Raw genomic sequence first — 72,089 nt, 5'->3', positions numbered from 1 at the left:
TGTTGGATTAGATGTCTAAGCCCATAACTATTATTGGTATGTACTCGACCTAAGAGTAGCATGGTCCATTTGGGTTGCTGGCATCGGAACAATTGGATAGACAAGTAAGAAAATGTTATTTATGATTTATATTAATATATTATAAGCTCTAATATATTAATATGAAATCAAATTATTTAATTAGTATTGATCAAGAATTAATTTGGAATTCATTTTGTGATCAAAAGAGACTAATTAGATATATATGGATTGATTATGTAAATCATTCATTCTTATATATGTGGGCTTGTGATCCGTTATCCTTCATGTTGGGCTTAACCCATGTGGGAACCCATGGATACTCCATGGAGGTTAAAACCCATGGATCATGAAGGAAATGGAAAGTCACTCACATTAGTGTTTACATGGTGTAACCCTAACGAGCCACACTATATAAAGGATCCCATGGTTCATGAAATGGCACTAGTGGATAAACAAAGTGAGGGCAAGGGCCGATTTTCATAGGGAGAACCAAAGTAACCATTGGGGATAAGCTCTTAAAGGTTCAAGTCTTCAAGCTCCATCAAAAGGTATGTTATCTAACTAGACTTTTGTAGTATAGTTGCTCCATAATATGCTGGTTAGGATTATGCTTTGGAATTTCGTATATTTGCATGTATAATAGTGAAAACATAGATCCAAGGCACATAGGGTTGCATACACACCATAGAAGTGTTAGAAGTTCAAAACCCATCATATTTTGGGATTTACCATATTGGAAAACAAACCTCATTAGACATAATTTAGATGTTACACATATTGTGGAAAATGCATTTGAGAAAATGAGTCGAAGATGATCTGAAAATCTATTGTAGGAAGAGAAAATGAGTCGAAGATTATCAAAGATCATACTATTCTCTAGACAAGAATCAAAAGAAATCCATATGCGAATGGGTGGAGAAATTGTGTTTCCCCGATGGTTATGTTTCTAATTTCGGGAGGTGTATTGATTTAACTGGGTGTAGACTGTTCGGAATGAAAAGCCACGATTGTCATGTTTTTATGCAAACATCGATGCCAATTGCATTTCGTGAGATGTTGCCAAAAAAAGTGTGTGATGCATTAACAGAGTTGAGTCTTTTCTTCAAAACAGTAAGAAAAACATCAATCACAACAAATGACATGGGAATGATTGAAGCCAAGGTCCTACTAATTCTATGTAAATTAGAGACCATCTTTGTCTCTGGTATTTTTTACTCCATGGAACATTACCAGCACATTTTCCATACGAAGCGAAGATAGTCGGTCATGTCTAATATCGGTGGATGTATCCATTTGAAAGGTTTATGCTACATCAAAATGTATGTTGCTATTTCTGTAAGCTAATTTAAATCTTATTTACTATAGATATCTAAATAAGTTGAAAAAAGACATGAAAAATAAAGCTCGAGTGGAAGGGTCCGTTGTTAACGCATACTTGCTTCATGAAGCATTAATATTTTGCTCTCATTATTTCGAGACTGGTGTCCGCACATGTAATAGAAAATTGCCTCGAAATCATGATGGAGGAGGAGATAAGCAACCTCAAGATAACAACAAAATTTTAGATATATTTTCATATCATGGTCGTCATTATGCAAGATTCAGGAATAGAATGTTGTCTGATGAGTAATTGCATGCTGCCCAAACTTACATACTCCTTAGAGAAGATAAGATCAAACATTACATCAGATAAGTAACATGTACTTAACTTTTAATTATACTTAATAATCATATGTTGTGTAATTTCTCTGAATAACATTTCCATGCCTGATTTTTTTTATTAAATCATAGTAACTTTATAAATGTTATTTAAATTGTAATACATAATACTTGAAGAAGATTTGAATGAACTTATTGGGGATATGGATGAACAGGAGCTTGCATCTGAAGTTGAGAAGAACTTTGCAGCATGGTTTCAAAACTACATGGGTGTTAATTTTTATATTTTTATATTTTATTATTTTTTATTACGGTTATAATTAACTTTAATTAAGTGCTTTACCATTTGTCATATAGGCCTGTAGGATCTGAATAAACAATAAGTATATATCTGACTTTTCCAAAATGTCCTTCAAAAAAGTGAAATTATAGTGGATACTTTGTCAATGGTTACAAGTTTCACACAAAATCTAAAGTTCTGAACAAATCAACAATCAATATCGTATTGTGAATTAGTATCCAAGGAGGTTATTATAACGGTAAGGTAGAGGAAATTTTAGAAGTCGAGTACCCTGGCTACCCAATTAAAACCATAGTTTTGTTTAAATGTCTTTGGTAGGATCCAACACATAACATAGGAGTTAAGGTTCACTAACAATATAACTTGATCGAGATAAATGTCAAAAGAAAATACAAAAAGTTTGATCCGTTTGTTTTAGCCATACAAGCCACTTAGTGATACATTCCTTACCCAAGTTTTGAAAACAAACAACTCGGACTGGTGGGCTGTATTTAAAGTTAAACCTCATGGTTGGATTGATGTACATGAAAATTATCCTCAGAAAGATGTTGCTTTAGAAGAAGATGAAGCTGAATCAAATGAAATCATTATACCAACTATAGCCAATATAGGTGTTGTTTGTTTTTTCGAAGCAAAAATGTCTGAAGTCTATGGACCACCTCTGCAACCCTTTGTAGCAGAAGAGGTGGAACAAATGGCTGAAACATTTAAAAAAAGTCTGTTTGTTTTTAACGTCTGCAGACTGCTGCGGTAAGTTAAAGTAAGACGTGAAGAGGTTTGAAGCGGCTGATTTAGTGTTGCGCCACGTAGCACACGCACAACAGTTTTTAAGTCAGAAGTCTTCTGAAAAAAACAGTTGTGAAGGGTCAGGTGCTGCGCGACGTAGAAATAAGAGGCCATAAGAGGTTTTTTAGAAAAAAAACAAACAGCGCCATAGACAATTATGATGATCACGACATGTCAAACAGTGGTTCGGATAAAGAAAATAACAATGATGAAGAAGGTGAAATTTATGAGGATGACAATGATGGTATTCCTAACAACGAGGATACTTATGAGTATAGTATATCGAGAAATGAAGAACGGGAGGAGGAAGAAGATATTAACCAGATGTTTTTGTTACTTTATAGATGGATGGTTACATTGTCTAACTTTTAGTTTTTGCATGCAAATTGGTAATGTGATTTCATTTATTAACATGGATACTCGTATCGGGTTTCAATTATTAACATCGATATGCGAAGCACCTAATATATTACTTCACAAAAATATGTTAACATTTAATTTCATCGTAAGTATTTTAGCATGGATACTCGTATTGGATTTCAAGTATTGGGTCTCACGCGAAGCATAGCGGTAACATTGTTGACTATGTTTTGCACAACTTATTTTGTTTAACATTCTACATTTTATAAAGATTTCTTTTTATAAAACTCATGGAGTTAGAACCTATGGAACTCACCAATAATTTTTGTTGACATATTTTCAAAATGTGTATTCTCAGGTAACTAAGAGGTTGGAGGTAGTACATCGGTTCTAAGGAAATTATAGTTCCTTTCTTTTGGGAATAAACTTCACTTTCTTTAATTTACCATTGTGTGTTTAAATTATGAAGATGTAAATTTAAATTCTAACACTTAAACTTTTGTAATATATTGATTCATATATGTTAAGTGTTCAATATATGTGGTTGACTATGATCCAATTGTAAAACATCGCAACCCCATTGTTTTACGTCTTCGGTCGGCGTGTGACACCAGTCCTTAGTTCTTTGTAGATACTTAAGAATATTCTTAAATTCTATCTAGTGATCTCTACTTGGATTTCCCTAATAACGAATAACCATGGTCAAATCAAAAGCCACATCAGGGGGAGTACATGTCATTGCATACATGATAAATCCAACTACGGAAGTATATGTAACTTTACTCATTTCTGCTATATCTGCATTAGTACTTGGACTCTGAGTCTTACTCAGTTTGGTATTATTATGCATAGACTTTACCTATTGTAGAGTTGGAATGTCATTTCCTATAAGAGTTGGAATGTCATTTCCATTTACGAGAAGCTTGTTTGAATCCATAGAATGATTTCTCAAGCTTACACACTTTTTATAGACAATTTGCATCCACAAAACACTCTGGTGACTCATATAAACATCCTTAGCCAACCTCCCATTAAGGAAAGCAGTTTCGACATCTATCTGCCAAATTTCATAGTCATGAAATGCAACTATGGCTAGCATTGCCCTAATAAACTATATCTTGGCTACTGTTAAGAAAGTCTCACCATAGTCAACCCCTGGGGTTTGAGTAAATCTCTTCACAACCAGTCGAGCCTTGAAAGTGTGCACCTTTCCAAACATGTCGATCTTCTTCTTGAAGATCCATTTACACCCAACTGTCTTACGACCTGGTACCTTGTCAACCAAATTCCAAACATGGTTGTCATACATGGACTTGATCTCGTTGTCAATTGCCTCTTTCCACTTGGCTGACTCAGGGCCTATCATGGCTTCCTTGTAGTTAGTTGGTTCATCCAAATTTACCGATGTACTATCACTGATAAATGCATCACCTTTTGCAGTAATATGGAAACCATACAAATCTGGTTGTATTCTAACTCTAATGGAATGTCTAAGAGGTAATGAGCCGTCAATTGGTTCAACTGGAATTTCCACCTCAGGTTAATCCCTAGCATTTTAAGAAGTTACTTCATCATTTGACTCTTGAATTTCTTCAAGATCAATAGTACTGCCACTGTCCTCTTTTCGCATGAGCTCTCTCTCGTGAAGACTCCCCTTCATGCTAGCAAGACCACATTCTCACTAGGTGTGTAGAATAAATATCCAAAGGACTTTTATCGGTAGCCGATGAAAATGTTGGATAAGGTGTCTAAGTCCATAACTATTTCTGGTATGTACTTGACCCGACCTAGCATGGTCCATTTGGGTTGCATGGCACCATGCAATTGGATAGAATAAATGAGAGAAATAACACTTGGAGATTATTAATATATTATAAGTTCTAATATATTAATAATATTATTTGATTAGTTTGATCAAGAAGTAATTTAGAATTAATTAAGTGATCAAAAGATAACTAATTAAATATATAAGTTGATTATGTAAATCATCCATATCTTGTATAGTGGGCTAAGAGGCTCCATGGATTATCAAGTTGGGTTCCACCCATAGGATGCTCCATGGATGCTCCATGGGAGTTACAAACCCATGGGTCATGGAAATGAAGAGTCTGACACATTAGGGTTTACATGGTGTAACCCTAGATGTGTCAACACTATATAAGAATCCTATTCTCCACCAAAATCGGCTACACATATGAAACAAGAGGGCTAGGCCGATTTCAAGAAGTGTGTATTCTCTCAAAAGTCTTTCCAAGAGCATTTGGTGTTGTGTGAAGCATTTGAGGCATCACACTTGGGGTGCTAGGCTCACAAGGTTTCAAGGAACATAAGCAACAACAAGGTAAGTTATTCTATCTTTCATTCAAGTTAAAAATTGTTCCCCATGTATGCTAGATAGGAATATAACCTTGGAATTCAACTTTGCATGATAATTAGACAAACATATATCCAAGGTTATTAGGATTGCATGTACACTTAGGAAGTGTTAGAATGCTCAAAACCCATCAGTGGTATCAGAGCCTAAGCTTGTTTGTTTGTTATTTGTGCTAAAAAGTTGAAAAAAGTCGAAAAACTTGTTGTCTGCCTGATGAACTCGCCGAGTCCATGGGGGGACTCGCCGAGTTCACTTGTATCTTCAACCTACTCGCCGAGTAGGTTCATGCACTCGGCGAGTAGGAGCCACAGAGTGCAGATTTTCGACTTTAGTTGCTGGAAATGGACTAGAAACATTACCCAAAACTGTTTTGGTACTTGAAAACTTGTTTTAGATGGTGTAATGTCTTTACTAATTCATTTACAACAACTAGTTATCAAAATTACAAAGTTTTACGTGTAATTTTGATTCATGAAAGTGTTCATATTCATGTTCTTGATCTTATGATGTTTAGATGATCATAGGAATTATTTGTAACCTATGTGGTAGATTAATTCTTGATCATAATGTGTTTTTAATGGAGTCCATAACTTTTTCTCAAGTTATGGAAAACCAAAAGTCACTTGAATTAAAACCATTAAAAGAACACAAGAGTTAGAAAAATGAAGAGTCTTCATTTTTATTACTCTATTAAACTCATAAGTTACAAGAAATGAAAAGTTTTGAAAGTTTACAAAACTTGCCCTCAAGTTTTGGAACAAGTAAAGTCATGTTAAAACTTTAGTTCCAACCCTTAGAAATTTAAAAGTTAAAATTCAACCCTTATACTTATATTATTATAATTTAATAATTATATATATATATATATATATATATATATATATATATATATATATATGTATAAGATCAAAGTCGTCTTACCGCTAGTACGCCTCATTCACGAAGCCGGTCTATAAGGTGGGTATAAGCTTGTTGCCTATAAAATGGAAACTTAATGGGTGTCCACTCTCACCCACCGCTCGCTTGACTGGTGGAGGGTCGTTAGCCGAACGGGTAAGACAAGGAGTTATAAATTCTCATTAAAAGTATGATGAATATTATAAAGTAACTAAATGTTTTATTAAATTCCCAATCTTAGTTACTTTAGGAAAAATGTGAATAAGGTGCTAATCCATGAAATTACACTTTACACTTTGTTTAAGTCGTTGGTGGAGCGTGTGTGGTTAACCGGCACACTAACTTGGACTTAACAAGGTAGGTAAAGGGTGACTTAAGGTTTATTATAGTATCGGTGGAGCGTGTGTGGTTTACCAGCACATCGATTGAGTGATAAACTTTAAGGGTACCAAGTGATTTGCATGGTTACTTCACACCTCGTTTTGTGATCCTCGGTATCCCAGTCACAAAACTTGGAGGGCACACTCGAGATTGAAACATTCCTTTGAAAAGTTCATTGAATTTCAAAGAATTTAGGAATTTCTAAGAACCAATCAAAAAAACCTAATATTTAATATTTCGGTTTTCGTGGTGGAAATTGGTGAATCGTCATTCACCTACCTTTCAAATATGTTATAGCTTGGATTACGGCATACCTCTTCTAAGTTATAATATATTGTAATTGGATCCTAGCCGTAATATTACATTTGGGTGTTTTATTAAGGACTCTCTTAATATCTAAACTAATCTTGTCCTCTTCCTTCAGATGTCTTCAAACAATGCTACTACTGGCTCTAATCAAAATGGCTCCTTTACCCTTATGAACTTGTGTGGGAAAGTCACTTTTGATGGATTCAACTTCAATGAGTGGATCAGAAACATCAGGACGATTACCCACTACGAGGACAAAGAATATGTCCTTGACAAGGAGCTTAAGGAGATTGATGAGACCACTGCAACTCCTCAGGAGATCGCTGACTTTCAGGCCATGAAAGGGATGCTACAAAAGTGGCATGCATCATGATGGCCACGTTGACAGTGGAACTCCAAAAGTCCTATGAGGATTTCTACTCTTATGAAATGCACCAAGATCTGATGGAAAGATACCATCAAAGTGCACGACAAGAGAGGTATGAAATCATCTGCTCCATGATAACAACCATGATGAAGGATGGGGAATCCGTCACGAGCCACATGCAGAAAATGCAAAGGTATGTGGATCGATTGCTGAAGCTTAATGTGAACTTCCCTGAGGAGCTTGCAATAGATATGATTTTGCACTCCTTACCATCGTGCTATGATCAATTCCGCATGACATATCACATGAATAAGGAAGATGTCACACTCAGCAAACTTCAGAGACTTCTCAAGACCGCTAAAACAGGTCTTAAGGGGAAGTCGGTTGTTAACACTCCTACTCCAAACTCCACTTCGGTTGTGGCAATCGGGAAAAGTCGAGGGAAGAAGAGAAAGAGTTCTTCGAAGGGTACCAAGGTTAGGACCCTTGATGGCTCTTCTTCAAGTGGAACCATGAAAGGTTTCGTCACTCCTTCTTCTGACCCAAAAGAGGCTGAATGCTTCTATTGCAATGAAAAATCACATTGGAAGTGGAACTGCCCAAAATACCAGCAAGATGTGAAGGATGGGAAAGTTAATGCCAACCATGCAGGTATTTACACTATCATTTCTAATAACTCACCCCATTCTAAATCTTGGGTCCTTGATACCGGTTGTGGTATTCATATTTGTTGTGACTTGCAGGGACTAAGAAGAAGTGAGAATGTGGATCAAGGAAGAATAAACTTAATCATGGGGAATAGGAAAGTTACACCTGTCACCAAGATTGGAGTTTATACTTTGTCGCTAAGTAGTGGGTTAAATTTAGATTTGAATAAATGTTGTTATTCGCCAGAAATTGCAAGAAATATTATTTCCATTCATGCATTGTACAAACAAGGTTTCACCTTTTCATTTGATAATGAAGTTGGTTCGATTAATGCTTTCTTTAATAATGTTCTTTATTTTAAAGCATTACCTTGTGATGGTGTGTATGAAGTTGTATCTGTTGTAGATAACTTAGGAAATAATGTTTTGTGTATTGATTCTCTTAATAATAATAACTTGGATAAAGCATCATTATGGCATTGTCGTCTTGGACATATAAGCAAGAAACGCATAGGCCAACTCCAAAAGGATGGAGTCTTGGAGTCGTTTGACCTAAAGTCAGATGATAGTTGCGAATCATCCTTACTTGGAAAAATAACAAAGTCACCCTTCACAGGCTCGTGTGAGAGGGGTGAAGGTTTGTTCGACCTTGTACACATGGATGTGTGTGGACCATTCAAACATGCCACAAGGGATACTAATCGTTATTATTTGACTTTTACTGATGATTGCAGCAGATATGGATATGTCTACTTAATCAAGCATAAGTCAGAGACTTTCGAAAGGTTTAAGGAATTTAAACAGGAAGTCGAGAATCAATTGGGCAGGAACATTAAGATGCTTCGATCCGATCGAGGTGGTGAGTATCTTAGTTCAGATTTCCTCGACTATCTTAGGGAATGTGGGATTGTCTCACAATTGACACCTCCCAGGACACCACAGTTGAATGGTGTGGCTGAGAGGCGTAATCGAACCTTGTTGGATATGGTTCGTTCCATGATGAGTCGAGCTTCGCTACCAATCTCATTCTAGGGGTATGCCTTAGAGACTGCCACCCATATCCTTAATCTAGTCCCTACAAAGAAAGTTGCCAAAACTCCTCACAAGATGTGGACTGGTAAAGTACCCAAACTAGACCACATCATGATTTGGGGTTGCGAGGATTTCGTGAGACGCGAGACTCATGATAAGCTCGAACCTCGAAGTAAGAGGTGTATTTTCATCGGCTACCCACAGCAATCCTTTGGTTACCTCTTCTACAGACCTAGTGATAATGTGGTCTTTGTAGCAAGAAGAGGAGTCTTTCGAGAAAGAGAGTTTATAAGCCAAGGAGACAGTGGGAGGAAAATTGATCTTGAAGAAATTCAAGAGTCAAATGGTGAAGGAACTTCAAACACTAGCCCTCAACTTGAGGAGGAAACTCATGTTGAGCCAATTGATGAATATGTACCTCTTAGACGTTCCACGTGAGTTAGGAGTGCACCTGAGCATTACAATGGTTTCCATATTACTGCAGAAGGTGAGACACTTATTAGTGATGGGACACTAGTAGGTCTGGATGACCCTAACAGCTACGAGGAAGCCATGGCAGGCCCCGAGTCTGCTAAATGGAAAGAGGCTATGGATAGCGAGATACAATCCATGTATGACAATCAAGTTTGGAACTTGGTTGAGAATGTACCAGGTCGTAAGACTGTAGGGTGCAAATGGATCTTCAAGAAGAAGACCGACATGGATGGTAATGTACACACTTATAAGGCTCGATTGGTTGCAAAGGGCTTCTCTCAAATTCCTGGAGTGGATTATGATGAGACCTTTTCTCCAGTAGCCAATATTAAGTCTATTAGGGTTATGTTAGCCATAGCTGCATTTCATGATTATGAAATTTGGCAAATGGATGTCCAAACCGCTTTCCTTAATGGAAAGTTGGCTGAAGATGTTTACGTGATTCATCCAGAAGGTTTTGTCAGCAATGAGTACCCTAATAGAGTGTGTAAGCTTGAGAAATACATTTATGGATTGAAGCAAGCACCTCGCAGATGGAATCTTTGCTTTGATGAAAAGGTCAAGGAATTTTGCTCTTCTAGGAGAGAAAATGAATCTTGTGTGTATGTCAAGGCTAGTGGGAGTATAGTTAGCTTTTTGGTATTGTATGTGGATGACATACTACTCATAGGAAATGACATCCCAACTCTGCAGGAAGTTAAGTCCTGGCTTGGGAAGTGTTTCTCTATGAAGGACCTATGAGAAGCTGCCTATATTCTAGGGATAAGGATCTTGAGAGATCGGAGTAAAAGACTAATTGGAATTAGTTAGAGTACCTACTTGGATAAGGTGCTGAAGAGATTCAGCATGCATGACTCCAAGAAATGAGAGTTACCCATCCAGAGTAACGCTAGATTGAGTAAGACACAAAGCCCTAGCACTGAGGCTGAGATAGCAGAAATGAGTCGAATACCTTATGCTTCGGCTGTAGGATCGATCATGTATGCTATGACGTGTACTCGACCTGATGTAGCCTTTGCCCTGAGCATGGTTAGCAGGTATCAGGGGAACCCTGGCAAGGCACACTGGACTGCGGTAAAGAATATCCTTAAGTACCTACGGAGGACTAAGGACTGGGTCCTTACCCTCGGTGGGAGTGATGACTTGAGAGTTGTAGGGTATAGTGATGCTAGCTTCCAGACTGATAGGGATAACTTCCGCTCTCAGTCGGGTTGGGTCTTTACCCTAAACGGAGGAGCCATTTCTTGGAAGAGTTCCAAGCAAGAGACAGTGGCTGATTCAACTTGTGAATCAGAGTATATTGCAGCGAGCGAGGCGGCAAAGGAGGCGATATGGCTGAAGAACTTCATTGGAGACCTTGGAGTTGTACCAGCCATTAAAGAGCCAATGGAAATTTTCTATGATAGTGAAAGCGTTGTTGCCTTAGACAACGAACCAAGGGATCACGGGATATCCAGACGCATCGACAGAAAATACCATTTTATCAGACATCGAATAGAAGAAGGACTCCTCGTGGCAAAGAGGGTATCATCGGATGAGAACCCAGCAGATCCCCTCACGAAGGGACTGAATCGGGTTAAGAATCTCCAGCATGCTCGGAGCATAGGGCTGAAGGATGATATTAGATTTAGTAGTTAGATAACCTCGAAATTTGTAAAGTGTAATTGACATTAGATGATGAATAAAAGGTGTTTTATTAATGAGTAAAGTGTTGCTATATCTTGTAGATCGTTTACTATATTTCTTTTGCATGTTTTGACTTCCAGAATAATTTTGTTTGGTATAACATATTATTCAAACCTCCACAGTCGGTCATATGTCGGAAGTAGGTATGAATCAAGACTGTCATGATTGGTTACAGAGGTCTACGGTGTTGGACAAGGCTACAACAATCATGAGTGCTCATAAGTTCTGAGCATTAGACTCAACCCACGCTCACTGAAATCACTTCATGGAATTCTATCTCGAGTGATCGTGAGACGGTAATATCATATAAGTCTTCAAACCTAGAGATATGATTTGTTACTTACAAGTTGGTTATGCATTGATTGTACGAAAACGCATTGGTAACTCGATGTTATAAAACGTGCTTTTGTGTATAATTCAATGAGTGGTAGAACAAACATATGAGTCGAAGTTTATATGTTCCTTCTTGGATTAGAAGATGATATCTGGGCCCCTCGATGATTTTGTTTTGACCTATGTACCGGGCACGGTCAGAACTAAGTTGATGTGTTCAATTAAGTTCTTTGTCAAACAAATCGAAAATCGGGAAACAAACTGCTGGACAATAAGTAAGACATTGTTCCATTTATTTGTCCTGCTGATATCAAGAACAGAGGATTATATGATCCCTTATCTTAAATGGCGTACCATCATCTTCTCAGTTCCGAGAAACCTTGAAAAGAGCTACGATTGTCGATCGGTTCCTGAATTCATACTTGCAGTAATAGTTATTAGACTTATCCAAGTGGGAGACTGTTGGATAAGGTGTCTAAGTCCATAACTATTTCTGGTATGTACTTGACCCGACCCGGCATGGTCCATTTGGGTTGCATGGCACCATGCAATTGGATAGAATAAATGAGAGAAATAACACTTGGAGATTATTAATATATTATAAGTTCTAATATATTAATAATACCATTTCATTAGTTTGATCAAGAATTAATTTAGAATTAATTAAGTGATCAAAAGATAACTAATTAAATATATGGGTTGATTATGTAAATCATCCATATCTTGTATAGTGGGCTAAGACGCTCCATGGATTATCAAGTTGGGTACCACCCATAGGATGCTCCATGGGAGTTATAAACCCATGGGTCATGGAAATGAAGAGTCATGACACATTAGGGTTTACATGGTGTAACCCTAGATGCGTCAACACTATATAAGAATCCTATTCTCCACCAAAATCGGCTACACATATGAAACAAGAGGGCTAGGCCGATTTCAAGAAGTGTGTATTCTCTCAAAAGTCTTTCCAAGAGAATTTGGTGTTGTGTGAAGCATTTGAGGTATCACACTTGGGGTGCTAGGCTCACAAGGTTTCAAGGAACATAAGAAACAACACGGTAAGTTATTCTATCTTTCATTCAAGTTAAAAATTATTCCCCATGTATGCTAGATAGGAATATAACCTTGGAATTCAACTTTGCATGATAATTAGATAAACATAGATCCAAGGTTATTAGGGTTGCATGTACACTTAGGAAGTGTTAGAATGCTCAAAACCCATCGGAAAATACATCTCTCACTTAGAGGTTCTAGCTTGTCGTGGGTCTCTTGTCTAAAGAAAGCTTCACAACCCCAAACTGTGATATGTGCTAACGAGGGAACCTTCCCTGTCCACATCTCATGAGGTGTTTTGACAACCTTCTTTGTTGGGACAATATTAAGAATGTGGGTGGCAGTATCTAAGGCATACCCCCAAAAAGTGATTGCAAGTGAATCTCGACTCATCATGGAACGAAACTTGTCTAACAAGGTTCGATTGCGCCTCTCAGCCACACCACTAAGTTGTGGTGTCCTAGGAGGTGCAATTGTGAAACTATTCCACATTCCTTGAGGTAGTCGTGGAACTCAATACTAAGCTACTCACGACCTCAATCGGATATAAGCATCTTTATCTTCCCGCCTAATTTATTCTCGACTTCTTGTTTGGAATCTTTTAACTTTTCAAATGTTTCTGACTTATGCTTGATTAAGTTGATATAGTCATATCAGCTATAATCATCATTAAAAGTCACGTAGAATCGATTTGCATCCCTTATGGTGGATCTGAAGAGCCCACACACATCAGTGTGTATGAGATCCAATAATCCTTCATCTCTTTCACAAGGACCAGTGAAAGGTGATTTTGTCATCTTTCCTAGTAGACAAGACTCCCATGTATCATCTGACCTCAAGTCAAATGATTCTAACACTCCATCTTTTTGGAGTTGGGTGATGCATTTCTTGTTAACATGTCTAAGACAACAATGCCACAAGCATCCTTTGTCTATACCATTAGATTAATCAATTCGAAAAACACTATTACCTAAATTGTCTACAATCATCCCAGTTTCATACACACCAGCACAAGGTAAAGCTTCAAAATAAAAAATACCATTTTTATTAGCATAAATAGAACCATTCTCATCATTAAAAGAATATATAAAATCTTGTTTAAATAAGGCATGAAATGAAATGATGTTTCGTGTCATCTCTGACGAGTAGCAAAAATTTATTAAATCTAACCTTAACCCACTACTAAGCACTAAACTATAAACTCCAATCTTGGTAATAGGTGAAGATCAACTATTTCCCATGATCAAGTTCATCCTTCCATGCTCCACATCCTCACTTCTTCCTAGCACCTGCAAATCAGAACAAATATGAAAACCACATCCTGTATCAAGGACCCAAGAATGACAATATGATGGGTTATTAGATAAGATAATGTAAATACATGTCGAGGTTGGCAACACCTTCCCATCCTTGATGTCTCGCAAGTATTTCAAGCATCTTCATTTCCAAAACCTTTTATCGTGAAAGTAGAAGCAAGCAGCCTCTTTGGGTTTGGAGGTAGGGGAGCTTCAAAAATAGCCTTTCCTTTGGGTTCATTGCTTGACGATCTAGCTTGGGACTTTGCCTTCTAATTCTGCTTTGGAGGACCTTTCTGCTTTTTCCCCTTTCCTTGCCTAATGGCCATGACTGCAGATGCAACAAGAGTAGAGGCAATACTTTTCCCTTCATTCCTGATTCAGCCGTTTGTGGGAGGTTCTGAAGTTGAGCCAATGTAGTCTCTTGGTTGTTCAAATGATAAGTTAAGATAATCTGATCATAAAAATCGGGCAATGAGTACAAGACTATCTCAATAGCCAATTCCTCATAAAATTTCACATTTAGATTCAAAAAATGATCCACATATCACTGCATCCTCTGCAGATGGCTACTAACAAAATCCCCATCTTTCATGTTGCTAGTGATGAGGCTTTACTACCTTGGAATTTTCTTGATGAGCTCATTGATGGTACTTTTCCATCAAGTCTTTGTTTATCTCGTACAACCAGTAATCCTCATAGAACCTTTGTAGCTCAGGAGTCATAGTTGCCACCATGATGCAAGCAATTTTTGTTGCATCATTATGGTGCTTCTTGTACTCGGCTAGTTCTTCAAGAGTAGATTTTGTTTCATCAGTTTCAAAGAGTTTCTTTTCAAGGACATACTCCTTTTCTTCAAATTGAAGAGCCATCTTTATGTTGCGCATCCAATCGTTGTAATTGGTGCCATCCAATGTCACCCTCGAGCAGATGTTAAGCAACGAAAAGTTGTTGTTGTGGTTGTTGGAGGAGGAGGAACCATAAGTATCGGTTAGACTAGACATCTATAAAAGAAAGATAGTTTTAGTTAGATAAGAACAATCCTCAATATAACACTCAAAGGAAATATCAAGCCTAGGATCCAACTAGATAATTCAAAACTTAGAAAAGAGATTTCGTAATCTAATTGTCAATTATTTAAAGGTAAGTATATGACAATTAACCAGTTTCACCACAAGAAAACGAAATTTGAACGAATTAAGTTTTTAATGAAATTCTTAGATCTTTTGAGATTCATTGAACTCTTCAATGACATGTTTAATCTCGATTATTCTCTTCCATTAGTGACTAGGATACCGAGGATCACAAAGAATATGTGAATAACCATGCAAATTAGTTTGGTACTCTTGATGTCATTTATCATCTCATTTTAATGTTTTGGTTTACCACACGTGTTCCATTAATCAATGATAATTTACGACACCCATTTCCACTCTTTATTCATCCCTATTAGTTTGTCGGTTAACCACACGCACTCCACTAAGGACTCATAAAGTGCAATGTGCAATTTCATGGGTTAGCATACAAATTCACATTTTTCTTAAAGTAAATAAGATTGAGAATTTTTTTTAAAAATGTTTAGTTACTTAATAGTTCATTATACTTATTAATGGCGGTCATTTTATAGGCCGCTTCGTTAAACTCCCCTTATAGATCGACTTCGAGAATGAGGCGTACTAGCGGTTCGACTGATTTATTGTTATACATATAGTAATAATTAAACATTTAATTTTACATATAGTATAAGGGTGTGTTTTTAAAACTTTTCAAAAATACGAGGTTATATTTTAAATTTTGAAAATTAATAAATTAATTTAAAATTAAAAATTTAAGCAAATCATGATTTCAAGATAAGAATATCAAACTAATTTTGAAAAATATTTAGTTTTATACAATTAAAATATTATTAAATATAATTATCCTCATCAATTCATGATATAATCAATAAAACCGAATTTTATGGATCTGACAGGTCACCACGCTATGGTAAACAATTACCATGTCGTGGTAGTGCAAAATCGTAGGTCACCACGTTATGGTGAAAGCCACCACATCGTGGTGGCGGAATAGAATGACGATTTTGTTTTCTTGTCCTAGTTCAACTTAAACCATTATATCAATTCAATAGAGAACTAAACCTACGCTCCGATACCACTAATGGGAATCATGCAAAACATATAAATCATATGTGTGCATGCAACCCTAAAATTTGATCTATGTTTTCTCTAATTGAACATACAACTTGAACAACAAAACAGAAACCTTAGAGCACTGGTATATAATCGAAAAATACAAATAAGGTTATAAGAATCATAGCTTGATTGTTATATAGTAATAACAATGAAAATCCTTATGTTGATGAAACCTTGAGACCAAGCATCACAAATGTCATGCCTCTAGTGGTTCACACTCAACACTAGCAAAGGAAGATGATTGAGAAGGAAGAGAGAGGCTATAAAATTTGGCTATGTCTTCCAAGAAGAAAGTGTCCGAAATTCTAAGGGTTGAGGCTGAATATATAGTGCAGTCAGGAAACCCTAGATGAGCCCGAATCCAAGATTATCTTAAACCGGCTAATTATCTACTTTCATGTTTATCCTCTAGGGATTAGTCTAGAATACCTTAGGCATGAAGAAACCGTCCATGCTTAATGGAGGGTTCTAGATTACCTTTTTTTCAACTATTAAACAATTGCACTTTAGTCCATGCACTTTTAATTAATTCCTTTAATCCCAAAATTAGTTCCAATTAATTTATGATTAAAGATTACTATTTCTATTTAATATATGATTCTTATAATATATTAACAAATCATTTATTTCTATTTATTAATCAAATAATAAATCAACATCTTTCTCCAAAATCATATGTCCAGCTACTAGTTTTGAGGGCAACCCAAAAGGACTGTGCTACTATCAATTTAAGTATATACCAATTATAGTTATGGGCTTAGACACCTAATCCAAAAAAAACCATACTTAAAATTGTGTTTTTAGTGACTCTTTGAATAACCATTGAAAACGAAAAGATGTCTTCGCATAAGTAAATCCATACTTAAAATTATTTTTGGAAGAACCTTTGAATAACCTTTGAAAATCCAAATATGTCTTTGCATAAGTAAATCCATATTTAAAACTGTTTTTTAGAGTAACCAAGCCCATGGTTTGTAGTAAGCGAGAGAGATTCTACTTAATGTTTATAGCTAGTCTTATAACCAAGCTATTTTACTGAATATATCCCCTTACAATGCTTCATTTTACATTGTAGTAGTGATAGAAGAAACTTATTACACACTTAAATTGATTGGTAGAGGTTGTAGCTAGCAACTATGAGTGGGGATGTCAATCCCATATAGATCTATCATATGGATCTCGCTCCGAAGATTAACAATTATAGTATTGTGGGATGCTAAGTGTTAAGACTTAGCTAATGAATATAGTCTCACTAAAAAGCATGTAACTAAGGTATGTGAATAGGTCTCTCATCCTTAACTTACTTGTCGATAAACTTACTTGTCGATAAGTCACTCGACATAATGAATTTCATTGTATAAAGTTTATAGTAGTCAAGTATCCTTGGCATGTATGTAAAAGTGTAATGTGCCCGCTTTTATAAGGAGGTAGGCTCCAAATGTAATGAACATAGGTACATGTATAAACTTTATGTATTTAAACATATAAATATACATGCATGGTAAGAGTTTGAATCTTTGAAATACTACATAGTTTTATGGCATGCTTTTTATGTCATGCATTGTCACAAAAATCATAGGGTTTTGTAGTGAAATGGCATATGTTATTTTTTTTAATTGTTTCATTTTTAAAACAACATAAATATGTATAACAAATATATTACTAGTTTATATGTACATAGTATATATTTGTCAAAATCACATTTCATCAGCTAGTTAAGGTTTGTAAGTATTTTTCACATAAAATAATAACATTTTATGTATGTTATGCATCAATCAATATGTATACACATGTACTCTCCCCTAAGGCATATAAAACTTAAAAGAGGGGGCGTAACACTCAACCCTTGATGCGTGAATATGGACTAGACTTTTTTTTGGTGAAGCATGATGTGAGAAACTGCAAAACCATGATTCTTGAACTTTGAAATGTTTTTGGGACTATTTTCTAATAAATTTACACTATAGGGGTTGTTTTGTAAATTAAATAATCTAAGTAGAACTCCTTTGGTTAAAATAAATCAAGGGAGGGATTGAATGGTTTAAGTGGAATTAAAGTTTTAGAGGGGACTGATTTTGTTAACAATTTCTAATGAATGGGCTGAAATGCTTAGTTGAAATCAAAATTTGGAGATTGGGATTTATTTTGTTAAGAAATTCCATGTGGACTGGGGGTTGTGTTTAACAGTTTAAACTAAAGAAATTTGGGGATTGTTGGTGATTTTATATCATCAAATATTATTTAAGTGTAATAGGATTAAATTTGTTGACCAAAAGTGATATTGTTGAATATTGAACAAGTTAGGATGGTGTAGGAGTGCACACTTGTTCAAGTTTTTCAAGATTTAAAGTACATTGCTATTTAGGGGCGAAGCCCCTAAACGAATGGGGGTCCGGGAGCAGCGCCCCTGGGAGTGGGGTCCCAGGGGCGGCAGTCCCTGGCGGGGTCCAAGGGACAGAGCCCCTGGCTGGTTGGTAGTTTTATGGCAGTTTGTAACTGTCTGTTGACAGTTTTCAGACAGGATTGATATATCCATTTTTGGTCAATATTCTGGTACACGTTGAAGAACATTTTTCATATACATTCTCAAATTTCATTCTCTGAATTTCATCCAATTGAGTGTTCGATATGTACCATCGAAATACTTCAATTTGATAGTGATTCACGACTTTCAGAGAATCCAAGCTATCTATTCATCCCTTTTTCTAAAAAAAATTGAAGTATTCTGTAATCATGGCAAGTGGTGATTTTGTGAAGGATGTGACAAGCAAGTTTGAAAAATTGAACAAGTTTGAAGGGCAAGATTTTCGTAGATGGCATAAAAAGATGCACTTTCTCCTTACCACTCTGAAAGTGGTGTATGTTCTTTGTACACCCATGCCAGTCTTACCAGAATCTGTTGAAGATGAACCTTTGGAGGCAACAAGAAGGTGATCAAAGTGGGAAAATGATTATTACATATGTCGTGGTCATATACTCAATGGTATATCTGACTCTCTTTTTGATATCTATCAAAATTTCGAATCTGCAAAAGAACTTTGGGATTCTCTTGAATCCAAATACATGGCTGAAGATGCTTCTAGCAAGAAGTTTCTTGTCAGTAATTTTATGGGTTACAAGATGAATGACTCCAGGCCTGTTATGGAACAATTCCATGAAATGTTAAGGATCCTAGGACAGTTTGTTCAACACAATCTGAAAATGGATGAAGCCATTGCTGTGGCTGTGATAATTGACAAACTGCCCCCTTCCTGGAAAATTTTAAACATAATCTAAAACATAACAAAGAGGAATTAACTTTGACTCAACTTGGAAGTCATTTACGGATTGAAGAGTCCTTAAGGACTCAAGAACTTGATAACAATCCTAAAGGCAAGAACCAAGTTGGTTCCTCTTCTGTGAACATGGTGGAAGGAGAGAGTTCAAAGAATCCCAAGAAGTCTAATGGAAAAAGGAAGTTTAAAGGAAAGGATGACAAGTCTTCCAACAAGGAGGCTAAGTTGGTTTGTTGGAATTGTAACAAACCGGGTCACTTCAAGAAAGATTGTCGTCTTCGCAAAGTGAATAAGGATGGTGTTGGACCCAGTGGATCCAAGGATCCAGAAACGCAACAAGGTCAGATATCTATTTCATTGCAAAATTCTAAATATATTCAGAATTATATTTCTGTGATTTCTGAAGCATTTTATGTGCAGGATGATAAAGTTGCATGGTGGGTTGATTCAGGAAAAACAAGTCATGTTTGCAAAGATCTATATTGGTTCAAGGACTTTCAACCAATTGAAGATGGATCTGTTGTTAAGATGGGAAATGTTGCAACTGAACCAATCAAGGGCATAGGATCTGTTTTACTTACTTTTACTTCTAGGAAATGTTTGTGTTTGAACAATGTTTTATATGTTCCAGGGATTCGTAAGAATCTTGTGTCTGAAATTGTATTAAATAATTCTGGTTACAAACAAGTGTTAGAAAGTGACAAGTATATCTTGTCAAGACATGGTTCTTTTATGGGATTTGGATATATATGTAATGGAATGATTAGGCTTAATATTAATTATCCTTCTAGTGATAATTCTATTTTCATGGCTTCTCGTAGTACTAGCAATAATTTTCATAAATCTAATTTATGGCATGCTAGACTAGGACACATTAATTACAAGAGATTAAAAGACATGTCTAAAATGAGTTTGATTCCCGCTTTTGATATGCAAAATAATGAAAATTTTAAAACATGCATGCTAACTAAAATCACTAGACAACCTTTCAAAAATGTTGTTAGGGAAAGCAAGGTGTTGGATCTTATACATAGTGATTTATGTGATTTCCATGCAACACCTTCCCTTGGAAACAAGAAGTATGTTGTTACTTTCATTGATGATGCCTCTAGATATTGTTATATCTATTTGCTACATTCTAAGGATGAAGCACTTGATAAATTTAAAATTTATAAACAACAAGTTGAGCTTCATAAAAATGAATTAATAAAAGTATTGCGTACTGATAGAGGTGGTGAGTATTATGATCCAGTTTATTTTGAATCAACTGGAATAATACATCAAACCACAGCTCCATATACACCACAACAAAATGGTGTAGCTGAAAGGAAGAATAGGACTTTGAAAGAAATGGTTAATTCCATGTTGTCATATTCTGGTTTAAGTGAAGGGTTTTGGGGTGAGGCAATGTTAACTGCATGTTACATCTTGAATAGAACTCCAAATAAAAGGAGTAAGAATACTCCTTATGAACTTTGGTGTAAAAAGGTACCAAATTTGAGTTATCTCAAAATTTGGGGTTGTAGAGCAGTTGTAAGGCTCGCTGAACCCAAAAGGAAAACATTGGGTGAGAGAGGTATAGATTGTATCGTTATTGGATATGCTGAGCATTCCAAAGCATATAGATTCTATGTCTTAGAATCTAATGACTCTGTATATATAAACACGGTGATAGAGTCAAGAGATGCTATCTTTGATGAAGAAAGATTTACATCTATACCTAGACCAAGGGACATGATTCATCAATCTTCCAACAAGAGTATTACTCAAGCTGAAGATGTTTCTGGTGGTGCAACTTCTGTACCTGAACCTAGGAAAAGCACCAGAGCTAGAAAAGCTAAGTCTTTTGGATCTGATTTTCATCTATATTTAGTTGAAGGAACAAGGAATGAAACTATTTCTCAACATCAATATTGTTTTAATTTCGAAGAGGATCCAAAGACTTTTAATGAAGCTATGGCTTCTAGGGATGTTCATTTCTGGAAAGAGGCAATTCATGATGAGATTGATTCTATTATGCATAACAATACTTGGGTATTGGCTGATTTACCTCCTGGTTGCAAGGCATTAGGATGTACAGATCGAACACTCAATTGGTTGCAAGGCATTAGGATGTAAATGGTTGCAAGGCATTATGTGTTCAGTACTGCAAGTTAAGGAGGTTGAAAATTTATTTCTTAATAGTTCTTTGAAAATTGCATTTGCAGGTGCAAGAATAAAAGAACTACCTATATAAGCATGAAGTTTAGCTGCTTCAAAAAGTTGGGACTTGGCTTTGATATGCTTATTGAAGGATGGGACACAAGCTAGTTAAATATAGTGTCAAGTTAGAAATTATGAGAATGTAAACTGGTGTGTGTATTATCTTCATGTATTCACTTTGAATAGAAAGCGTTCAATCCTTAGAGACACCCTGATATTCGAATATTTGGATTGAGTAATATACTAATATGAAATTCAATCGTCACGACATTTCATTTATGTATCAGTTTGTTATTGTTTATGTTTTGTTTTTAAGTTTAATCAGGATTACATTTAAATGGGGGAGGTTTGTTGGTGATTTTATATCATCGAATATTATTTAAGTGTAATAGGATTAAATTTGTTGACCAAAAGTGATCTTGTTGAATATTGAACAAGTTAGGATGGTGTAAGAGTGCACACTTGTTCAAGTTTTTCAAGATTTAAAGTACATTGCCATTTAGGGGCGAAGCCCCTAAACGAACGAGGGTCCGGGGGCAGCGCCCTTGGGAGCGGGGTCCCAGGGGCGGCAGCCCCTGGCTGGTTGGTAGTTCTATGACAGTTTGTAACTGTCTGTTGATAGTTTTCAAACAGGATTGATATATCCGTTTTTTGGTCAATATTCTGGTACATGTTGAAGAACATTTTTCATATACATTCTCAAATTTCATTCTCTGAATTTCATCCAATTGAGTGTTCGATCTGTACCATCGAAATACTTCAATTTGATAGTGAATCACGACTTTCAGAGAATCCAAGCTATCTATTCATCCCTTTTTCTAACGGGGATTGTATTTGGCCTTGTCTTCAATAGATCGAGAAAGTGGAGGAACAACGAAGGCAAATCAGTTGGGAAGGGAAAACTAACGTAGAAAAAATGGCTAGACTAATGGCCGATTTATCAAGCAATGAAAAGCGGAACATAAGCAGCCATAGGTGGCTCAGTGGTGGCAAGAGGGAGCACCTCCGGTGCTTCACTTGGATGAAGAAGGTATAAGGAAGGAAGCAACAGAGCTACCATCTACTGTCATAGCTAAGGCGTGCTGCTCTAACGATTCTCATGGTGGTCGTTCAATCTTTCATCATCAGCAATACAAGAAAACGGTAGGCAGCGGGTCCGGGAGGAGATAGGAATTAGAAACTATTTGGGCTGATGGATTGACGAGATGGAAGAGAATGTGTGAGGCGACTGTTGCCTTGAGGTCTCTCCGAAAACCACCACCACCTCTGGTGGTTCTTGACATGAAGAAGGAGAAGAAGAAGAAGAAGAAGAAGAAGAAGAAGAAGAAGAAGAAGAAGAAGGAGAAGAAGAAGAAGAAGAAGAAAGGGAAATGAGCTGATGGTCGCTTCTTCTTGGCAGAAAAAAAAATGATAGAGAAGGAAAAAGAAGAAAGCAGGAGGTTTTGTTAGTGTTCTTTTGATTGTTGAATCATGTTTGATTGTTTATTCCTAAATCAAGTCTCAATCTTGGCCAGTTATTTATGTTCCTTGGTTGATTGTACTTTAATAAAAAGTTAGAAGCAATGTCATAAACAGCATCATGTTTATATACCAGGTCTTACTGGAGTGTAAGTTATTATGAGAGGGAAGGAAACGTGGGTAGGAAGAGCATTCTAATTAACTGATGAAAAGAGTACAAGTAACTCCTTAATCATAGCTATGATTTATGTTTAATAATTCGTATACCTTTAGCTTAGACAGGCAAAGTCTTGCTTCAATTATATATGTACTATTGATTGTTTGTGAGGAAAGAGATAGGAACGTAAGATGGGGGAAATGTACTATTGATTGTTTGTGAGAGAAGAGATAGGAACGTAAGAGGGGGAAAATAAACTGAGTATATGAAGTGTTTATAAGTCAAATCTGGACATTTACTCAATTAAACTTGTTTTAAAAGTACACACAAGGTGATGTAAAACTCGCAACATTCAAAATGCCTTAATATCGCTTTCTTGATATCTGTTTCCAAATTCAGATATCTATTAATCTTTTCGAATGTAGCTGAGGATAAAGCCAAGTGCATTGATTCTAGAAACCCGAACATATTAATTTTCTGAGTAGTAAAATTCCAAAAAATCATGTTTAAAGATTCGTGTTTTAATTAGTCTGAAACGTACAATTTTTAGACTTTTGTAAATACTTTTGTAAAAATATTTCGAGTATGAAAGTAAATATTATACCATAGTGTGGGTCCAAAAATGTTCTCATAATTTCTATCCATGATGTGCTAGTGCATCAACGGATCGATTCGATTTTAGCAGTTTAAAGAAAATCAGTGTTTTACTGGTCTGTTTTCTTATAACGATCATATTTTTTGCATACGAACTCCACTTTGGACATTCTTTATATTTTTGGAAACAATGGAACATGTACTATGAGACTAAAGTGTTTGCTTTTCTCACAAACTTTTAATATGAATTTTCAGTTTTTCAGACATATTAACTAGGGTTGTAATTTGAGTTGTTTGTTTCGTTTGAGACTTTCCACGAATGGAAGTAAGTTACCATATGGTATCTTATAATAGTTGTAATGACATTATATATTTTTCAAAATCTACATTAATGCTCAATAGGTCAAAATACAAAGAGGTTTGCGGTGAATTTACTATCTACAGTTTTAGACCTAAATTATGGGATTTCATGTTACCTCCCCGTTAAAGGAATTTCGTCCCAAAATTATTAAGTTCTAGAATATTTTGTTCCCCTATCATTTCATTTCACTTGTGGAGGGAGCACCGCTAAACATTTGTGGAGATTTTTGTTTCATCTGATCCTCGTGTTCCCAAGTAAGCATTTGTCCATCTAAGAGAGTTCCATCTGAATTTTACTATACGTATACGGCTTTGTTTGAGGCTTTTGATTTCTCAAACCATGATTTCCAGCGGTTCCTTCATGAATTAAAGTTTATTATTGACCTAGATCTCATTGAGATGAATGACAAGGTTCTCATTAGAGAGGCACTTTTTAAGATTACATGCATGACGAGTATCGTGAACTTTGTTAACTTTTTGAGGTAACTTAAGTTTGTAAGCTACTGGACCAACCCTTGACAGGATTTCAAAAGGTTTGATGTAATGGGTATTTAGTTTACCTTGTTTTCCAAATCTAATGACACCCTTCCATGGTGCAACCTTTAGTAGGACACGATCTCTTACTTTGAATTCTAAGGGTTTACCTCTCACATCAGCATAGCTTTTCTGATGACTACGTGCGGCATTTAATCATTCTTTTATCTGAATGATCTTCTCCGTTGTGTCATGAATGATCTCGGTACCAGTAAGTAAGGTATCTCTAGTATGCTTTTTATCTAGTTGAGTATCTCTAACTTCTTCCCAACATATCAAAGAATGACATATGTATATGTACAAGGCCTCGAAAGGAGCAACATTTATGCTACTATGATAACTATTGTTACATGAAAACTAAAATAGAAGTAAGTGAGTATCCCATGCATTACCGAAGTCTATTACACAAGCACGGAGCATGTCTTCAAGAATTTGTATCTTTCTTTCACTCTGGCCATCCATTTGTTTATAATATGCAGTAATCATGTTAATTTTGGTTCCTAGGGACCTCAGCAATGATTGCCAAAATTTGGAAGTGAATCTACTATCTAGTATAATATAATAGATATTGTCACACCATGCAATCTGACTATTTTCTAGAGATAGGTCTTGGTGAGTTTCTCCATCTTGTTAGTTTATTTGATGGCTAGGAAAAGGGTGGACTTGGTCAAATGGTCTATCACTACCCAAATGTTGTCATTACCTCTTGAATTTCTTGGAAACTTCGTTATGAAATCCAGGTTATTTTTCTCACTTCAATTCCGGTATTGACGGTTGTTTTAGTAGACCAGATGGCTTCTGGTACTCTGCTTTGACTTCGGATCAAGTCAAACATTTACTGACATAGATGGCAATCTCTGCCTTCATGTTGGGCCACTAATAAAGCTTCTTAAGATCAAGATATATCTTATCTGATCTAGGATATATCGAATATCTCAACTTATGAGCTTCGTTTAAAACTAGAATCCTGACTTCATCAAACTTTGTGGTCCAAATTCGATTCATGAAATATCGCTCTTCGTCTTCCTTGATGTTGAACTGTTTGTCCATACCTCAAATGTTTTTTTCGACGATATTTTCAGGTTTGAGTGCTTGCAGATGAGCATCTTAAATTTGGATGGTGAGATTGGAGTGGAATATTAGGGTTACATCCTTTACATAAAGTGGTTTGCTTTTTATTTCCTTTTTAAAGTGTCTGCTATGAAATTTGCTTTACCAGGATGATAACGAATTTTGCATTCAGAATCATTTAGCAATTCAACCCACCTTCGTTGTCTCATGTTGAGCTCTTTCTGATCGAATATATTTTGAAGAATTTTGTGGTCGATGAACATGACACACTTTGTTCCATAAAGGTAGTGCCTCCAAATTGTAAGGCGAACACTACAACTCCCAACTCTAAATCATGGGTAGTGTAGTTCGCCTCATTTGGCTTAAGTTGTGTGGATGTGTATGCAATGAATTTATTCCTTTATATCAGTAAGAATCCTAACCTTTGGTGAGAGGCATCATTGAATACTAAAAAGTATTCTATTCCCTCTGGAAGAAACAAATTAGTGCACTGCACAACAAGGTGTTTCAACTTTTGAAATACAAACTCTTGTCTATCTCCCCAATAAAATTTCTTTTCCTTCTGGGTTACAGTGGTGAGAGGCTTGGCTATTTTGGAGAAATTCTTTATGAATATATGATAATAGCCCGCATTCCTTAGGAATTGGCGTACTTCGTTTGTCATGTATGTGATTTCCTATCCTTGAACACTTTGATCTTCGTAGGATTGACATTAAATCCATTTGCTACTAACCACATAACCGAGGAAATTCACTTCGTTAATCCATAACTCACACTTAGAGAACTTTGCATAAAGTTTATCCTTTCTTAATTATTCAATAATTAATTACAAGTGTTGGCCATGTTCTTCCTTGGTTCATGAACATATCAATATGTCATCGGTGAAAACGATCAAGAATTTATACAAGTAGGGTTTACACAGCCGATTCATAAGTTCCTTGAATAAGGATGGTGTGTTGGTCAGTCTGAATGGCATAACTAGGAACTCATAGTGACTGTATTGACTCTTGAATGTCATCTTTGGAATGTCTGCTTCTTGAACTCTGAGTTGATAATATTAGGATCTTAGATCTATATTTAAGTAGTAGCAGGATCCTTATAGTTGATGGAACAAGTCATCACTCCTCGGGAGTGGATATAAGTTTTCGATGGTGAGTTCGTTCAACTCTTGGTAGTCGATGCATATACTGAACTATCCATCATTATTTTTGAAAAAAAAATATCGAAGCTCCCCATGGAGAGAAGCTTTCCCAGATAAATCATTTGTCAAGAAGTTCTTGGAGTTGACTGGATAGTTCTTGTATTTCCGATGGAGCCAGAAGATAAGGAGATTTTTTCCACTGGTTTTTCGCCTGGGATTAGCTTGATTCGGAATTCGACATGTCTGACTGGGGGTACTCCAAGTAAATCCTCTAGAAATACATTCGTGTAGTTCAACAATTGTGGTATTTCTTTGATTTCCTTACCCTTTCCTTGCATATCCACCATGTGGGCAAAGAAAGCAATGCATCCTTTTTGCAAACACCTTTTGCCTTCATGCAAGAGATGATTCTTACATTTTTTCCTGATTTATCTCCGTAAATCACAAGAGCTTCATTGTTGGATAAAGGTAGTCGTAACATAACATCTCTTCTTGATGAAGTTATAACCAATCTATTCTGATGATCATATCAAAACTTCCAATTGTCATAGGTATTAGGTTGATGTGAAATACATGGTTATTCAGGTTAAAAATAAAATTAGTGAGTATTTCTAAGGTACTTTCTAAATGGCAGTTTGCTACTTCTACCATGCAAGCCTCGTTAAGTTTGTGTGATTTATGGTTAATCATGCTTTTAAACTTGTAGGAAATAAAGCTTCTATCGGCATCAGTATCAAATTATATTGAGGCATAAATATTGTTGATAGGAAACATACCAATAACCATAAATGGTTCCTGGGGAGCATTGTTGGATTAATGTCTAAGTCCATAACTATAATCGGTAAGACTTGACCCGACCCGGCATGGTCCATTTGGGTTGCATGGCATCATGCATTTGGATAAGACTATAATGAGAGAAATAAGACACTTATGGTTATTAATATATTATAAGTTCTAGTATATTAATAATAAGAATAATAAGATTATTTAACTAGTATCGATCAAGAATTAATCTAGGATTAATTAAGTGATCAAAAGAAGACTAATTAAATATATGGGTTGATTGTGTAAATCATCCATACTTGTATAGTGGGCTAATGCTCCATGGATTATCTAGTTGGGCTAAAACCCATATGATGCTCATGGATGCTCCATGGTGTATTTGAACCCATGGATCCAAGGAAATGGAAAGTCATGACAATTAGGGTTTACCCTAATTGTAACACTATATAAAGATCTTATTCTTGACAAAATCGGCCACTAGAGAGAGTAAGAAAGGGCTAGCCGATTTTCATGAAGTGTAGATTTCTATCAAGCTAATCCAAGTGTATTTGGTATTGTGTGAACCATTTGAGGTGTCACACTTGGGGCACTAGGCACTCAAGCTTCATGAAGACATTCTACATCAAAGAGGTATGTATTCTATCTTGTTATATTGATAGTTTTGTATGCTAGATTAGGATAATACCTTGGATGTTCATATTTGCATGTATAATAGAGAAAACACAGATCCAAGGTATTTAGGGTTGCATGTACACTTAGGAGTGTTAGAATGCTCAAAACCCAATAGTGGTATCAGAGCCTAGGCTTGTTTTCATGTTATACTTGCAAATGGAGCTGAAAAATCGAGTTTTGATGGTGTCTGCCCAGCAAACTCGCCGAGTCCAAGGCAAAAAGCATCCAACTCGCCGAGTTGGTTCATGCACTCGATGATTTGGACCCCCAGACAGCATAAATGCGACTTTCTTGGCTGGAATTGGACTAGGAACATTACCCTAAGATGTTTTTGAACTTATAAACTTGTTTTTCATGTGGTAATGTTCATGCTAATCCAATTTCAAAGATAATTGTCAATAGATTCATGTTTTGTATTAGTTTAAGGTTTAGACTAATTACATGAAAAAGTTTGATTTGAATTATCTTGTTCTTATGAGTTGCTTAGATTAATAGAAAAGTTGAGTGAAATAGTTCTTTTCAATCCAAATTAATCTAAGAGTTGATTCTAAAATGTGTTTTTGTAACTTGTCCTCAAGTTATATGAAAAGTCACATTTAAGTTTCATAAAACTCATAAAAGTTGGCAAAGGTTACAAAAATGAAGAGTCTAGTTCTAATTAAATGGCTTTATGACTCCATAACTTGTCCTCAAGTTATGGAGGACCAAGAGTCTCTTCATTAAATAACAAATAAATAAAAAAAGTGTAACCTTAATTAATTCCATAAGTTATAAAATAAAGAAAAGTTAATTCTTTTATTAGTTTAAAGTCTTCCATAACTTGTCCTCAAGTTATGGAACTTGAAGAGTTTTTGGATTAAAACTACTTTAAACACATAAGTTATGGAATTAATTAGTTTTGAATAGTTTCAAAACTTACCCTCAAGTTTTGGAATTTGTAAAGTTTTCTCTTATGAATACTTTAATTCCAAGTTAGCCCTTAGGATTTTAAGAGCTAAAATTAACCCCTTATACTTTATAATATTATAAGTTAATAATATATATGTATAAGAGTAAAGTCAGTCTTACCGCTAGTACGCCTCATTCACGAAGCCGGTCTATAAGGTGGGTATAAGGTTGTTGCCTATAAAATGGCAACTTAATGGGTGTCTACTCTCACCCACCGCTTGCTTGATTGGTGGAGGGTCATTAGCCGAACGGGTTTGACAGGACTATGATTCTCCATTCATTAAAAGTATTAATGATAAATACTAAGTAACTAAACTCTTATAAATACCCAATCTTAGTTACTTAGGAAAATGTGAATAAGGTGCTAATCCATGAAATTACATTTTGCACTTTATTTAAGTCGGTTAGTAGAGCGTGTGTGGTTAACCGGCACACTAACTCGTATTTAACAAGGTAGGCAAAGGGTAACTTAATATTTATCATAGTATCGATGGAGCGTGTGTGGTTAACCGGCACATCGATTGAGAGGTAAACACTTAAGGGTACCAAGTAATTTGCATGGTTACTTGACACCTTGTTTTGTGATCCTCGGCATCCCAGTCACAAAACCTGAAGGGCACACTCAAGATTGAAACATGCCATTGAACAGTTCAATGAATCTCAAAAGATCTAGGAGTTTCAAATCCAATTAAAACCTAATAATACATTTCGTTTATCTTGGTGGAAATTGGTGAATCGTCATTCACCTACCTTCAAAATATTTTATAGCTTGGATTACGGCATTCCTCTTCTAAGTTATAAAATAGTTTGTTGGGTCCTAGCCTTAATATTTCATATTGGGTGTCATATTAAGGACTTTAGATCAACTATCTTGAATATCTCCCAAAACATGTCTGGTTTAGACATTTATGATCTTCCAAATCTATTGAAACAAGCTTTCCTAAATGAAGATGATGTCCCTTGGAAATCATACTTCTTTCACCTCCTCAAATTATTCTCCCTAGCCCACAAGTTCAAAGTCACTTAAGCCCTATTGGCAAGGCAAGGTCTAGGTGTGATCACATCTTGGAGATGTACTCACATATTGACAAGCCGGGAGAAAAGGGTGTCAAAGTCTTGAGAAAGTTGGTGGTTCAATCACTTTCTAAGTCACATAGTGAGTTCTTTTGGAACACCTATGAAACAGACTATGACAAGACTCTTAATGATATTATCTATTTGTTAAGATCAACTTCCTTAAAACTTGATGGACATTGACAATAGTGACACAGGAAATCCAGAAAAGCATTCTCTTCCCAATGGAAAGGGATCGGCCATAGTCAACTCGGTTGACCAAATGGTAAAGAGAAAAGCTAAGTCTGTGATAGTCCTGTGTACCATTATCAAAGGGTCCATATGTTTATATTGCCAAAGGAAGGGTCATTAGTTGCGAAGCTGCCAAATTTACCTAAGGATGTTAGAGTCAATAAGTTTGACTCTACTTCCGATAAAGTCCACTATCTAACTCTGTTAAGTTTCTATTCTGAGATTCTTGATACATGATGTGACTGGGTCACATGGTGATGTTTTAATAATCAAAGAAAAGTGAAGAAACTTAAAGAAATAATATGTTGAATCTGATCGCATAGATGGATTTCTATCGCGTAGTTTGAAGATTGGATTCTTGAGCTACTTCTTAGGAGTTATGAGATATTGCTTAGGAATAGATAACAACAAGTTTTCATATGGATTGTAAGGATAAGTTTTTCCGCATAGTTTTAAAATAAAAGAAAAATTTTGATTTTATTTATTTTAAAATATCCTTACAATGGCATTTGAGGAAAAATTGTTGCTTATATGATTCCATTAATAGCAAGAGTGGAAATATGAAATTGATTCCTTCATTTTTGGTAATGTCTAAATTTACCAAATAAGGAAAGATTATCATCACCCAAGTCTCAATTGGACCGGAACTTGGAATCATGCAAGTTGTATAGCATGATGAATGAGAACTTTCAAGTATTGGAAAATTAAGACTAATTACTTGTTCACATGGATGTGTGAGTCAAGTAAAGGACTAAGGGATCGAGTACACATTCTTGTACACTGGTCAAGTCCACCACAAAAGATCAATAAGATTATCCGTCATAATTTACTAAAGTTAAGTAAATATGGTTATACTTACAAGATTAAGTGTAATTCTGAGACATTGGAAAAAGGTTCCAATGTAAGGCAGAGCGAATAAGAAGAATCAAATTAGGCAGAAGGATAGAAGTTTCTCAAATCTGAAAAGATGGGAGAGTACTTTCGTATCAGTTTTTATGATCATCTTAATGATTTAGAGACCTTATCACAATTCATCCTCTAAGTGCTTTCTTATAGCTAAGAAGAGGAACTATGAATTGTTGAAATGGTTAAATCAAGAAGATGAGTCATACTTCGTTCCAAAAACAATTCTTAGAGTCATACTCCAAGATTGTAACTTGAGTGACATGTCTCAAAGAAGGTTTAAAACACTTGTCAAATGTAAGAGTAAAAGTTTTCTACTCTTGTACATTTGAAATTGGTAAGTTGTGATGTTTTGGATAAAACAAATACCAACTTAGGCCAATTGTGTGAAGTGTTTGTCTTGGTTAGAATCCACACTATCTCTTGGATGTTTGACAAGGGAGTCTTATAGGTCAAGAGGACAGTGGGAGTCTTAAAGGTCTTGAAAGTCTCAAGAACTAATCAAGAATAAAACCTAAAGTTCCTCACTAACACACGACTTGAGGTTTATAACCTATCGTGTTGACATAGTCTGTGCCCATTCCAGTTAAAGTTGGCTTTGCATATGAGTTCTTAGAGTTCTCAATTGGTTGCACAACAACTTGGAAGCAATGGCAGGCCCTTGAGCTGCCAGGTGACAAGAAATTAAGATTGAGTTCAATCCATATGAGTTTGGATTTGTCATTATCCTTGTCTTGTGACTATGATTTTGACAATTCACATGGATAAGAACACATACACCATTAAATCTAAGTGTCATAAGGTTTCTCTCCGATTAATGAAAATGATGGTGAGGAAACACTTTCACTAAGTAGATTTTAGCTAAGATAGCAATTGTGATATTTGCATTCTCAAAGTCGTTAGTGGAGCACGTGTGGTTTACCGACACACTAACCTGGACTTGTGAGAAGTGGCAAAAAGGTCTAACCATTATGATTACGACATCCCTCTTCATAATTGTTTAGACACACAAGTGTGCTATCTAAGGGAAGGTGTATGATTTTGATAAAGTCTTATCAAAACAATCTAGTATCAGAAATATGAACTTTGGTAAGAAAGTCAGCTGATTTCTGAATACATGTCAAAGCTAGTGGGAGCATAAGTGTTATGCTAATATTCATCATGTTAGTGGGAGCATGATAATTATGATAAGTATTGCAAGTTAGCAATGTTAATTATAGAAAACAAAAGGTTTCAATTGGGAAAAGTTGTTTTGCTATAATCAAGGGAGAGGAAACTATACTTCATCTCAGATCTATAAGCTTAGATCATGAGGCTTTAATCATTTAGTCAAGGATATATATATATATATATATATATATATATATATATATATATATATATATATATATATGAATTTCATGTGGGAATGGCTCAACATAAGGAAATTCTGTATATGGGTCCATTATTTGCGTTCTTAAATTCGATTATGATTACGGCATCCCTTTTCATAATCTGAATTATGAGAACTTGGCAAATAGAAATGGAAATGTTATAGCAAAAGAATGGGATAGTCTTTATGTGAGAGATCATGAATCGTGTCCCATATGCTTCGGATATAGGATCGATTACATGTGTTATATTCATCCTTTCTAAAATTTTCCAAATGCCTGGGGCATTAAGAAGGGTAAAGGTTTAGAACTGGATATGACTAAAATGATTAAACAATTGTCGAGGACAATCTAATGCTTACCAAAGATTGGTTGCTCAAGGACAGTTGGAAGTATAGTGATAATTCATGAAGGACCATATTGACATAATCTGTAAGGAGACAACTTTTGTTCAGAAGTGATAGTCAAAATGGAATCTGGAAATGTTTCAAAGTTACAAATTATTCAATCTGTGTAAGATTAGGAAACTTAATGCAAGAAGGATGTTTCCAAGGAGTTGATCTCCTTTGGAATACTCTGTAATGATTGATGCTAAGTCTTTGTGAATTTGTGCATAATCGTTACAAGAGGATCAATGCATATAAGTTTAGAATCTAACAGATTTCAGTAAATGGCATGAATTTGGAATTCTTGCATTTGCAGTAAGGATTTGGGAGTGTGAAAAGAGAATCAGTGAAGTTATGTTCAATTGATCTAGTTCACAAAGTAAAGATCATAGACAAACATAGTATGCATACTTGGTGTATGGCATGACTAGTGTTTAGAAAACATAGTGTACATGCTTGGAGCATGGGACAACTATTGTTTTAAATTCAAGAATAAAGTTGATAGCTGAAACAGTATACAATGAATAATGTGTAATCATATGGTGATAAATAAAAGGTGTTTTATTTATGTTCATAGGTTTTGATACCATATTGGATTCAATTATTATTGTGTTTCACTTTGCATGTTTTGACTTCCCGGATAAACTGGGTTATCCTTCCGGAATGACTAAGTTATTCAAACCATCCACAGTCGGTCATATGTTGGAAGTAGATATGAATTAAGACTGTCATGGGTTGGCTTGTAGAGGTCTAAGGTGTTGCACAAATGGCTACAACACTCATGAGTGCTCATAAGTTCTGAGTATTGGATACAAATCGCGCTCATTGGAATCACTTCATGGATTTTATCACGAGTGATCATGAGACAATAATATCTTATATTCTTCAAACCTAGAGATATGAGTTGTTACTATGAGTTGGTTGTACATTGATTGCACGAAAACGCATTTGGTAACACGGTGCTATAAAACGTGTCTTTGTGTATGATTCAACAAGTAGTATAACAAGCCATATGAGTCAAAGTTTATCCATTCCTTTTACCTTCGAAATAAAAGCGATATCTGTGGGCCCCTCGATGATTTGATGATGACAAATGGAAGTGCTCGGCTAGGCCAGGACTGATTTGATTTGTTCAATTAGTCAGTCGTCATAAATCGGAAATCGGGAAACAACAAATGGACAGAGAGAATGATTATAATCCATGTCTCAGTCCATATGATATCTAGAATGGAGGAATATATGATCCCTTATCTAATGGACAAGTCATTGACAAAGGTCAGAGTTCATCTACAAGGTCAAGAGTTCGACAGAAGCTTTTGAGAGCTACGATTGCCAGTCGGTTCCTGAAGTCATACGCAATGTTAGTTTTAGACTTGAACCGACCCATCATGGTCCATTTGGGTTGCATGGCATCATGCATTTGGATAAGACTATAATGAGAGAAATAAGAAACTTATGGTTATTAATATATTATAAGTTCTAGTATATTAATAATAAGAATAATAAGATTATTTAATTAGTATTGATCAAGAATTAATCTAGGATTAATTAAGTGATGATCAAAAGAAGACTAATTAAATATATAGGTTGATTGTGTAAATCATCCATACTTGTATTGTGGGCTAATGCTCCATGAATTATCTAGTTGGGCCAAAACCCATATGATGCTCCATGGATGCTCCATGGTGTATTTGAACCCATGGATCCAAGGAAATGGAAAGTCATGACAATTAGGATTTACCCTAATTGTAACACTATATAAAGATCTTATTCTTGACAAAATCGGCCACTAGAGAGAGTAAGAAAGGGCTAGCCGATTTTCATGAAGTGTAGATTTCTCTCAAGTTAATCCAAGTGTATTTGGTGTTGTGTGAACCATTTGAGGTGTCACACTTGGGGCACTAGGCACTCAAGCTTCATGAAGACATTCTACATCAAAGAGGTATGTATTCTATCTTGTTATATTAATAGTTTTGTATGCTAGATTAGGATAATACCTTGGATGTTCATATTTGCATGTATAATAGAGAAAACATAGATCCAAGGTATTTAGGGTTTCATGTACACTTAGGAGTGTTAGAATGCTCAAAACCCAACAAGCATCTCCAGCACCTATCACAAATGCTCTTCCTTTTCCATCCTGATTCTTTAGTTTCAGGTAGTCTTTCTTGAAATCACCTGGTTGATTGCATTCAAAGCAGTTTTGGCTTCCTCCTGCAGCAGTGGTTGAGGTTGCATTCATTGAGACCTTTTTCAATACTTACAGGAGTGACCACTCAAGTGACAGATGTTGCAGACCATATAATTTCCGATGTGGAGGAAATTTCACTTGGTATAGTGGGTTAAATTTACAGTGTAGGGCTTTGATGGGGTGGGAGTCTTAATGATTGTAGCGTACACATCCACAGGTTCTGGATTGGTTTTGTGATGCTTAAAGTTCCCTTTGACTTTCCATGGAACATCTTTTTTGTACTCCAAGCCTGGTTTCTTTCAGTTTGTGGGTCATGGTACCCTGACAGATACACTTCTCAATCAATTGATATGCCAATTGCTTGGCACTATCAATGGTAGTGGGTCTAGATGCAGTAACCAAACCTTGAACTAGTGAAGCTAATCCCTAGATGTATCGTTCGGTCTTTTTGTATTCTGGGCTCACCATTCCCAGGAAAAGGTATGGAGTTTGTTAAATTGTGAGGTGTCAGTCACATCAGATCCTTTCATGGTAAGGTTCCTAAGCTCCTACAGTGAATCGTGGAGTTGGTGGTGGACAAACTCATGGACTTTTTCTTGGAGGAATTTTCCTACTATGTCTAGACGAATGTGTTAGTTATTTTAAACTATGTAGTCATAAACAAGTATTTATAACATAGAGTATTAGTGTAACTTGTTACTGAAATCCTACAGATTTCCAAGTTATACAGAGTGATCGATTCCATAAATCCTATAGATTTCCAATTTATCGAGAGTGATCAATTCCAAAAATCCTACTAATTTCTATATTATAGTGAAAGATCAATTCTAAAAATCCTATAGATTTCCAAATTATAGAGAGAGAATTGACATCCTACCGATTTCAAGTGATAGAGAGAGAAATTTGGAGACTACTGAATGATTGATTGGAACTATGGGTTTCTCATATACGACGGTAGCGGAGCTATTGTTTTTTTGTTCTTCTTCGGGTTTAGCAGAACTAGGAAAATCTAAATGTTATCACATATTTGTAAGTATTTAAAATGTATACATTGTTTTGGGGTTGATATAAGGCTTCTAAGGTGCTAGGTTTCTGTAGTGAAATTTGAATAGATCATTCGGTAACTCGATGTTATAAAACATGTTGTTGTGTATGATTCAACGAATAGTTAGTACAAGTATATAAGTCGAATTTTATATGTTCCTTTTATCCTAGGAGGATTAAAAGTGATATCTTGGGCCCCTCGATGATTTTTTTTGAATTATGTGTCGGGCCCGGTCATAACTAAATTGATGTGTTCAATTATGTTCTATGTCAGACAAATTGGAAATCAAGAAAAAAAAATTGTAGGACAATAAGTATGACTATGTTCCATGTATTTATCCACATGAGAACTACGATTGCTAATCGGATTTTAAGTTGCACTGGCAACTATCGTTATTAGACTTATCCAAGTGGGAGACTATTGGATTAGGTGTCTAAGCCCATAACTAAAATTGGTATGTACTTGAACCGATAGTAGCATGGTCCATTTCGGGTTGCCTTCACCAGAACAATTTGATAGATGGATATTTGAGTAAGCGGTTATTTATGATTTATTAATATATTATAAGTATAATATATTAATTGATGAATCATATTATTTAATTAGTATTGATCAAGAATTAATTAAGAATTAATTTAGTGATCAAAAGAGACTAATTAAATTGATACATATGAGTTCGGCTAATGATCCATGGTTTGATTTGTAATGGTCTTATGGATTAATCCAAGAAGTATTTATCCAAATCAAATGGGTGGATTATGGGCTAATGTGTATAGATTAGGGTTACACATGACCCTTGATATTCTACACACACACACACACACACACACACACACATATATATATATATATATATATATATATATATATATATGTTGTGCTAAGCCCTAAAATCGACCACTACTTGCATTCCAAGAAGAGAAATCGGTTTTTGGTCTCCTTAGCCTCTCTCATATCCATCTAGTTATCTTTTTGGTGTTTGTGACTTCTTTGAGGCACAACACTCACATACGCGCAACGTACTCCCAAAGTCTCAATTTTTACCAAAAGACCACTAAGGCCTTTTTTGCACTCTTTCTTTTACTTAGGGACCAATACGCATTAAATCTCAATATAAGGGTCAATAATGAAAGTCCCCAAAACAAGATGTTACATCATACCTTAATTTCTTCTGCTGATCCATGTGAGTTACCATTTCTTTCACTTGCTTGTTGATAACGTATTTTTCTGATAAAACCTAAGTCGCATTAACAGACAAATACCTATGGAGTACTAAAGCTAGTGACTCTTCGTTAGTATTCTCAAAATATTCAGAAGTTAATGGTTTGATTACATGTATAAAATTAAGAGTTGAAACATCATCTGGATAACACATGGCATCATAAATATTGAACCTGATAACTTCACCATCGAATTCCATGGAAAGGGTACCATCATAAACATCCATTTTAGTCCTGGCAGTTTTCAAAAGTGGTTTCCCCAAAAGAATAGAGTTGGACTTCGGTGAGTCATCATCTCCTATATCTAAGACGTAAAAATCATCAGGGGATATCAGCTCGTTCACTTGGACCAAAATGTCCTCTAGCACACCTTTTGGGTGTACCAGTGAATGCTCAGCCAACTAAATGATAACATTAGTTCTTTTTAGTGCACCTACCCCGATAGTTTTAAAAACTAAATATAGTAAAACATTTATTAAGGCTCCTAAGTCTAACATGGCACGTGGCACTAAAAGGTTCCCCAACTTGTAAGGAACAGTGAATACCCCTGGATCTTTTCATTTTGGGGGTAGCCTTTTCTGTAAAACAGTTGAAGTGTTTTCTCTAACCTTAACTGTTTCATTACCTTTTAGTTTTCTTTTAAAAGTACAAAGTTCCTTCAGAAATTTTGAATATTGGGGTAGCTATTGTATAGCATCTAGAAGTGGCATATTTACCTCAACTTTTCTGAAGAAGTCCATAATATCTCTGTCCTCCTTCTAATTTTTCATGTTTTTCAGTCTTGAGGGAAAGGAGGAGGAGTGATTTTTACCTCAAGTTCTACATGTTTATCTTTTTTCTACACTTCTTTAGTCGCCTCGAATTCTTGATCAACTACAATCTCTTCTTCCTCATCTTCTTTCTGATCTGGTCCCTTTTAGTTCTTACCACTTCTTAGAGTCATAGCACAAGCGTTGTGCTTTGGGTTTCTCTCAGTTTGATATGGGATTATGGGAACTTTTCTTGCGTTTGTGCTTTGAGCTTGCTCATAGAGATTGCAAGATCTCTGACCTTTTCATCAAAATCAGGTGGTTACAAAAAATTGGGTTGATGTTGATTTTGCTGAAAAAGATTGTTGAAAGTCGGGTGGAGGTTGGTACTAATTTCACTGCTAAAAATTCTATGGGGATCTTGGCTAAAAATTGTTCTGGAATCCTCCCCAATCTTGTTTGTTGTGTGGTTGGTCAAACTATCTCTGATGTTCTTAATAACCTCCCATGGCCTGGACAGCTTATGTCTCTTCCTGTAATATTGGGCATATGTCTGTTGTGTGCCTAGTCATCAAGTATATCCTACAAGATCTGACCTTTGGTTCAGCACCCTTTTCTTTTGTTAGTAAAAGAATGTCCTTTGTTAGTTCTAAAAATTGAGACTCAAGGTGTGCATTGTTGATTTCCTTCACTCCTCGTAGCTAATTTGGATACCATTCTTCCTCATTTTTTGAGTGTTTTGATTCAATTTCCAGCTTCTCTATTGTAACGTCCGTGTTTCTGGGCTTTTCATTAATAGCAATGTAATAGTCTATGTTAACCTTTGTAACCCATTTCGAAATAATAAGAATGTATTATTTGAGTATTATGTGTTTTATGCTTAATTGCTTAATTGTGTGGTTTAAATGAATTAAGAATAAAAATATGAGTTAAAATGAAATATTATATAAGCCTGATATCGATACATGAAGACGTAGTGGCCATGACGAAGTTTCTGAATATATAAAGAATATCGAAATCTGAGTTATAACGAAAAAGTTATGACATGTCGAAGTTTCGCGACAGAACCGGTACGACACAGCGCGGCGTAAATAGTGAATTTACGATAGAGCAATATTTAGCCTTAGTAATCTAAACGAAAGTCGTAGAATAGGTTAAACCGAGAGTGTACATAAAAAGAACGTCTAAATCTGACTTCGTATGAGGAAGTTATGATTTTTCTAAGTTTCAGCTTAGCAGTATGCAGCCCGAAGTTCGGATTTGAGATCGAGTGATTTCTAGCTGAAACAATCTAAACGAGAATCGAAGATCTCGTCGATAGTAGTGCAACGGTAAAAAGACAGACGAAAACGGACATCGGATGAAGAAGTTATGAATTTCTAATGGAGTTTTCCTGTCTCGGCCTACTAAAAATAACATAATAAAAATAAAATCAAAATTAGCCGACGGGGTCTAAATGAAAGTTGTATATCAAAATCTCACCTATGCATAGATATAAAAAACATCGAAAACGGAGATCGTATGCAAAAGTTATGAATTTATGAAGTTCAAGGCACGCATCCCAAAGAGGGAACGCCCCGCGTTCAATTGGGGAACGTCATGCGTTCAATACTAGGGCTAGAATTGGTACGGTACCAATTCGTTTTTCCTTAAACCGTGTACCGCACCAATTATAATTGGTATAAAAAATTTGCTACCGGTACTGTACCAAGTATATTTGGTACCAATATATTTGGCTACCAACAAGTTTGGTTGGTAAAAATTAGTAATTGTATATACCAACTTCTTTTAATAATCTATTGTAAAAATTTAAAATAAGAAAAATACATCGGGTAATTTAGACATTTAGTAAAGAAATTAGTTATGCAGTTCTTTTAATTTATAAAAAAAAATTCTATTGAAAGTAACGCTAAACTAATATTTTAATTTGTTTTCTTTAATGTGGTAATGTCTGTTGACTAATGCGACCAAATAACTTATATACGTTTTTAAAAATGTAAACACTAAACACAATTAACAATTGAAATTTATGATTTTGTTTATATATATATATATATATATATATATATATATATATATATATATATATATATATATATATATATATATATATATATATGAATTGGTTGGTACGGCATTACCATGATATTCAAACTTTTGTACCATTACCGTACCAATATTGTTCAATTGGTACGGTACTACCAACCAAACATGTTGGCTGCCAACTTTCTTGGTTCAGTTGGTAGCATGTTGGTTGGTTTTCCGTGGTACAATTTGGACAGCCATATTCAATACTTGGCTTCGGAGTGGCCACGTCGATGCTGACTCGGCGAATAAGGGATAGGATCGGAACACCGCTCCTAGGCACCGAGTTAGAAGGGAACGCCCTGTGTTCGCGGTAGACTTAAGCACTATAAATAGATCACAAAGCCAGCCATTTGTGGTTGCCAAATCTCTTCTCTCTCACCCATATTACCTCGTTTTACTTGCAAGTTATACCCCCAAAGCCCCGGTATCATCCCGAGACCCGAAGTGAGTCCCGAAACACCAAAGATCCCGAGAAGAAAAGAGTTTTCGAGTCGAAGCTCTGCTTGCGAGAAGCCCGATGTGTGAAGATCTTTCAATTTCACCAAAGAATACTACTTCTACAAGTCGTAGTGCTGTTCGATAATCATCTTATCAAGTAAGTGTGTAGTTACTTTCTTCAAACACATAAATACGAAGTATTCTCTGTAAAATACATGTTGTGTGTTTTTATGTTATGTGTTGTTTGAAATGAGTATTGATTGAATGTTTTATACATATGTTATGTTGTATTTATATATTTTTATCTACAAAGATGTTGGGTAGAACATTGGTAGATAGTGGATGTGTGATGAAATTAAATAATGAGAGGCCTCGATAATGTTGTTCTTAATCTGGTCATCTAGCAGAGTATGGATGACGACTACGGACTCTTTCTAGACAGTCCTATGGAACGCTAGCAGGTTCATAACCTGTAGGTGTTGTGAACGATGTGTTCACCGGTGTACTCTATCCCCCTCATGGTTGCCTTTAGGACATATATTATTGAGGAAACCCCTTTACAGTAATGTTCGTCCCGATGAAAATCCTAGATTAGGTCCCTAGTGATAGTTGTTGTTTTAGGAACGTAAAGTGAGGATAACGGGAATGGGTAATCAAGTTATTGTTGACTGTTGAATTAAATATAATTATTTATTGTGGGTTGAAAACCCTATATGCTCACCAGGCTCCTAATCCTGACCCACTTAGTTTATTTGTATTACAGGTAGTGGCACGAGGGCATAAGATGGATGAATCATCAAGTTATTTTGTGTATAAGCATGTATATGTATATAACTGATGTATGGCTTGTAATATGTCGTTTATGCTTTTTGGTCTGTATCGGATTATGACATCCCGAGTTTTGATTATATAATGAAAATACATTTCTTTATGAAATGCTTTGGTAAATATTATTTTATCATATTTTGTTTTGGGAACAAATTCCGCAACTCTTTTAAATCAAAAGGATTTACTTTTAAATTATTTTAAAATCATAAATGAAACCGGTCTTTTCTGGCCGAGATTTTGGGAATGTCACAGTTTGTATCATAGAATTAGTTTAAGCGAACTAGGAATTTTTAGGATTTCTAGACTTAAACTTAGAACGTTAAACAATGATTGTGAGGAGTGTGTCAAATAAATTTAGGTAATACACCTGAGTAGACACCAGCACTAGCTTAATTAGGAAAATGCATAAAATGCTTTTATGTGCTAAATGCTATATGTTTACTATATGTGAGATTCTTTTTTCGGATCTACGGTTTGTTGCCAACCGGATCTAGAGACCTTATGTGTTTAGGATTCTAAGCGTACGAATACAATATTAGAACTAGCATGTAAACATTTTGGAGTGATAAGGATGATTTGAATATCTATCGTGAATGAGGATCTAATTTCACCTTATTTGGTGTATAGATCAAAAATGGTGAGAATAAGGAGTGGAGTTGGAAATGTGGACGAAAACAGGAATCAAATACTTGTAATAGAGCAAGTAGTCGTTGCAGCAGCAGCACCTGAGCCAATGACTATGGATGGAGTGCAATTGATGATTCAGATGATGCTGGATCGTCAAATGGAGGAAACCGGACGTCTGCTTAGGCAGAATCGCGAAGAACTGCCAATTCAAGTCGAAAAGCCCAAAGTAAATGGAGGGCAGTCTGAAGGAGGAAACTTTAGTGGGATCATTGGTCAAGACGATCCACCGATAGTTAGGCAGAACAACCAAGATGGAGGTAATGGTGGTCGTGGGTGCCAGTACAAGGATTTCATGGCATCCAAACCACCATGTCTATCCGTAAGCCCAACGCCAGTGGAAGTGATTAACCGGACTTCTGAAAGGGAGACTATGTTTGAAAGATGCGAGTGCAGCAATCGACAGAAGACTGCTCTTGCGATCCCTCTGTTAAAATCTGGGGTACTAAGTTGGTTGAAGTTACTAGCTGACTCGATGCCCAAGGGAGAAGCTAGCAAGATGTCTTGGGAAGACTTTGTGGAATAGCTGAAATTAAAATACTGCTCAGAGCAGGACCTTCTGGAAATCAATAATGAGTTTCAGAATCTGAAGAAGGGAAAGATGAGCATTACTAAATACGCTGCAAGTTTCATGGAGAAGATGAAACTTATTCCATACCTAGTTCCAACTGAACTAGCAAAGGTCAACAAATTTGCTCGCGGTTTACCAGCAGACTTTGGTCCAATGGTTAAACAAGCAACGACCTTGAAAGCCGCCATCTGGGCTGCTAAGAATGTTGAGACCCAGATCAGGGAGAAGGTTCTAGAGAGGTTAGAGGTTAGTGAAAAGAGGAAGTTCGATGCATCTTTAGGGTCCGACAAGAAAAGTAAATTCTCGAAATCTGGTTCGAGAGGAATTGGAGGAAGAGTCGAGGCGAAATGGTGCGACAAGTGTAAGAAGAAGCATCATGGGAAATGTGACAGAGAAGTGGTCACATGCTTTAAATGTGGAAAGCCAGTGTATTATGCCAATGAATGCACCCTCACCAAGAAAGTTTGTTATGGGTGTGGTGAGGAGGGGCACATCTCGAGGGATTGTCCGAAAAAGAAGGATGCAGCAAAACCTAACATTCCACGAAAGCCGAAGGCGAGAGCATTCTAGGTGACACTAGAAGCTACGAAAGATGAAGCTGATGTTGCTTTAGGTACCTTTCTCATAAACGAATTTCCTGCCCAAATTTTGTTTGATTCTGGAGCCAATTACTCCTTAATATCGCATGAATTTGGTAGAAAACTAGCTTTGTCTGTTGATAGACTAGATAATGCCTTATTAGTCGAAGTTGCTAGTGGCACGTTTATACCTGTTAGCCATCGCATAAGAACATCTTCATATCTTTAAATGGGAATAAGTTCCACGAGGAATTATTGCATATTGAACTTAACGGTTTTGACATCGTGCTTGGAATCGATTGGCTTAGCGCCAATGACGCCGAAATATTGTGCAAGAAGAAGATAGTCAAAGTAAACCCACCTGGGAAAGAGTCGTTTATGGTGTATGGAGATAAACGCAGAGTAAATTCTGGAATCGTTTCATTGATGAAAGCCAGAAAGTGTTTGGCCAAAGGATGTATATCATATCTTGCATTCATAATTGATGCTAAGAAAGAGAAGAAGGAGGTGAAGAGAATTCCAGTGGTATGTGATTATCTAGAAATGTTTCCCGAAGGAGGTGAAGAGCATTCGGCAAGTAGAATTCCATATTGACTTGTTACCCGGAACGACGCCAATTGCAAAAGCACCTTATCGATTAGCACCAATGGAGATAAAGGAGCTTATGATGCAACTGTAAGAGTTATTAGACAAAGGTTTCATTAGACCTAGTTCATCACCCCGGGGAGCTCCGGTGTTATTTGTAAAGAAGAAGGACGGGAGTATGAGAATGTGCATCGATTACAGAGAGTTGAATAAAGGAAACAATAAAGAATAGATATCCGTTGCCGAGGATTGATGACATGTTCGATCAACTGCAAGGTTCAAGTTATTTTTTGAAGATCGATCTGAGGTCAGGATATCATTAGCTGAAGATGAAAGAGCATGATATAGAGAAGACTGCATTCAGAACACGATATACACACTACGAGTTTTTAGTTACGTCGTTTGGACTAACCAATGCTCCAGCAGCCTTCATGGATTTAATGAACTGAGTTTGTAATCTATTCCTCGATAAATTTGTGATAGTGTTCATAGATGACATTTTGATTTATTCGAAGAGTCAAGAAGAGCATGGTATACACTTGCGAGAAGTGTTGGAAGTCATGAAGAAGGAGAAGTTGTATGCTAAGTTCTCCAAATGTGATTTTTGGATTAGAGAAGTCCAATTCTTGGGTCACGTGGTCAACCAAGAAGGTATAATGGTTGATCCAGCAAAGATTGAGGCTGTGACGAAGTGGGAGCAACCGAAGAGTCCCACAGAGATCCGAAGCTTTTTGGGATTAGTCGGGTATTACTGAAGGTTTATCCGAGGCTTTTCTTCTATCGGTACTCCATTAACAGCTTTGACCCACAAAGGAGCCGCTTATGCGTGGAGTGATAAGCATGAAGAAGCATTCGAGTTTCTAAAGAAGAAGCTATGTGAGGCACCGATTTTATCTCTACCCGACAGAGTTGAAGACTTCGTTGTTTATAGCGATGCATATGGGGTTGGTTTGGGTTGTGTTTTGACCCAAAGAGATAAGGTGATCGCATATGCGTCTTGACAGTTGAAAGAGCATGAAAAGAACTACTCGAATCATGACTTGGAGTTGGTGGCGGTAGTTTTCGCTCTGAAGATATGGAGGCATTACCTCTATGGCACGAAGTGCAAATTGTTCACTGATCATAAGAGTCTTCAATATCTCTTTAGTCAGAAAGAATTGAACATGAGGCAACGACATTGGCTAGAATTACTTAAAGACTACGACTTTGAGATACTTTACCACCCTGGTAAAGCAAATGTTGTTACTGATGCTCTCATTCGGAAAGTCAATCTTGAGAGAAAAAGGCCAATAGCATTGAGAATATAAGTTGTCTCGACAATTATGGAGAGTATAATGAAATCTCAGGAAGAAGCTTTAAAGAAGAACGACCGGAAGGAGGAACGTTTGGGTAAAATTTTAGTATTCGATACAAACAGTTGTGAACTGAAGGTATTCCAAGATCGGATTTAGGTACCTAAGACAGGAGGAGTAAGAGATCTTATGATGGAAGAAGCTCATAAGACCGTGTATTTAATTCATCCCGGTAGCACTAAAATGTATACGGACATGAAACACTATTACTTGTGGCCGACGATGAAGCTCGATATTGCAAAGTATGTGGCCGAGTGTGTGACATGTGCAAGGGTCAAGGCACAACATCAGAAACTATATGGGAGTTTAGAACCTTTACCTGTGCTTATGTGTAAATGGGAAGACGTTGCTATGGATTTTGTCACTAAACTGCCCAGAACAAAGAATGGTCACGACATGATTTGGGTAGTCATTGATCGATTCACTAAGAGTGCGCATTTCATAGCAGCCAATGAGAAATGGTCTGTGGATAAGCTTGAAAATTCTTACATGAAAGAAATTGTGAGGCTTCACGGTGTTCTACTAACGATTATGTCGGATCGTGAAAGTCGTTTCACCTCAAGGTTTTGGAAAAGTTTACAAAAGGAATTGGGTACCAAGTTGTGTTTAAGTACAGCTTACCATCCACAGACTGATGGTCAGAGCGAACGAATGATATAAATGCTTAAAGATATGCTGAGAGCATGTACCCTGCAATTCCAAGGCAACTGGGATAAACATTTGCCTTTGGTAGAATTTTCCTACAATAATAGTTTCTACTCGAGCATAAAGATGGCACCTTATGAAGCTATGTACGGACAAAAATGTTGTACGCCATCTTGTTGGCTTGAGGCTAGGGAAAAGCAGTTTATGGGACCCAAGATAGTCCATCAAACTGCTGAAAAGCTGAAAATAATCAAGGAAAGAGTGTTAGCAGCTCAGGATTGTTAAAAGAGCTATGCTGATAACAAGCAAAGACCGATGACTTTTGAAGTTGGAGATTCGGTTTTGCTTAAAGTCTCGCCATAGAAGGGACTTATAAGATTTGGTAAAAAGGGAAAGTTGAGTCCAAGCTTACAAGCTAGAACTACCAGAAGAATTGAATGGTATTCATAACACTTTTCATGTGTGTTATCTGACAAAGTTCACGAGAAAAGTTCCCAACATGATTCCACTTTTGGAATTAAGACTTGATGAGAACAAGAGGTTAATTGAAGAACCCGAGGCAATTGTTGACCGAAAGACTAAGAAGCTTAAATACAAGATGGTCGAATTGGTGTTTGTCCATTGGAAACATACGAATGGGCCAAATCTCACCCGGGAAACGGAGAGTGACATGATGAGTCGCTATCCGCATTTGTTTGTTGATGTGTGATTTCGGGGAAGGAATCATCCTAAGGTGGAGAGAGTTGTAACGCCCGTGTTTCTTGGCTTGTCATTAATAGCAATGTAATAGTCTAGGTTAACCTTTGTAAGTCATTTTGAAATAATAAGAATGTATTATTTGAGTATTATGTGTTTTATGCTTAATTGCTTCATTATGTGGCTTAAATGAATTAAGAATAAAAATATGAGTTAAAATGAAATATTAGATAAGCCCGATATCGATACATGAAGATGTAGTGGCCGTGATGAAGTTTCCGAATATATAAAGAATGCTGAAATCCGAGTTATAACGAAGAAGTTATGACCTGTTGAAGTTTCGCGACAAAACCGGTATGGCACAGCGCGACGTAAATAGTGAATTTACGATAGAGCAATATTTAGCCTTAGTAATCTAAACGAAAGTCGTAGAATACGTTAAAACGAGAGCCTACATAAAAAGAACGTCTAAATCTGACTTCGTATGAGGAAGTTATGATTTTTCTAAGTTTCAGCTTAGCAGTATGCAGCCCGAAGTTTGGATTTGAGATCGAGTGGCCGAAACAATCTAAACAAGAATCGAAGATCTCATCGATAGTAGTGCAACGGTAAAAAGACAGACGAAAACAGACTTCAGATGAAGAAGTTATGAATTTATAACAGAGTTTTCCTGTCCCAGCCTACTAAAAATAATATAATAAAAATAAATTCAATTATAGCCGACGGAGTCTAAATGAAAGTTGTAGAGCATAATCTCACCTACGTGTGGATATAAAGAACGTCGAAAATGGAGATCGTATGCGAACGTTATAAATTTTTAAAGTTCGAGGCACATATCCCAAAGAGGGAACGCCACGCGGTCAATTGGGGAACGCCCCGCGTTCAATACTCGGCTCCGGAGTGGCCACATCGATGCTGACTCAGCGGATAAGGTATAGGATCGGAACCCCGCTCCTACGCACCGCGTTCGAAGGGAACACCCTGCGTTCGCGACATACTTCAGCACTATAAATTGATCACAAAGTCATCCGTTTTGTGGTTGCCAAATCTCTTTTCTCTCACCCATATTACCTCGTTTTACGTGCAAGTTATACCCCCGAAGCCCCGGTATCATCCCGAGACCCGAAGCGAGTCCCGAAACACCGAAGATGCCGAGAAGAAAAGAGTTTTCTAGCCGAAGCTCTGCCTGCGAGAATCCCGGTGTGTGAAGATCTTCCAGTTTCACCGAAGAATACTACTTCTACAAGCCGTAGTGTTGTCCGATAATCATCTTATCAAGTGAGTGTGTAGTTACTTTCTTCTAACACATAAATACGAAGTATTCTATGTAAAAATATGTGTTGTGTGTTTATATGTTATGTGTTATTTGAAATGAGTATTGATTGAATGTTTTATACATATGTTATGTTGTATATATATATTTTTTTATCTACAAAGATGTTGGAGAGAACATGGGTAGATAGTGGATGTGTGACGAAATAAAATGATGAGAGGTCTCGATGTTATTGTTGTTAATCTAGTCATCTAGCGGAGTATGGATGACGATCACGGACTCTTTCTAGACAGTTCTGTGGAACGGTGGCAGGTTCATAACCTATAGGTGTTGTGAACGATGTGTTCACCGGTGTACTCTATCCCCCTCATGGTTTCCTTTAGGACATCTATTGTTGAAGAAACCTCTTTGCAGTAATGTCCGTCCTGATGAAAATCCTGTTGGATTAGTGTCTAAGCCAGAAACTATATTTGGTATGAACTTGATCCGGTTGTGCCTGGTCCTTTTGGGTTGCCTTCACCAAAGCAACTTGACAAGGTAATTTATGGAGAGATAGAGGATATTATGATTTATTAATGTATTATATGATTAATATATTAAAAGGGAAATCATATTATTTAATTAATATTAGTCATGAATTAATTAGGAATTTATTGGTGAACTAACCATAAATGGTGTGATTTCGGTAGAGTTTGTGAAATTGCAACAAATTTTCAAATCAGTTGACTGAATATCTAATAAGAGACTTAGTGCACAAGTTTGTTATTGAGATGGGATTAAATTCCATTTAATTATGTAATGTGAGACACTCAATTCCCTTCTAATATGACATTATGAGTTGAATTCAATGTGGAAAGCTCACATTTATAGATTGGAACACATAAAGTATACATCCCATGTATGTGATCGGTTCTACAAGTTAACAAGGTTGAAGTTTAACTTCTTAATAATTCATTTTGATAAAACGTATATACAGATACATGAAGTAAAAGAGTTACTTACATGATTGTGAAGTTTAGCCGCATTTCAAGAGTTTGGGGACTTGGCCTTGATACAATCATGAGAGGATTAGGACACACGACTTTATAATAGTGTCAAGTTATATTTCTCTATAAAGTTCAATAAACTAGTATGTATTTTACTTCCAGGTATTCAGTTACGTTAAAGGGTTTAATTCTTAGAACACCTTGATTCTTGAGTATTTGAGTTTTTTGATACTAAGATGAGAAGTCAATTGTTTCGATATTTTCATTTATGTACTGGTTTGATCTGTTTAGAAAATTTTATGTTAGTTCATAGGTTACACTAAAATAGGGGAGCATTGTTGGTGATTTTAGTGTCCCCGGGCATTTTGAGTAATTGGAACTAACATGTGAGCTAAATGGCTTATCATTTGTACTTTATATTATATGTTTAGTGAATGTGGAATGCATGCATATATAAGATCGAGTTATAAGATGGTACGACAAAATGGCGAGGTCAAGGAGGTCACGCCCCCTTGCAGGGTCCTAAGGGCAACGCCCCTAGCGAGGTCTAATGGGCAGAGCCCTGGTGAGGTTTAGGGCAACACCCCAAAAGGTCTTCAGAAATTTGAATTAGTTTCATTATTGAAACCATTGATTAAGCCATTAAATTTGAGATTCTCCTAACTAATTTTGAAGATTAAACCCTAATCAGTGATGCATATATACAACTCCTCTTTTGAGTTGAAAACAGAACCTTCTTAGCTCTTTTTCTTAAACTAACTCATAACTATTTGGCGATTTGGCTTGTGTTTCTATGCCTAGATACACAAGTGTCCTTTTGGATTATCTTAAACTAGATTTCAGTAACTTAGACATAGGGTGGAAATATTAGTTCGGAAAATGAAATTACAAGATCCATAAGGAATCCGGTTCTCCAATATCATCCTACTTTTACTAATCCCCCAACATACATTACTAATCATCTCAAAATATTAAAATATACATTACTAATCATCTCAATCTGCCTAATATTTTTCCTATACAACCTGTATCTCCAAACACCTTAAACTTCAACCCCATAATGAGTCCAACAACATTCATAAAAAAATTTGTGTTCAAACCCTATGTCCTCAAAATCAAATCTCTAAAAGAAAATCCAAAATCTTAGTGAATCAAACCATTTCATTTGTTGTGATAGAAACTTAAAATGAAGAAGCATAGAGTCGGCATAAAAATTAAGAGTAATTACTCTTAGTTGTTTGAATAATCATTGAGAAGTAATCTCATTATTGAATTACATTGCATCTTATGAGGTCTCACTTGATTTGAAAATCATGTACAATAAATCTTATTATTTATTGGCATTGCATCTTATAAGGTCTCAGGTGATCTTATCGAATGTTGAGGTTTTATGTTGTTTTGAGTTCGAACCATATGTCCTCAAAATCAAATCTCTAAAAGAAAATCCAAAATATTAGTGAATCAAACCATTTCATTCGTTGTGATAGAAGCTTAAAATGAAGAACCATAGAGTCAGCATAAAAATTGAGAGTAATTACTCTTAGTTGTTTGAGTAATTACTCTTAGTTGTTTGAGTCATCATTGAGAAGTAATCTCATTATTGAATTACATTGCATCTTATGAGGTCTCACTTGATTTGAAAATCATGTACTATCTTATTATTTATTGGCATTGCATCTTATGAGGTCTCAGGCGATCTTATCGGATGTTGAGGTTTTATGTTGTGACCAGTATTCGTTAACGAGTTGCGCAAATAATGAAGCTGGTTCGTTCATCAATGTTGTGGGCTTCTCATATTCCATCACCTTTCCTGTAAAGTAGAAGCAATAACCATATTTTTACATCAAAATGATGTAAATTATTATATAAACAATGATTGATAGCCAATCCATTAGACTATTTTTAACATAAAAGAATAATCTGAATCTATTCATTACTTCTAACTTACATGGATTTATACTAATATTAGGTTTTTTCTTAACAAATTTGACACACATTTTGTATATAAGCTTTATAAACTATGATATTTGACAACTATAAACAAAATTAATTATTCGTATATAATTAACGTCAAATTAACTATCATATTATTAATTTTAAAAAAAAAAAATCTTTGGGCAATGCTGGCAGGTCAAAATTCTTAATTTGAAAAATGTTGAAAGGTTTGGTCGGAAAAAAGTTAGTGTATTGATGATTAAACCACAAAAGTGCTCAAATTAGAATGCTTTTAACATAATTTGCGTATAATTTTTTTAATGAGTTTGAATCATAAATCTATTACTATTAAAAATATTAATTACATTTAAAATATCATTATGCAATAAAAGAAAGTAATAATTCATAATATCTAAATTTGAAGAGACCAAACAGTAAAATAATAATAATAATAATAATAATAATAATAATAAAAAATAATAAATAAATAAAAAAAAACCAAATTTGTTGCAAATGAATCGTAAACACTAAATTTAGTGTTTTATTGTTTAGCAATACTAAAATGGTGTAAGAAACCATGTTGGGTTAGAAATGGCTAAAATTTGTAATTTGATTAAATATTAAAAGTTGCATAATAAATTAAAAAACTTATGCTTCAATCTTTCTTTCCATTCCAGCTGGAAAGGAAAAAAAAGTACTCCCGCTAAAGAATGAAAATTAACAAAAAGGTGAAAAACTCACCATCCTTCATAACAAGTACCATTGAGCAGTCTATAACGGTTGGTATTCTATGTGCAACTGTAATTACTGTGCAATCTTGAAATTCTTCTCGAATAGTTTTCTGTATAATTGTGTCGGTTGCATTATCGATTGAAGCTGTGGCTTCATCAAGTACAAGTATCTTTCGCCTTTTCAAAAGAGCTCTTCCTAAACAAAACAATTGTCGTTGTCCTAAACTCCAATTCGATCCATCTTGCACAACTGTATTTAAAATTATACAACCCCCAAATCTTTAATCTAACAAATTGTAAAAGCATAATTTAGTGTTTGGTGTATGCATTAATCAAAGAGGAAGTGAAATGGAGCATTAGGATTGAATGAAAAAAAAAATCCATGTTTGGTTGCTACTTAGGAATATAATGGAGTACTCATGGAATGTGATTCGGTTTCCTTTGCTGATTTTCATTCCATGGGAGAGGGGTGTTTTTATGCCATACCATACCTTGATGGAATGGAATGATATAAGCCCAAAGGTTAACTATTATTAATTAATTTTATTTATATACTCTTGAACAATAAATCAATAATGTTTTTAAAAAGTATCAAAACTTCAATTCAATAGTTTTCTTGTTATTTTCCAAGAATAAGTAAAGCTAGTTTTTAGTTTATAATTCTATTTGAAGATTTTATGGTATTTGATGTGAAATAATTTTTTTGCAATTTCTTAAATTGATTAATAAACTTTTTTTTAACTATGAAATACATATTTCATGGATTTCAAATGATATGAAATATTTTTTTATGTAATTTATTCAACGGTATATTTTGATTTGAATAAAACTTATTTCCATAAAGTACCAATTTTTTTATTTGGTCTTCTAATTCTACATAAAAACATTTTTGAATGGGTGGCTCATTCCATTCCTTCAACACAAACATTATAATAAAATGTAATCCCACTCCAAAATACTAAACAAAACACAAGTCAATACGCTTCTTACCTAACGAATCCAACCCCTCTTTTTTATCTTGAATCACCTCTTGAAGTTGGCATTTTTCTAGAACCTAAAAGACAATAAGTGTTACAATTTGTTAATAACTTTGATTACCATGCATGTGTCCAATTGAAATATGTTACCTTCCATAGTTCTTGATCACTATGTTCTCCAAGAGGATCAAGGTTATATCGAATGGATCCACTGAATAAAGTCGGTTCTTGTGGAATAATACCAAAATTTGATCGAAGGTCATGGAGTCCAATTGAAGTAATATCCAATTCATCTATAATGATTCTTCCTTCCGTAGGTTCCACTAATCGAAACAAAGCACTAATTAAAGTCGTCTTTCCACTCCCTGTCCTTCCAACAATTCCAATTTTGTGTCCCCCTTCAAATACACAACTGATTCCTTGAAGAACCAATGGGGAATTCGGTTGATATCTTATCTACATTGTACAAAAAAACCCAAATAGTCGATAAATCTTGAAAGGTTATTTATAGTGAACAATGTAATGAAAATCTTACGTACCTTTAGGTTTTGGATAACAATTCTACCAATACTTGGCCAGCTTCTTGAAGGTCGATTTTCTTCTATGATTTCCGGGGCTTCACTAGGGATATTCATGTATTGCTCTAGTCTTTCAACCGAAACTATCAAATTCGATAGTTGACATTGGAATTGAATGGAAACAACTAGGAAAATATTCAATGAGAGCCCATACGAAAGAGCCATTCCAATGATTCCTGTTATTACATCACATCATTTCTAGACTTCATGTATTGCTCTACTCTTCTTGTACTTCTTGAGTTTATATAGTTTGAAATCACTAACCCGAGTCAGAAGGTTGAAACGGAAGCAAAGTTATGGCTAAAGCAGAGCTTGAAACAATAAGAGCACATAGCATTTCTAGACGTTGGATTAACCATTCGTTTGCTGAAAAACTATGAAAAAATGGACTTGAGTTGTTGTCAATAAGGTGCAAATGTTCTAAAAAGAATCGATCTTCTTCACCAAAAGCTCTAATGGTAACCACTCCAGCAATAGATTGTGCAAGATGGCTTGCTACAAACGACTTACTTGTTCCATCTAATCGCATCAACTCCTTTGCAGATGCATAGTAGAATTTCTATGTGATAAATAAAGAGTACATGAGTGTTTCTTTCTCACTTAACGTAGAAATAACGACTTAACAGAGAAAGTCAGAGAAAATTAGGTTTTACACATTACGTCTTAACTGTTTACAAAATTGTCATGGTTTATTTGTTAGGTATTACATGTATATGTATATAGAAGTCTAGGAATACAATTTTTTTTTACCTGTAGAAGTATTGTGACATAAACCGTTGGAATGATAATGAACAAGATAGGCCAAGTTAGGAATGTCAAGATTCCAAAGCTAAAGTATGTGTTCATCGTTGTACCTATTCCAACTGTAAACTTCATTGCCAATTCAAGATCCACAATGCTGAGATCCGATGACACCTAACAAAAGTTAGATTCCTAAGTTTCTTGTAGCTCATTGGATCATAAGTTCTTTTTCGTTTTATGTAAGGAAAAAAGAAAAGGTATACGTATAGTCGTATACCCCAACCTTATGTGAGGGCAAAATGGTAAATATGTCCAAGTTTAGGTAAAAAGACTAATTACCCGGCTAATGATTCTTCCGACAGGTGTCGAATCATAGAAAGCCATGGGTGCTCGGAAAAGAGATGTAATCAACTTGGAGAACATTGCAATCGATGTTTTAACCCCTAATTTAACGATAAAATAAGATCTACCGAATAAAAAGAACATCATCACAAAACCCAAGATCATGTATACAAGCAACATGTTCCTCTGGTTTACGCTTCCACCTTGTACTTCCTTAGCCAACCATAGATTCTGAAGAAAATATCCGATGATGTACGAGAAATGTGACAAAATTGACATGGCGAAGTAGAAGAATCCATTGCTTTGGCTAAGATACTGTTTGTAGGGTTTTAAACCAGTGTCCCCTGCTTCGCGTTCTTCTTTCTTAATCAGTTGTTCTCCTAACGAATGATTTGATTCCATCTTTTCTTTAGGGTTGATTTGTTTAATTTCTTGATTTGGGGGTTTAGATAATTGTTGAGAATCATTAGTTGCTTGATTATCTGAAGGAGAAGTGTTGCTGAGTGCAATCACGAGGTTTTGGAACTCTTTACATGTACTAAGCAATTGATCATATGTTCCTGTTTGAATGATCTTCCCATCTGCCATTAACTGTCAATGGAATCATTAAAATATTAATTGATAGTTTTGAAATGAGTAAATTATTGAGAAAATGAAAGTATGAAATATAGCATTGTATTTTCAAAAACTATCCTTTTGTAACATTGTAAGTTATAAGATGCTTTTTTTTGACGATTTTTGAAAGTTTTCTAGAAAATTAATCTTATAAACGATCAAATATAGCATTTTCTTATTTTTATATTAAAACTTATTTTTATATATAAATTTTTTAATGAAACAAATAGGTTTTCTTAATTTTTTAAGATTTTAGTATTTATTTTCTAAATTTAACTAGAAATTCGTTTTGTTATAATCTTATTTGGGGTTTAATGAGTTTTTACTATTTTTAGTTTTTTTAGTTTTTAAAAGGTTAAGAACTACTACTACTACTAGCTTTAATTAAATAACTTGTATTAAAACTATACTTTGTCTTAACATACTATATAAAAGTTCATATTAAAGTTCATTTGATTCCTTTAATACCAACCAAACATAATCATTTATTCACTTAAATTGTTTATTTCATTACTCCGATCATTCCATTCATTTTATATTCTATTCCATCCAGCCAAATAAATACTAAAAGCCCTTTCATATATAGAAGAAACCCTAGTTTAGAAGTAGCTCACCAGAATATCATCAAAAGCAGGCAGGAAATCGACTTGGTGAGTCACAAGTAACACCGTCTTACTCGATAAAGCTTCCATGATGTATTCCTAGGAAAAGAAGAAGCATGTTAACCCTTAGATATGTAAAGTCCTTGATTTTCTCTCCAAACAAAATTTACTTTCGACAAAAAGATACAAGACCCCAAAATATATAGAGATTAATGGGCCCTTGTGTAGCCAATATGGGACCCACCAACAATAACAATTTTTTTTCACGTCTTGAATAAAAAAGTATAAACGATGATTACTTTGAACAAACTGGCTGCAGTATGTGCATCAACCGCGCTAAATGGATCATCCAAGAGGTATATATCCGCATCTTGATACAATGCTCGAGCAAGCTGAACTCGTTGCTTTTGTCCACCACTTAGATTTACGCCTCTTTCTCCAATGATTGTTTGATTGCCAAATGGGAACATATCAATATCTTTTGCAAGTGAGCATTTTGTTACTACTTCTTGATACTTATCCTCATCCATCAACTTTCCAAATAGAATATTGTCTTGAATTGTCCCTGTTTGGATCCATGCCGTTTGTGAAACGTATGCCACCTTTCCATTAACTTCAACCTGAAAATCGAAAACCCAATAACCAACTAATAACACATAATATTTAGGGTTTACCCCATCTAAGACCTTAACATAAAAACTTTTTTTTTAGTTCAAATTTGGTATTAAACCAATACAATATTACAACCCAAACACCTTCTTGCACCATGGGCTTGAAAATGAATCTATGGTTATAACAAAAAATGTGGTTAAGAAAATGGTTGCACCAACAATTAGAAAAAGGAAAAAAATTACTTCATCAGTGTACCTATTTGTGTAATTTTACAATCCAAAAACATAAAGTTTTTTGCTTTTAATTTTTATATAAAATTATATATTTAAAATACCTTTATCTATTTGTATGGAACTCTTCAACATAAATAAAATACTATTTTTGCCATAGCACAATAAGTTTGTTTAGGATATTAACAGCCAAAAATTAAAAACTTACTGTTCCTTTTATGTTGGGAACCTCTCCAAGAATGGCGGATATAAGAGTCGATTTACCAGACCCAACCTCGCCGCAAATCGCCACTTTTTTTCCGATCAAAACTTCAAGATTTACATCACCCAGAGTCGGTTTTGAAGAATCATCAATCCACGAAATCGACTCACATTTGATTATCAAAGATCGATCCTCCACCTTTACATGATTCTTCCTTTCCTTCTGCAACTCCGGCGCCTGTAAAAACTCAACAACACGACTTAACGCAACCCTTGCTTCAATAAACACCGCGGCAACATCAGAAATGTTCTGAATCGGCTCCTGAATGATCCGAATCGTTGCCAGAAACGTAAACACGTTACTCGCATCAAGCTCGATTCCCAACAAATAACACGTCCAAAACGTCACCACCGATACAATCGCCGGAGACGACCAAAACATAAGTATGAGAAACCCTCTTTGAGAGATAACCGCCGATAACCATTTCATCTCTTCGTTTCTTAACTTTCCGGCTGCATCACGGAAATGCGTCTCCCAAGCGTACAGCTTTAAAACCTTCATGTTTGAAATCGACTCTGTTATGGCCTTCAGCCGCCGGTCTTGCGCCGCCATGAGCTTCGTTAGGTGCTTATGCTGTAATTTCCCCAACGGAATGTTTCCGACCACCGTTGATATTATCACTAACAAAGCTGCAATCGTGGCTACTCCGACTGAATAATAGATTATGACAATCCCTAGACTGATCTGAAGACCGATCGTCCATATGTGATGAAACCAAAACGGAAACTCGCCGATTCTGGTAGTGTCGACGGTGGCGTAGTTCATGATTTGACCGGGGGAGTAACTCAGTTTAGCATCGTTTGATAGCCGGAGTTGCTTCTGATAAATCGCTGCACTTAACATCGATTTCACTTGGAGTCCGATGAGTCTATTCCGAAACTTCAGTTGCCTCTCCGATATCGATTCCAGACATTTCGCTAGAAATAACCCAAACGTCAGAAAATACCCTTCGTGTTCGTAACTCTGCTTCCCTTGACAAAATCGAATGAAAGCTCGAAGAATCAAAGGACCTGAAGCCATAGCGAGGACTTTTATCAGCGCAAAAAACCCAGTGATTACGAGCTTCTTCGATTGCCAAACGAACAACGTTGAGAAAATCGCCGGATCGGAACCGGAAACGCTTTTTTCTCTTCGTTTCTTCATCGTCTCCATGAATCTGGAATAACATTCTTCTGCTGTATCTTCTTTTCGTAACTTTGGGATGTCTTTGTGGTCAAGAACTTTACTTTTGCCTTTGATCAGCAACGGATTCAGCCACCAGAATGTGAACTTACTTAACGTTCCGGCATTTGCCATCGGAGTAACATTTTCGTTTGTTTCAGATGGTGGATTAGCTTGCAGAGGTGCATAAAGTAAACCATCTACCATTATGCAAGTTCTTTTCCGATGAAGCTATGAACAAATAAGAGTAGAGTCGGTAGTTATGTTCGAAAACCGATGAGTCGAGTTACGTACGTGTACAGGCATCGATGCATTTAAAATGGAAAGATTAGCACCGGAAGATCACAATCTGAGTAGGTAATTATGTCAGTCGGAAGTCGGAACTAATGTGAAAAAAGACAAGCAGAAAACAAAGATACTTATGTTATTTTAGTGATTCTAAAAGTGTGAGGTATAAGTTATAATCGAAAATTGGCTTAAATTTTTGTCCATGCTTGAATGGAAAATGATAGATGGGTGTTGGTATTCGCACAGGGGGATTCTATCTACACCACTGCAAACCATTTAAGATGGTCAAAACTACTTAAGATGGTCAAAACCATTACCGTTCAGGTCAATTAAAAAACTAAAATAATCATATTTAATGAATAATAGGAAGAAGTGGTGTCACCGAAACCGCTCTCCCTCCATCGTTACCACTTAAGTGTGTTTCTTGCCACACCAAGTGCCACAGTTTTAGTTTTATTTTATTTTCCTTTTTTTTGTTTGTTTTTTTTCTGTTAACTATTTTAATTTAATAAAACTTATTTTTTTAATAAAAAAACATAATTTTAAAGATATAATATTTCATTAATTAAAAATACAAATACCATACATTACTTAATTTAAAAAAAAAAAAACCTAAAAATTTAGAAAAACAAAGTAGAAACAAAAAACCAACAACTTTTAAAAAAACACACAAGAAACCATTAAAAATTTAATAAAAAAAAAAAAACCCAAAAAAATTAGCCACGATTCATGTAACGGTTTTTCACTTCCTCCTTCATCGCCAAAACCACTTCAAGCTCGACCTCGGTCATATTCGACGTGTCCATTGCTAGTATTCGCATGTTGCTCTTCCTTTGTTTCCGAAGCTCTCTTTCAGAAACAATTTTCAAAATCTTGTCAATTCTCTCTTTTATATCCTTCATGTCAGTTCCTATTTCTTTCAAATCATCTGAATCCGACGCTTTGCCTTTGCCTTTGCTTTTTGATTTGTCTCTTCCCAATGGTCGGGAAGGTGGTGAAAGTGGAACAGGTTCATCTTCGTTCAGATCAAATTGAACACGAGCATCTGATGTAGTGTGGTCGGACTCAGATGTTTTGCTACGTTTTGACCCACTGTCGATATGTTGGTCAGATGTTTTGCTACTCATCCATTTCCTGTTATCTTTCAAAAAATTCCAAACTTCAAGAAATTTGAAAGCCTTCAGATTTTCTTTTTGATACACTTTCAACGCTTTCTTCAAAATGAATTCATCGCTTTCTCCACTTTTCCATTGACGTTTCATGTTGTTCCACAAGTCATTAAACAACATGACTTCCTTGTTCATCTTCCCCCATTTGGAGTACACTTGATGTTTTGAACGGTATTCTCCACGGTTCATTCCTTTATGGAACCTGTGTAAAACGCGAATCCAAAAGCGGTCATTCTCTTGGTCTTTTCCAACCGTCGCATCTTATGAAATATCGATCCAAGATTGTGCCAACACTAACGCTTCCAAAGGTTCCCAACATCTAGCCTCCGCCTTCTCTTTTCTTTTAGTCATTACTCGAGTGGGCTAAGTTTCTGTAACGAATTCAGGTTCAGAATCAGAAACAACCGTTTCTGGTTGTGTTTGTGTTTGTTGAACAAACTCGGGTTGGGACAAAAAATCAAATGAATTAAAATCCGGGTCGGGTTGTAGTAGTGGTGGTGTTTGTGGATGTGGTTGCCCTGATCGTTGTGGAAAAGAAGGAAACATACCGCCATAGTGGTAATACGGAGGTGAGAAAATCGGTTGATCAAATGAAGGTATTGAGGTGTTGGTGTTTCTGACTGGTGTTTTTTCTTTGCTAGGTCTTTTGGAAGAAGACATTTTTTCAAAGAAAATTGGATGAAATGATTGTATTTATATGTGTTTAAAGGTTGTGTAAATGTAAAAGTGATAACATATGTATATATAGATGGAGTAAAAGGTTAAAAAAAAATTACATGAATCTTTGAATGGTCAAAAGAAAAAGGAATAATCAATCAGCAAAGCGGTCTTCAAAGGCCGCAGTGCGGTATCGACCGCCCCAAACCGCACCCTGGGAGCGGTGTTCCTGTCCCACGTGGCGCAACCGCGGTTCCAAACCGCATACCACACCGAGAAGCCTAATACGATGGAACGATAAATTTCCTTCTTTTTTTTTACGCCAATTAAGATTTTCTACTTTTACTTTTACGTTTAAACTAATTGTTTTTTTATTAATATTTATAAGTATACAATTTAATTTCTAAAATTTATTCTGTACATGTTTTATTGATGTTATAATCTGTAAATTATTTTTTCATAATAAAAGATAAATTTGTGAAAAATATCATAATTTTTTTTCTTTATGTTAGATTAGTCTCGTAATTGTTAAAAAATATCATAATAAAAAATAAATTTGTAAAAAATATCATTAAAATAAATTTGTTAAAAATATCATAAATTTGTTAAGCATGTTTATATATGCACGTTTTAAAGATGCATAATTTGTTTTGGATAAAAATTTACGATAAAAATATTATTGGGTTCTTATGAGTGTCTGATAGTGGCCAGGCCAGGGTCAAAACAAGGGGTGTCTGAGTTCTTACAAGATCATATATATATATATATATATATATATATATATATATATATATATAGAGAGAGAGAGAGAGAGAGAGAGAGAGAGAGAGAGATCTTGAAATTCAAGCTTAGCTACAAATTTCACATCTACCGCTCTAACCTTCCAGTGTATCGGCGCGGCGGATCAATTATAATCATAAACGATTATATAGTGTCGTTCGTGTAACATCTCAAAATTTCAAACCAAAAATTTCATTTTTAAATTAAGTAAATATAAAACAACTTATAGAAAACATTAAGTTACTTCATTCCATAAAAACCATAGTTCATATGTCCCAAAAGCATGTCATAAAATAGCAATACTATCAAAGTACAAATCCCAAGAATCTCGGTGTTAGGATCAACTCCTCTCAAACTCCTACAGATAACAAACTCCTTTAATTACTCTTTATACCTCAAATGATCTGGAAATGAAGTTCTCCTTCTAGATCCAAAGTCCCTTCCTTCAACCAAATAATTCTAGCTTCCACTTCTTCAAGGAAACACCAAAGAATCACTCCTTTTTCACTGACACACACTCACAAGGCTTAATATCACGAATTAGGGTTTTCTGGACTAAGGGAGGCGATAAGGGAGGCCACAATGGGGGAGTTAAGGTCTTTAAATATGGTGCAAACCCTGGAAATTAGGGTTTCCTCTTGCAACCCTATTCGTCAAGTCGAGGCTTCTCGACTTGTCGAGTAGACTTCAAGTCCTCCATCCAAAAATCTCATTCCTACTCGAAGAGTTTGGGGCCTCCAACTCGTCGAGTCCCTTTGTAAAAATGAATAATACTTTATTAAAATACATACTAGGATCCGAGCGTTACAGTCCGTTTCTTTCTATCCTGCCACCATCACAACTGTCACCGCTACCACCACTTCTACCACCAGCCGACCCCACCACTATCACTCCCGCCACTTATACCACTGCCACCTCTGCAACCACCACCTCTTCTGCCACCAACTGTCATAATCATATATGATTACTCAATCTGTGAACAGACATATGTATAATCATTTATGAACAGACATATGTATAATCATTTATGATTAGACATATACATATAAACATGTATAATCATATATGATTATACCTCTCTGTCACATAATCATTTATGATTAGGCATACCCCGCTGTTGTCGATATGTTGAACGTTAGAGAGACAAATGAGAAATATATGGATGATGTTGAATCTCAAGATCTCTAATTCTTTTTTCAATCTCAAATTAACCATGCCACATATATATATATATATATATATATATATATATATATATATATATATATATATATATATATATATATATATATATATAAAGTAGAAGTAATAAGGATTAAAAGTAATTTTTCAAAATAGAAAAAGATATAAATCGAAAATAAATTTTAACTAGCAGGATTAGAAATGTAAAAACTATTTGATAAAGTGATGGCTTAAGACTGGTAGGTGGGGTAACATCCACACGGACTTTATTAAGAAAAGGGTAAATTACACCAATCGTCCCTCGTGCATGTGTCAGAAAGCACGTTTAGTCCCTATTTTCAAAAATTAACTCGGACCGTCCCTCGTATCGTTAAAAGGTGCATGTTTTGTCCCTCGCATACATAAAATGACTATCTTGCCCTTTTCTTTTTCTTTTTCATTTATTTTTTATTTGTTTACAATTTATCTACTATTTTTTTAATTATAACTTTTAGAAAATAAAATTTCATTTTAAATCAGTTCCAACCCCTCCGATCGTTAACCACCTCCTACCACCAGTCACTTCCAACAACTAGCCACCTTCGGCCACCTGTCACCTCCGGCCACAAGCCAACACCGGCAAACATCACCATTCATCTCAAAAAAAAGTACTGGAATTAAACCCTAAAATCAAACCCAAATCCATACACTTGATCTACAAATCAGTTAAATGAAGAACAAAGATGAGAGAATTCGAGGAAGATCATGGTCGAACTCAAACTCTTCAACCCCTTATCCTACCATTGCCATGAAACCTGCGACTCTGTTTGGTTTCTCCCCCAAACTCATTTGAAAAAAAAATACTAGAAATTGTTTTAATGAGGATAGTTGATTCGATTTATTCAAACCTCGTTCTTCTTTCACTAGATGTCGTCGTTCCCCTCCCTCTCATTCTGCTTCGTCTCGAAACACTAAGAGGTACGATTTGTAAGATGATGGTGTAAATCTGAGACATTGGTGCAAAGATGGTGGTCCTCTAGCTCTCTCCATTACAATTCTACGAAGAAAACGATGGTTTTCAGGTGCTACGGTTTCAGCCGAAGAGGCGGTGATGATGGATTACAGGTAACAATCGACATTTCAAGGGGCAACGACGACGTTGGAAATGGTTTTAGAGGTCGATGGATGTAGAGAGAAGGTTAATCAGAGGTTAGGGGCGGTGATAGGAATAGCCACCTGAGGGAGTTGTCGCCGGAGGGAGTTGTCGCCGGAGGTAGTAACTGTCGATGATGGTTTAAGGAGGGTAATTTTGGGTTCTTGGAAGACGTTAGAGATGAGAGGAAGAGAGATATGGACGATAAGGTCGGTGGGAAGGTAGGGTAGGTGGCTTTTTTTTCTTTTTTAAATTATTAATAATATTAATAACATTAAATTTATTGGAAAATAAATACACAAAGGGTATTATAGTCATTTCAGATCAGATAAGGACTAAACCTGCAACAAAATCATTTGTTAGGGACGAAGCGTGTAACTTTTAACCAAATGAGGAATGGTCCGAATTAATTTTTCAAAATAGGGACTGAACGTGCTTTCTGGCACCTCCAAGAGGGACGAATTGTGTAATTTACCCTATATAAAATAAACATTTTAAAAATTAAAATAAATAGAATGAGTATTATATACCCGAGAGCATAATTGTCAAAATCGCGATCCTGATCGTAGGATCGTACGATCCTACGATCCTAGGTATGAAAAACGATCCGGATCGTAAAAGGATCGTATTTGGGGTAGGATCGCAGGTAAGATCGTAAGATCGTAGGTAGGATCGTAGGATCGAGATCCGATCCGATCCTACCTTCCTTTGATTTTTTTTTATTTTTTATTTTTTTTTTTTTTTTTTTTTTTTTTTTTTTTTTTTTTTGCAAATGAAATTTTTTTACCACTTTATGCCTTTTATCCTTTACCAATCTACCATTTATCATTTTTTATTGTGATTTATGATTAATATTTTGAAGTTTTTATAACTTTTGAATGAAAAACTAAATGTTTGAAATAGTTTTCATGATTAAATATTATAAATTAAAATTATATTCTATTTTGTGGGATCTTAAGATCTCGATCCCGATCTTGCAAACCCAAAATCGATCCTAGGTAGGATCCCGATCTTGACAACCTTGCCCGAGAGTACAGAATATCAAAATTTCCAAAAAAAAACAATATTGAGTACCAATTCAAACTAAAATTAATAGTATCGGTTTTTTAGCAATAGCATCGGTACCATGGAGACGAAATTTCATAATTTAAAGAAATGCCGTCCTATATTTAAATATGATATCTTTAGGTTCGGACATCACATGATATTCTAAACACACACCTAAAATATATAATCATAACATATATTTAGTTGACATGTATATTTTATTAGTATTAAAATAAATTGACAGATAGTAAATTTTCATTTCACATTTTATTTAAATATTTTCATATGGGATTTGTATAGATGTTCCACTTATAGTTTTATATAAATAATTTTGAATTATTTAACCTTTTGTTTTTATTATATATATATATATATATATATATATATATATATATATATATATATATATATATATATATATATATATATATATATATGTTCATATTCATTAGAGACCATGCTAATTTTGTGAGGTTGTGAAATCAAATCTAAAAATAATTTTAAAATGTAAAATAAAAGAAAAAATCCAAAATTTTTTTTTTAATTATTATTTTTGGAACTTTATTTAACTAAAAAAAAATTACCATTTTTTTTAAATACATTAAATATTCTAATAAAATATTACACTGTACATATTCTAATATGATTTTTAGAATGTTTAGAATATTCTATTAGATTTGCTAGATATATAGAATATTTTAAATATTCTACTAAATATGTAAAAAAAATGTAATTTTTTTTTATTTTTTTTATTTTTTTGGAAAATATATATTCTGAAAATAATATTGGAAAAAAAATTTCGAAAAATTTCAATTATTTTGCATTTTAAAAATGTTTTTGTCTTATCTAATAAATGAGTGGTTACGATTGCGTCTCACGATTTTACAAAATGTCACACCCTCCGAACCAGACGGCGGAAACGTCCGAGGGCTATTGTGACTTAATTGAATACTATCACAATAAATATACATGAATCATAACATCATTCACCACCATGCATTGAAATATTACAACAGATATTGTTTACATTCGGTACATTGTTTGAACATTACATTTCCAATACTTAAACCGTATGATACTAATTTAAACAAAACACCAAGACATCACTGGATACCTATTCTTCGATTTACCTGTTACCTGAGAATACAAGTATTTTGAAAAACGTCAACATATGAAATGTTGGTGAGTTCATAAGTCATGTTTGAAAGATAATGATTTTTGTGAAGTTTGAAAACCTAGAAAATCTGATATATTCTGAAACAAGTATTGTATATAAGAAAAACTGTGGAAATCCGTAGTATGCTTGTCGATTTTTGTAAGCGTGTATAATTGTTAAACCTTGTATACATCACATAGTCAAAAGTATTGATTTCTCGGGAAAACCCGATGTTTTCCCAATACATAGAATTACATGTCTTATTTATTCTTATACCGATACGACGATTGTTTCCGATAATTCCAGGTGACATTGAATTAATTATGGGTTGTGAGTCGTTATAATCACGCATTAACGAAAATGACTAGTTTATAACTACCAATTACAAACGATCCTTTTGGCGTCGTCCGTAAGACTCACTTAATCCAACCACCATGACTTCTCATAACCCCACAACCGAGGAGAAAAGAGGGTACGAAGCCCTCGTTATTTCCTTAAGTCGTTCAAGGCTATCGTGAATGCGAAAGGCACTTGGCCCGACTCACATTTGACTTCTCGACTTTGCTAGCAGTACTAATGGACCCTTGGGGCCCAACAACACAATAAAGCTATTGAAAGTCCTTTTACATGGAATTAGGTCATAGAAGCCCAATAACATGTAAGCGCGTTCCCTGCGGGCCTAAAGATCATGTCATTGGGCTAGCTAGGCCCAACAAGCACGATTTGAAACTTTCAAGCCCAAAGATTGTGTATTGACTTCTCGAAAATTTCGCATTTTTATTGGAGTACTAATGTTTGTTGATTTTTGTTTTGTAATTGATTCGAGGCCAAATCAAATCGTTTGGTAACGATATTAGTGTTGAAGGTGTATTTTTAATTACGTTTCATCGGTAGTCGCGGTGCTTGTATTTTATCTAATGGGATTTATTTGTTCATAAGTAAAAGTTTACCTTTTTGTGACCCTACTTGGATAAAATATACACTTTTAACCCTTTATATAAAAGAATTTTCATTTTAGTCCCTACCCATTTTTCTTGACACTTTAGCATCAAAACTTATTGAAAAAGACATTTTCAGCCAAGATTTACTTAATAAACAGCTTAAGTCCATCAAAATGAGGTTTTCTCGGTTGGAACCCCCATTTTTCGCAATCTTTACAATTTTGGCCCAAAATGGAATTTTTTTGCATTTTTTATCCCTTTTGAATTTGAAAAGCATTTTTGACCTTCAAAATAGTTTCAATACACTTGTAGTCCCCTGTTTTACAGAACTTGCATTTTCAGCCGCTATATTTCGAAAATTTCGCGATTTGGGCTTATTGGGCCGAAAAGCCCATTTTTAGCCCATTATGTTTAAAATTCACATTTTAAGCCCCTCCAAAGTGTTTTTATTCAGAAAAATTATCTTAAAAACTGTTTGGACTTGTTTCAACCTCCATAAATTATCTTTTGTCGTTTTGGGCCCCTTAGTTTTGTATTTTTGACATTTTGAGCCCAAAAATGGGTTTTAAGTCCAAAAATGTTCATTTTAGCCAACTAAACTCTTGTTCTAGACTTGATTAGTATGAAATGGTATAAGTTATACTTATTTCATTCCTCATATTGTAGTTCTCGGTTTTTAGGTTCTTTTGCGCTAACATAAACATCACAAATCACATAAATCATACATATAAGCGTAAAAATCACACAAGGCATACATTTACTCATAGATCTACACATTTTCTTGTATTCTCCCCCACAAAACTTATAAAAACCGAAAATAAGGGGGTATGAAGCTCACTTTTTCTTGTTGGTCACGGTTTTGAAGAAGAAATGGAAGAAAGTGAGGTGATTTTCGGCCCTAGCAACACCTTGATGATGATCTCGAACTTGAGGTGATTCTAAGAGTATGATTACCACAAATTTTTAAGAGAAGGGATCTAATCATGAGAAAAGAGTTATAAAATCCTTGGATATGTATAACTTACCAAGAAGTGATGATATTTTCTTGAAATCCTCTTGATGCACAAGCAAAATTTCGAGATTTTGGAGTGGGAAGGAGGAGAATATTTGAGAGAGTTTGGAAGAGTTTTGATGTAGTGTGTGTATGTGTGTGTGTGGTTTGGCTCTCGGCCGATCATAAGAAGAGGGGGGGGGGGGGAGAGAAGTTTCATGGGAACATGAGATGCCCTTGATGTATGTGATGTATTAAACCTTGATATCCTTTGAGCAATAATGATGTGTCAAGGTTTAATTCTAATTAATCTCTTTTTTTTTCTTTTTGTGTTGGGCCGAGAACCTTGGACTAGTAGAAATGATGAAGTGGCTTGGTCCAAATCCTTCCCTTGGTTTATAATTTATGAGGCCCAATAATTATTTTTCGGCCCATTGGGCTCCTTTATGGCTTACGACCTAATTTGTCAAAAAGAATGGGTTTTATGGCCCATTTAGGTTAATTAGATTTGTTATGGCCTAATAAGGGTATTTTATTTAATTCTAGGCCCATTATGGCCCAAAATGTTAAAATAAATGAAAGTGGGTCCAATTAGAGCCCATTTAAGAGTTCTAAGCCCAAAATAGTCAAAATTGGAAGCATATTGGCCCATTGGGCCCAATAAGGAAGTCCTAGTCCAAAATGGACTTAAACAAGGACTTCTAGGGTTTGCAATTGCTTATTGACTACTTGAAATGCTTGCATGGGGTGTTTGTTTAAAATTTATTGTCATAGAGCATGCATCATACATGCTCTTGAGTCTTTGATTCATACTTTGGCTTAATTGTTGTAATCTACAAGGCACAAAAATTTCTAGGTTGTGACACAAAATTAGGTCGTCTCACATGAACCTAACCATATATATATATATATATATATATATATATATATATATATATATATATATATATATGTGTGTGTGTGTGTGTGTGTGTGTGTGTGTTTTAAATAGTTTCAAATTAACGTCTTATTTGTTTTTTTTTTAATTTATTATATAATTATACCATTAGTTTGTACAAATATAAATAAACATATTTTTCTAGTTATCCACACTTTAACCTACAAAAATATAGAAAATGAAAAAAAAACAAAACGGGTTTTATAAAATATCTCAACATAATTCGTTTTTAATATAAACTATCAAATAGATCAAATGTTTCAATATGTTTTTTGAAAGGCAAGATATAATCTAGGGTTATCTATAGAAAAGTACCAAACTTTTTTCAAAAGTTTCAATAAAGTCCTAAATTTTTTTTAACAGAAAAATTCCAATATTTTAAAAAGGTCATATAATCTATCATTTGTTGTTCAAATATAACAAATGACTTTTTTGTTAATTTAGACAAAACATCAAAATATTGAAACTTTTCTATTAAAAAAAATTTTTAGGACTTTATTGGAATTTTTGAAAAAAATTTGGGACTTTTCTATAGATAACCCTATAATCTACTAAGAAATTGAAAATTTGAAAGATCCCAACTTCCGTATTTATGAAAGATCTAAAATTTCATACTATTCTAACATTATTCTTAAAGTTACTTCCTCAAAACATGCTACATGCATATTTATAAAACAATATTTTATATTGATAAAGTGATTACAAAAGATTGGATACAAACCGACTAAGTTTTATTACATTTCATATCTACCCAGGAATCTACTATTCATATACATACATGAACATTAAAATACAGAGAAATGGTAATAACTATTCTAAATCTTTCTACATTATAAAACTATATTGGATACTCATCACCTGCAATTGTTAATCATTGAGACGGATAAGTGATAACGCTTAATGAATTCAATAAATAGATACAATATAATCTTATGCCTTATATATACCAATATGACAGAAGCAAAAGGGAACAAGAACAACAATAGCATATGTGTATCATATGTCAGGCTTTCAATATCAATTCAAGATTTGATTCAAAGATTTACGATCAATGAGACATAACGATTTCAATACTTGATATGCATCAATAAAGCTTTGGCCCAAATGGCACAGAAGACATATATTTTCTGATTAACATTTTGGTAGATTTCAGGCTTATAGTCTTGTCTAACCATTTGCCAATACCGTAGAATAGAGTTCATTCTCTTACGGAGTCATGCTCTACATGGTCAGAGGCTACATACCATTCCTATTTAACCTTCTACCAATGCCATAGAAATGAAGTCATTCTCTTACGGAGACATGCTCTACATGGCCAGAGGCTACGTACCAGTACCAATGTGAATCTAATTCCTTTCACTAATCACATGGTCAAAGGTATTATATTTGCTATAAACATAGTGAATAAAATAACACGGGAAAATAACTCGGAATAATAACATTGAGAAGCACATAGCACATATAACACATAACATACAGTTGTTCCTATATATTGAACTCACCTTAAGTTAACCGGGGGTTAAAATAGTAAATTGGATAGCATTTCGGCTTTAAATATGACTTTCTATGTTGAAAACCGGGAGCTTAATTGAAAACCAGGCTCTGCGAAGGTAGGGCTTCAAAACCGAAAAGATAAAATTTTTGGGCTTCTCGAGCGTCTCGCGGCGTGTTTCGGGTGCTAAAATTGATATTGGGGTTCTGGTAAAGTCAAAATGAAGAAAATATGGAAAAAGGGGCCAAAAAATGCATTTTTCTAAAATTACCTGGGAAGGCTCGCAGGCCTCCTATTTATAGGCGAGAGGCTCGGATCCGGAGAGGCAGGTGGCAGCAGCAGCGAAGACCACGCGACAGCCGGAGCGAGGTTCGGTGGCCAGACGTTGCACATGCGAGGCGACCAGGTGCGAGGCTCGGAGGGTGACACGCTTCAGATGCAAGACTCGGACAGGTGTGCGACATGCGTCGCTCCTCAGACACGCCACGACTCCGGTGACGCAGCTACTTCGTGCGAGGGACGTGGAAGCAACGAGGGTCTCCGGTGGCTTCGCAGGTTTCAGACACGCAAGGAGGACACTTCTCCGGCTCGCATACGTGGCGCGTATAGGAATGAGGGACGTAGCCAGTACTGTTCATGCGAGATTTCTCAAAAAAAGTGTCGCGTTCTGGGTATCATCATGGTTTTCCAAGATAGACTTGAGGTTTGGGTATCATCAGGTCAGGGTCAGAAAGGAGGACGTGGAGAAGACCGCGTTCCGAACTCGTTATGGACATTACGAGTTCGTGGTAATGCCGTTTGGGCTCACCAACGCGCCAGCGGTATTCATGGACCTGATGAATCGGGTCTGTAGACCGATGCTTGATCGCTCGGTCATAGTTTTTATAGATGATATCTTGGTGTATTCCGAGACCCGAGAGCAGCATGAGGAACATCTGCGAGAGTTGTTGGGAGTTCTGAGACGGGAACGGCTGCACGCCAAGTTCTCAAAGTGTGAGTTTTGGTTACGGGAGGTCTAGTTCCTCGGACATCTCGTTAACCAGGAGGGGATTTTGGTCGATCCGGCCAAAATCGAGGCGGTTATGCAGTGGGAGGTTCCGAAATCTCCCTCAGATATTAGGCGCTTTCTGGGATTGGTAGGGTACTACCGGAGGTTCATACGGGACTTCTCCAAGATAGCAGTGCCACTCACTCGTCTGACAAGGAAGGGAGTGGATTTCCGATGGGGTCCCGAGCATCAGAGGGCGTTTGAGACCCTCCACCAGCAATTGTGAGAGGCTCCAATATTGACACTCCCGGTGGGAGTCGAGGATTTTGTGGTGTTCTGTGATGCATCCATCACAGGTTTAGGGGCGCTCCTCATGCAGAGAGGATGAGTGATAGCCTCTGCATCGTGGCAGTCGAAGCCGCATGAGACGAGATACCCTACGCATGACTTGGAACTGGGGGCGGTGGTGTTTTCCCTCAAGACATGGAGACACTACCTCTACGGGGTCCGTTGTACCATTTACACGGATCACAAGAGCTTGAGACATATCATGGATCAGCCGAACCTGAACATGACGTAGCGTAGGTGGCTGGACGTAGTCAAGGACTACGATTGCGAGATCGTTTACCATCTCGGTAAAGCGAATGTAGTGGCGGACGCTTTGATCCGCAAGTCAGCAGGGTCTTCAACCCCAGTAGTATGTATGAGGATAGAAGTGGATTCTCCGCTGTTAGATTTGATCAGAGATGCCCAGGTTAAGGGCATCTGCCCAGAAAATTGGAAGCTGGAGAGGATCAAAGGCGAGAACTCCCAATTTGTGCAGGATAGTCGGGGACTATTAAACCGATGCGGTCGGGTTTGGGTCCCGATGACGGGTGGAGTTAGGCAGACGGTGATGGAGGAGGCTCATAAGTCTCATTACTCTATTCACCCGGGGGCCACCAAAATGTATCGAGATTTGAGATTGAACTATTGGTGGTCGTGCATGAAGCTGGAAATAGCTTGGTACGTTGAGAGGTGCTTGACATGTAGGATGGTCAAGGCCAAGCATCAGAGGCCACATGGAAAGCTTCAGCCCCTAGAGATTCCCATGTGGGAATGGGAACAGATCACGACGGATTTTATAACCAAATTACCGAAGACGGCAAAGGGGTTGATGCTATATGGGTCATCATGGATCGATTGACCAAGAGCGCCCATTTCTTGGCTATTCGAGAGGGCTCATCGGTCAAGAAATTGGCCGAGTTATACGTTCGAGAGATCGTGTCTTGCCATGGGGTTCCTGTCT

At 35.7% G+C, this 72,089-nt stretch overlaps 1 protein-coding gene across 1 annotated transcript; it reads right to left on the bottom strand.

Moving 5' to 3' along the window:
• Window positions 1-50,708: 50,708 nt before the first annotated feature.
• Window positions 50,709-58,541, bottom strand: LOC144999598 (ABC transporter C family member 10-like). Its single transcript, XM_078958726.1, has 11 exons — window positions 56,827-58,541; window positions 56,076-56,396; window positions 55,789-55,875; window positions 54,557-55,150; window positions 54,227-54,391; window positions 53,741-54,035; window positions 53,438-53,652; window positions 53,049-53,354; window positions 52,912-52,975; window positions 51,932-52,171; window positions 50,709-51,065 (listed from the first exon to the last, which is right to left on the bottom strand). The coding sequence occupies exons 1-11, from the start codon at window positions 58,246-58,248 to the stop codon at window positions 50,944-50,946; spliced, it is 3,831 nt and encodes a 1,276-aa protein (XP_078814852.1). The 5' UTR covers window positions 58,249-58,541; the 3' UTR covers window positions 50,709-50,943.
• Between the last annotated feature and the right edge of the window lie 13,548 nt (window positions 58,542-72,089).

Source organism: Lactuca saligna, chromosome 6 (genome assembly GCF_052625555.1).
Source record: "Lactuca saligna cultivar CGN05327 chromosome 6, ASM5262555v1, whole genome shotgun sequence".
NCBI classification, from domain to species: Eukaryota; Viridiplantae; Streptophyta; class Magnoliopsida; order Asterales; family Asteraceae; genus Lactuca; species Lactuca saligna.
Note: the sequence above shows the minus strand (reverse complement) of the source record. Positions and strands in the feature narration are given on the sequence as shown.

Excerpts from the sequence above, each read along its gene's own strand:
- LOC144999598 (XM_078958726.1), bottom strand. The coding sequence starts at position 58,248 with ATGGTAGATGGTTTACTTTATGCACCTCTGCAAGCTAATCCACCATCT. Across the intron at positions 53,355-53,437 it reads TTGTTATCCAAAACCTAAAG|ATAAGATATCAACCGAATTC; the intron begins GTACGTAAGATT and ends TGTACAATGTAG. Across the intron at positions 51,066-51,931 it reads GGTACTTGTTATGAAGGATG|GAAAGGTGATGGAATATGAG; the intron begins GTGAGTTTTTCA and ends TCTACTTTACAG.